Genomic DNA, 72,089 nt, shown 5'->3' with positions numbered 1-72,089 from the left:
TGCCCGTCACAGCTTTTCAAGACAGCTTCACCTGTGTAGTCGACAGCAGCGTCTACAGTTAGCTGTTCTACACACTGGGTGAGCTGCTATTTTGTTAGTTTCGCACTCTTTTTGTATCATGGTTGTGTGTACCGGAACTAACGAGATTAGTTACCGTTGTTTGCGAGTGAAAAACTCAGTGAACTCATAATGTGACTAATTAGTTGGGAATTTAATGAGTAATATACGTCGATGTGGATTAGAAAAATGGCAGCTCAGGCACCGTAATAGTTTAGTTCATTTGTGGAGGAAAACACTAAAGCATTGAACAAGGAATTGGAAGACACGTTAATAAGCTCACAGGAAGATCTAAAAGGTGAATTGAACTCGAAGTAAAACTATTAAAGTACGTGTGGGTGATACGAAAGCAGAATTGGAAGCTACCATTAAGGCTCAAGAAGATGCTATTCTTAAAAAGCTAGAAGAGAGTATCTACCAAATATTAGAAGCTAACAGTACCGAGTTGGCGGTGATTAAATTGCGGAAAGAAGCGTTTGAAGAGGAGTTAATGTGTGTAGTTAACGTGCACGGCAAAAAATTACTTTTGTGGGGGAAGAATTGAATGATTTTCCTAGCAAAGTACAAACAGACGTTACGTCTTAGTGTGATTTAGTGGGGATGAAGTAAAAAGCTTAGACAAGCAAATTTCAAGTACATAGGAGCAGGTTGCAATATTATTGAGTGAAATTTTGAGTCCCCAAGCGAATTTAACTGGCTTGGAGCAGAGATTACAGGGGTTCGTACAGCAAAAAGTACAGCGTACAGTTGAATCTACTAGTTAGGAACCACCAAAATAGAAATTAGAACTATCGAGACTAACAACAATGCTGGTGTACCTCGTGGTTTTTTTATTTTAAGTTTTTAATTTTTTTTTAGAGTAGCCAGATAGGAAACGGAATAAATTTCTCTAAACAGTTTCGAAAGTTCAAGAAAGTTCAAACCGAATGGGGACGTGAATCCAGCACATTTTTGGGGCTTTTCTCTAGATCATTACCAAATAGATGGAAGGACTCCACAAAGATAGATTTCATGGTTAGTTATTTGAATGCTGATGCAGCAGAATGGGGAACTACCCATTCTGAAGATTTCAAGTCGTGTAAGGATTTTCAAGAATGTTTCAACCACTCAAAATAAGTTAATACTCGAGTTACTTGACCTAATGCATTGTAATAATTCTTGGGATAGTTATAAGAAGTACATAGAGTGGCGTCTCACATTTAGATATCCAAATTAGAAGGACCACTCTTAGAAAACTGTTAATACGTCGATTTCCACATTACATGCGTAAAAAAAAATTAGTGTAGAGGCTGGATAACTGCCAATGATTTACTCATTTTTGTGGAGGGGTTAGATACTCTCAATAAAGAACGTAATGAAAATGTTGACGATTGTAACCAAAATAAGGGTGATTAGGATAGTAGACGGTTTCTGGATTTATCTTCAAGGAAAAGAGACGTATTTCTGTCCCGCCAACAACAGACGTAATAAGCCTAGCACAACTAGCAATAACAGTATACACTCACAAGTATTAGTACCCATCCATAATAATACTGTTGATCCAGACCCATGCCAGGAAATGGGAGTATAAATGTTGACAGGGTTAGGGAACATATATCCCCAGGAAAATATGCACACTTCGCAAATTCGGTGGATTCATGCCCCCCGGAGGTCCGAGTTAATGGCTTTCTTATTTCTTCTTTCGTTTTCTCCGAAGCCATTCCTTCCCTTACACTATTCTATATTCTGTACGTCTCACTAATTTGTCTTATTAAATTACTAAATTTCACCCTTGTTTGTAAAAGCATGAATATAGCACTCCATGCTGAGCCCTCGCCTGTGGTTGATTGGGAGGTCGTTCCAAGGCGTGGCGGGCAGAGAAAGACGTCACCGGCGGCTGATCAGAAAGCCTCCCCGGTGCGTCTGACAAACAGGTTTGAGGTGCTGTCTCTGGCTGAGCCAGATGCAGCTGCCTGCCCTGTTTCAGAGGATGATTCTCAGCCTTCAAAGTCCGGGCGATTGTAGAGGGTGGATTTATTGGTAGTTGGGAGCTCCAATGTTAGGCGCGTAATGGGGCTCCTTAGGATTATGGCGGCTAAGGAGGGGAATGAATCCAATGTGCACTCCGTGTGAATTCCGGGTGGAGTCATTCCTGATGTGGAAAGGGTCCTTCCGGATGCCATGAAGAGTGCAGGGTGCAGCCAGCTGCAGGTGGTGGCACATGTCGGCACCGACTGCGGACCTTTGGTGCAGAGTCGGGTGGAGGGTCTGAATCAGAGGCTCAGATGGTTTTGCGACCGTGCTGGCTGCAGATTCCTTGACTTGCGCCATAGGGTGGTGGGGTTTCGGGTTCCGCTGAATAGGTCAGGAGTTCAATACACTCAGCTGGCGGCTACACGGGTAGCGGAGGCTGTGTGGCGTGGACTGGGCGGTTTTTTAGGTTAGAAGGCCTCGGGAAAGTACGGGGTGGGCTGCAATCTCAAAGGGTGCATGGCAAATACAGGACGTGTTTGGATTAAGGAATAGTCGGAATTGTAGTGAAAGGGTACAGTACCGCTCGACATTGAAAATAAGTACAACTTACTTCATCATTTTTGTCAGAACAACACATTTTTTTTGTAAAATAACTCAATTTCAATTAATACAGCGAAGCCGGATACCAGTGTAGAAATGATTGACAACTTATTTATTTAATTGATCACATGTGCACTCCCACAAAGTAAATCCCTACATCCAGTTTGGTGAGATCTGTGAAATGAATGAATGTATGGTCGTCTGCTAACCGCAGATAGTGAATGTGAATATATGATCATCTTTGAGTCGATCCTTTGGACACCTTTGGTGGGACCAAAGAGATGAAATTTACCTGAGCTTTGAGCGCCTAAAATGTGGCTGACCAATACGATAACAAGGTGCTTCCCCCACCTCGACAGAGATGGGAGATGACCTGGAGAATGGCCATGTTTCAGCACTCTGCTGCTGGATCTTGTGCTGTTAAGACCTGTTTTAGTTGTGCTCCGTAGTGACGAAAGAGTGGAGACATGGTATGCATGTGGAATATTTAAGAGTAGTTTGAAATATTAATTTCTCTAATTCAGGAACTTTTGTGGGGAGAATTAAATGTCAGGCAGGTAATATTAATGGGATTGTAGTAATCTTCAGAAGTGACCAACGTTCACAATGAAACCACGTGTAGCAATAAGTTGAAATACTTCCGTGTGCTTAAGTTAAGCTGAATTACTAGCGTGTGTACAATAAGTTGAAATATTTAAGGAATAGCGTGTGTACCATAAGTTGAAATATTTAAGAAATGGCGTGTGCAGGACTTGAAATTAGAGACGAGTACTTCCACGTGGTGAGTACTGTGTGAGTCTCAAACTGGGTATGAGGCAAAGGATAAAGAGAAGTACTCGTCCATGGTATCAGTTGAGGACTCGCGTGTGTGATGAATATGTTCTTAATATTACTTTGCGTGATATGATTCCGTGTGACGCTTGATTCAAACTCTGAGAGAGAAGCAAGGTGAGTCGGCCGTCTATCCAGCAACGCCACTTGGCTTGCATTGCACAGGAAGACGTGCAAATATCTCCAGAGTTCATAGTAGGAATGTAGAATTACAAAGTGGGGCAGTGTCGTGTGAAACTGGGATAAATACTAATTGAAGTGGGAAAGCTGAAAGTGATAGTGTTGTGACTATTTAGTGTATTGTATTGCACGTTTTAGTGTGATGTAAGTCATGTAATTTGGGTATGTGTGGTTTGCATGGGAGAGTAGCGAGGTAGTTTCAAAAGATTAGTGGGTTATGCTTATTCCTTCAGTACCGCTCGGTCTGGAGGAAAGTTTAGTGATGATGATTGTGAGAGTCGAAGTGTGAGGTATAATAAAAGATCCACCATCCTATCCAGAAAGTGCACTGTAGTGTTAAAAATAATTACGAGACCATAATATAGAGATTCACCATTGTAAAGCCATGCCCACTGGGCGGAATTTCTCATGTGTTATTGTTGTAGGTTGTAGAATTTGTGTGTTTAGGTTAGAGAATTTATCAGAATAAATAAGATAGTGAAAAGAAAAAGGTTGGTGGACTTTTCCTTCGAATTGTATGTTGTCATAATGTCCCGAATTTATAATGTCTGCGCCATTCATATTCTGTGCGGTGGCCACGTGTTGACAAAAGCCGTTAAATAAAAGACGAAAAGAAGTGCGTAGTGTACAGTCAGAGTTCTGTAAATTGCTGATAGTCAGATGCGTGTTTCCGTTGCGTATTAATCATATAGGAGGATAACTTGTAACTTAAGTGTGAGTACTAGAGTTCATGTTACTCGATAAATAAGAATGAATCCATTCGCTTGGCAGACCACTCATCTTGCAGGCCTGACTGATTGATGCCACAGTATGAGCAAGGCATGTGGGTGCCTCTCAGTAGTTGTAAATTGTTATAGTTGTGCTGGGAAAGTCCCTGAGCTTGAAGCGCTAATAGAAAGCACAGAAGCTGAAATCGTTATAGGTACAGAAAGCTGGCTAAAGCCTGAAATAAGTTCTGCAGTAATTTTTACGAAGTCTCAGGTGGTGTTCGGGAAAGATAGATTAGGCAGAATTGGTGGTGGAGTGTTTGTGTCTGTCAGTAGTGGTTTATCTTGTAGTGAAGTCGAAGTAGATACTCCGTGCGAATTGGTATGGGTGGAGGTTATACTTAAAAGCCGAACTAAGTTGATAATTGGCTCCTTCTACCGACCCCAGACTCTAATGATATAGTCGCTGAACAGTTCAGAGAAAATTTGAGTCTCGTAACAAGTAAATACCCCACTCATGCGGTTATAGTTGGTGGGGACTTCAACCTTCCCTCGATATGTTGGCAAAAATACTTGTTCACAACCGGTGGTAGGCAGAAAACATCTTCCGAGATTGTCTTAAATGCTTTCTCCGAAAATTATTTCCAGTAGTTAGTCCACGAACCCACGCGAATTCTAACTGGTTGCGAAAACACACTTGACCTCTTAGCCACAAACAATCCAGAGCTAGTAGAGAGCATCATGACTGATACAGGAATTAGTGATCACAAGGTCGTTGTAGCTAGGCTCAATACCGTTTCTTCCAAATCCACCAGAAACAAACGCAAAATAATTTTATTTAAAAAAGCGGATAAAGTGTCACTAGAAGCCTTCCTAAGAGACAATCTCCATTCCTTCCGAACTGACTATGCAAATGTAGACAAGATGTGGCTCAAATTCAAAGATATAGTAGCAACAGCAATTGAGAGATTCATACCTCATAAATTGGTAAGAGATGGAACTGATCCCCATGGTACACAAGACAGGTCCGAAAGCTGTTGCAGAGGCAACGGAAAAAGCATGCGAAGTTCAGAAGAACACTAAATCCCGAAGATTGGCTAAAATTTACAGACGCGCGAAATTTGGTACGGACTTCAATGCGAGATGCCTTTAATAGGTTCCACCACGAAACATTGTCTCGAAATTTGGTAGAAAATCCCGAAGAAATTGTGATCGTATGTAAAGTACACAAGCGGCAAGACGCAGTCAATACCTTAGCTGCGCAATGCCTATGGTACTGTTACCGACGACTGTGCCGCTAAAGCGGAGTTATTGAACGCAGTTTTCCGATATTCCTTCACCAGGGAAGATGAATGGAATATTCCTGAATTTGAAACACGAACAGCTGCTAGCATGACTTTCTTAGAGGTAGATATCTTAGGGGTTGCGAAGCAACTCAAATCGCTTGATACGGGCAAGTCTTCAGGTCCAGATTTTATACCGATTAGGTTCCTTTCAGATTACGCTGATACAATAGCTCCCTACGTAGCAATCACATACAACCGCTCGCTCACCGATAGATCTGTACCTACAGATTGGAAAATTGCGCAGGTCGCACCAGTGTTTAAGAAGGGTAGTAGGAGTAATCCATCGAACTACAGACCTATATCATTGACGTCGGTTTGCAGTAGGGTTTTGGAGCATATACTGTATTCAAACATTATGGATCACCTCGAAGGGGACGATCTATTGATACGTAATCATAAAATATCGTTCTTGTGCAACGCAGCTAGCTCTTTATTCGCACGAAGTAATGGCCACTATCGACAGGGAAACTCAAGTTCATTCCGTATTTCTAGATTTCCGGAAAGCTTTTGACACCGTCCCTCACAAGCGACTTCTAATCAAGCTGTGGGTCTATGGGGTATCGTCTCAGTTGTGCGACTGGATTCGTGATTTCCTGTCAGGAAGGTCCCAGTTCGTCGTAATAGACGGCAAATCATCGAGCAAAACTGAAGTAGTGATATCAGGTGTTCCCCAGGGAAGCGTCCTGGGACCTCTGCTGTTACTGATCTATGTAAATGACCTGGGTGACAATCTGAGCAGTTCTCTTACGTTGTTCGCAGATGATGCTGTAATTTACCGTCTAGTAAGGTCATCCGAAGACCAGTATCAGTTGGAAAGCGATTTAGAAAAGATTGCTGTATGGTGTGGCAGGTGGCAGTTGACGCTAAATAACGAAAAGTGTGAGGTGATCCACATGAGTTCCAAAAGAAATTCGTTGGAATTCGATTACTCGATAAATAGTACAATTCTCAAGGCTGTCAATTCAAATAAGTACCTGGGTGTTAAAACTACGAACAACTTCAGTTGGAAAGACCACATAGATAATATTGTGGAGAAGGCGAGCCAAAGACTGCGTTTCATTGGCAGGACACTTAGAAGATGCAACAAGTCCACTAAAGAGACACCTTACGCTACACTCGTTCGTCCTCTGTTAGAATATTGCTGCGCGGTGTGGGATCCATACCAGGTGAGATTGACGGAGAACATCGAAAGGGTGCAAAAAAGGGCAGCTCGTTTTGTATTATCACGTAATAGGGGAGAGAGTGTGGCAGATACGATACGCGAGTTGGGATGGAAGTCATTAATGCAAAGACGTTTTTCGTCGCGGCATGATATATTTACGAAATTTCCGTCACCAACTTTCTCTTCCGAATACGAAAATATTCCTACATAGGTAGAAATGATCATCAATATAAAATAAGAGAAATCAGAGCTCGAACAGAAAGGTTTAGGTGTTGGTTTTTCCCGCCGCTGTTCGGGAATGGAATGGTAGAGAGATAGTATGATTGTGGTTCGATGAACCCTCTGCCAAGCACTTAAATGTGAATTGCAGAGTAATCATGTAGATGTAGATGTAGATGTTGCTGTACAGATAACTGGAATTATAAATATTTTTCAATTACCGTATTAATAATTGTATGTTACAGGGAAAGATACATGCGTATGGTATCTAATGATGTCTATGTACATTATTAGTATGACTGGGATTTAATATTTATTTAAGAGGAAAAATACAAAACGGTAGGGTTGCGATTCGTTTTATACGGGCGGTTATTTACGGGTAGTCCATAGAGACGAGAATAGACGGACCGACTTCTGACGACGACGGTAGATGATTCACTAACTTTTTTTTTTTCACCTGTGACGATATGACTTGGACGAGTGGACGTCGCGGCATACATGATAGTGTATGACATCAGTACGCTACATGTTAGGTATGTCACTCGTTGTGGGGCAAGATAATGGGGAAAGCCCATGCGTGAAATGAAATATGAAGTGAGTATAAGATAAGGGTACAGGAACAATTAGAAGAGACATTAAGAGTGAAGGGATGGAAACGGTAGGAGATATCGTTCTCGCGGTCAGTAGCTATCATAGTGCCTTAGATTACCACCAAATGCATTATGGCAGCCCAGGTGAGAGTCATCCACAGCACAATATTGCTCTAGCGGCCTGCGTCCGTACCTTTTTCAAGAAAAGAGGAAACGTGATTCTCCCGAGCAGGTGAAACACTCTCGGGGATGAAGTAACTGAGAAAATCGTTGAATCGACGTGGTTGTACGGTTGTCTGTTCCAGTGCCCCATATTCAGCAATGTTGCAGTGTGTTACAAAACACTTGTGCCGTCACCAGCATTCTGCTCCGTTGTCACATACGTAACTGATAGCCGCTTTCCTTGCTTTACCTCTGAACGCGCTCAGTTATGAGGCGTGGACGTCCATCACCCTATCGTCTACAAGGCATACGACCGTTCTTACACCACATCCCAAAGACGCAACGTCAACAGACGAGATTCTACGGTTTTTCCAAGACATTGGTTCCCAGGTGCCGTGACATAATGAATCTACCCCTTATCATAGTCGCTTACATGAATGTTTATTTCCTCATTTGAGGCATATATCGTCGTTACTATCTTTCCTCACTCGTTTCTCCTCCGCTCATCTACATTCCCCACAGCCTCTCGTGCGCGAATTGCCACGGTGCTGTGTTCTTTCTTCTTTCGTTTCACCCTCTTTGGGGTACGCTGGATCAATCATTTCTTTGTGCGTTGTTCTTTCCTTAGGGGCCAGTATTTCTTCATTCTTTCTTATCTTCTTCTCCTCTCTTCTTCCGAGATGAAGGGTTTTGACTTTTGTGTGGATTTGTCTTGGAACCTTATGTTTTCATCTTTATTAATTAATTTAGCAGTTCGATCAATAAGTGAATTTTCTGAAATCTTTAATTCCACTAGATCTTTCTCAGTTTCTTTAAACTAGTTGGGCTTCGTTTTTCGTTTACGGAAGAAGTCAAAGATTTGTTTAGTTAATCTGTTGGAATTCATTCTGAGAAGATGACCATAAAAATTTATTCTCCTTTTTCGCATAGAATCTGAAAGTTTTTCAATTTTCTTGTAGAGAGTTTCATTTTTGATGTACATAATCTTATTGTCTTGAAATTTTGGCCCAATGATTTTTCTTAAAATTTTTCTTTCCTTTAGCTCAAGTTTCTCCATTTGGCCTTTGAAATTCATGTTAAGTGTTTCTGCTACATACAGTGCTTCTGGCTTAATCACTGTCTTGTAATGTGTAATTTTGGACCCCCATGAAAGGGATCTTTTGTTGTATGTATTTTTTGTTAGATGGAAGGCCAATTCAATTTTATGCTTTGTTCATTCTCGCAATGGTAACAATATTTCGGCTCATCAGTGTAAATACATGTGCTCAGACAGCACAGGGTCAACTTTTATTTTCGCTGCAGGCATCCTTAACTGATGCTTCACTGGAGTGAAGTGCGGGATTGTCTGCCCTCGGGGTGTGTACCGGCGTGTGAAGTGACAGCGGACGCCCGCAACAGGTGTATCAAAGCGGCAGTTAGAATTCCGCGTGCATGACGCGCTGCCTGGGGAGCCATCTCCCGTCTCGAGTACACGATGCGGCCGTCACGCGACCTCACGTGCGTGACGTGCTAGCTGCACGGCAGCCCCGTGTCCACGTCCAGCCAGCCCACGCAACCGACTTCACGCTGTCAACGCCGAGCACCGTGCCAGCTGCATCTTGCAGGCCGTAGCCTCTTTCTTTCGCGCCTCGACAACCTGCATTTCGAAACAACGCCTGGTTGCCACCGTACCGTACTTACAGCGACTGCATTAAATATAATTAAATTCCCGATGCAGCTTCTGTATATAGTAGCTCTTCTTAATTTCCAAAAATACAAAGGCATACGGAGTGTTTTTGGCTATACACAAGACACAAATCATTTTCAATGGTCCGCAGCCCGTGTTCGTGCGGTAGCGTTCTCGCTTCCCGCGCCCGGGTTCCCGGGTTCGAATCCCGGCGGCGTCCGGGATTTTTTCTGCCGCATGGTGACTGGATGTTGTGTGATGTCCTTAGGTTAGTTAAGTGTGGCGTGCATACTATAAGACCTTCGGTACACACACCATCAGATTATTTGACTTGTCGCTCTAACGAAGTAGGCGAGTGTCAGCAATATGTCTCTCGGTCTTATCGTGGCGTGTTTATCTTTTGCCGTTAGGTCAGACGATAGAAATGCCACTTGCATGCTTAGAGTAGCAGATTGACGGTGACCAACTTTAAACAGAACTTGATTAATTTTCACACACATTTATTAAAATAAAAACAAGCATTAAAATAACTTAACTTGGTTCTGAATGCTATTTACTGTGGACAATCTGAAGTTCTTTTGGTCTTGGTACGTTAATCGTATTCTCACGTATCTCAGATACTTGACAAAGTGTCTATACATTTCTCTTCACGGCTATGTACAGGAATATGATAATCTTATTAGGTGCAGACTGAAACTTGACTATACACTGGTACAGACTAATGCAGACAATTGCAAACTAATGCCGACTGACTAATCGGAGGTCTGTATCTTGTTATAATACCTCGCGCGTTCAGGTATCACTGCGCGAGTGTGATCTGTGAGGAGAAAAGGTTCTACGTTAGCAGCAATCTCATTGGCTGCGTTACGTGTTAATACGCGGATCGGTGGAAGCAGAATTTGGTCCGTCTCTAAGACAGCGCCATCTTGTAGTGCGGAGACGGACGAGCGCTGCGCCTGCGCCATTGTGCTTAGCGGGGCGGGCTCTATTGGGAAAGTTGTGTACGCACTGACTACGCGGGACTATGTACACAACATTTGGTTTAAGTAGTTCTAAGTTCTAGGGGACTGATGACCATAGATGTTAAGTCCCATAGTGCTCAGAGCCAGCCAGTCATTTTCAATGATGAACAACCTGCTAAACAACCTGCTAAAAGTGTAGGAAAGCACGTTCCCTTCGTCAGATACTTGACAAACTTTCGGGGGCACATGAGTAAATCATTATTGATTATATGAAAACTTTCTATAAGCTATTTTTGATGTTTACTCCACCATCTTTCCAGCTTGCATCCGGGATAGTATTATTTCTTCTTCCCTGATTTCCGCTCATAAACTTGCAGCCATCTTCAAGGTGAGTCGCTGCAGAATAAAGGGAGGTTCTGGTGGAAGGACACGAAAAATGGCTAAAGTTTAGAATTTTTTCATGCAAGGAATGTTCTCATTAAAATGACGGCTTTATTCACACATGCGTTCATTAAAAAATCTCATAACAAAGTGCAGTCATTGTCAAAGTATGCCTCGCGCTGCGTCCTGGTCTGCTTGTACAGATTTGTGGCCACTTCTGAAACCCATAAAAAGTTGTTAAATGAGAATTATTTAGGGTGGGGGGAGTGATCACGATCGGTTTTGAAAAATACCTCAAAAAAGGCAGTTATTTGAAAAACATGTCAATTTTGTGGCACGTTTTCTAAGTTCAAATGTTTCTTTAAACTGCGAATACAAAAGAAATCTCTCACTTAGGTTGCCTGAATTTCATTGTCTCTCAATTTAAAAAAATGAAATGTATCGGTTAATCTGTTAAGGCTCTAGAGCGCTTCGCGCGGTGAAAAATGTTGTTTCGAGAAAAATGCGTTTAGAGTTTGGAGTAAAAAAAAAAAAACTTTATTTCAAAACTTGTGGTTAATCTGCGATCCCAGGACTACAGAGGCATCCTTCCTCTTCCTCAAACATGCCCGGGCTTTCAATTTGGAGCTGTATTTTTTCAGTCTGAGCTCTTTTAACAATCTGAGATATTCCTTGCTCCGCTTCAGCTTCACGTTTCCTTTCAGATACCTGCACGAAGTTTCTGCTGTTATTCCCTGACAGGTTCGTGGTCTTCAGGATAGATGAATAACCTTCGATGACTATATCTGCAGCTATATATGCTGCAATGTCAACAGATTTTTTTGTCCCGCAATGAAGAGGTTTCGGTACCAGCTTCCAAATGTACGCACTGAAGCTCTCGTTCTTATTTTGCGTGATGGCATACGTGCATCTTTGAATGAAATCTTTCTTGGACAGAAATTCGTATAATGGTCGAATCTTCTCTTGAACTAATTCATCAAGCGCCCACAGCTGCCTATATTTCGGTTGTCACACGGTTCCATTCGACACGTTGTAACTTCCAAAACGCTTCCACAAACAAAAAATCATTTTGCAGACATAATCTGTGTACTTCAGGGATGGAAATTTCGTAAGAAATCCATTTTTCAGCGGCCTCGACTAGAGCGTGTCCTTAAATCACTTTACACATTACTGTGGAGTAAGCATTGTTGCATCAGAGATAACACTATCGGCAGCAACAGCGTCAGTCATAGATAAAAATTTATGCGTTTGAGAGTGAAACAAAGCAAGCACAGAGTCAGTACATCCACAGTGTGGTTGATTACCAAAATGGATAGCCTTTGTTAGAATGGCAGGCGGTGAAGCCTCAGAACAATAATTCCACTGAGAGTGCTGGTGTGAAATGAATGGTTTCCATGATTTGTCGACTTTGAGCAGCTTATCTAGTACATCCCACAGCTTTCTATTCCCCTGCATCCCAATACTACGATGCCGTGGTCAGTATCTTGACTTTCGCGTGAACCACGGGATGACTAATGGGAATGCAACATTTAGCCACATTAGATTTCTTGGACTGTAGAAGGCGGATGTGTCCTTGATGTTCGATGCGCCGTTCTTGTACAGTGCCTATTGTTTGTGCTACCTACCTTTTACCACACTGACAAGGATGTCACATAGACCCGTCTTTCGTAAACGTGGATCATCTTTCTCACGTTCCAGAGGGCCTGCCGTCTTGGTCTATGGAGAAAGATCACGTCTATTTCACACTTCTTTATTATTCTCGCAGTTTCTGAAGAAACATTTGCCACATATGGCTGAAAGGCCGTTAGCTTCGCATCTCTTTCTTCTTGCTCTTCCTGTGGCTGATCTGACGTTTCCTCTCGAAGAGCATTCTTTCAAAAAATGTGTGTGAATTCCTAAAGGACCAAACTGTTGAGCTCACAGTACTTAAACTAACTTATGCCAAGAACAACATACACACCCATCCCCAAGGGAGGACTCGAAACTGTTAGTTACAATATCTTACTATACTGAATTTAAAAGATGTTTAAATATTTCCGACAAACTCTTAAAATCATGAGAGAAAATACACTTCTAAATAAAGAAAATATTACGACTGCTATGCAAACCTCTATCCCTTCACACATTAAAAAAAACTAACTGTGGACCTTTAGTGACTGTCATTCACACCTCATATTGAGCCAAGGGTTTTTTCTCTGACACCAATTGTAACAACTATTACGGCTTCTGACACCCAAATGTAACAGTTGTGTTACTAAATGTGACCTTCTGTCACTCAATGTAACTGGGTTTTCTCTTTTGATGCTGTCAGTTGTCAGGATGAGCATTCTAAAGCATTCTGTCAGGGTGAAAATATTAAATAAATTAACTTTTCTCTCTTACAACATGTGGGCAGGGTGGGTTCTTCCTTGGCTCGGGTATGAGGTCGAATGAAACATCATTCTTACATAAGTTAACTTTTATTGAAAGTTTCGTACAACTGTATCTTACTGGGACGTTCTGGTTCGGAGAGCGGCAGCCGTGTCGTTTGCGTAGCCTTCTGCTGCGACAGCGGCGGCGGCGGCGGCGGCGGCGGCGTCTGATTACGCGTAGCGGTGTGTATCTCGTGTCGCCGTCTCGCCCAGCTGACCGGAGACGCGCAGCGCGAGGTGGCCCGTTTAATTATTGCGAGCGACGTCGTGCATCGGATGGTGATACCTTGAATGTGGCGTCCCAGTGTTTCTCTTCTCTAAGCGGCCGCGTGTGTTGTGCGTCGACCAGCGGAGCGGCGCGGCGGGGCAAGGCCAGTGTCCCGAACTCGAACCACGGACTCCCGCTTGCCAGTCTTCGGCTGTCAGGTCTTTATCCCAGCTCACAGGTGACTGCTGAGGTGAGGCCGTCTCCTTCCCGTCCTCACGAGTCACCCGGGTACGTAAAAATCAGATTTCCAATACCTTTTAACTTCTGTCTTCTGGCGCCGCGGCTGCTGCTTGCTATTCCATTACAGCGGCGGACTTGGTGCGACTGTGCATGATGTAGTCTCTTCTTGCATGACGGTCTTCAGCACCGAAACTGACTGAAAACTACTGCTGCTCTTCTTTTCTTCCTTCGTCTCCGTCTTCGTCTTCATCCCCGTCTTCATCTGTCTTCCTCTGTCTTCATCTGTCTTCATCTGTCTTCCTCTGTCTTCATCTGTCTTCCTCTGTCTTCATCTGTCTTCCTCTGTCTTCATCTGTCTTCAACTGTCGGGCCCACCGCGTCTCGCGTATTTATTCACTTCAGTTCACTGGGGGTGAACGACTTCACGGCCATTGCCTGTTCTGTCACGTTGAAAAGCTTCTCGAAGAATCTTCTTGACCTGGGTCGTTGGCTCTTGGAATATAGGCGGAGGCCTCTGATCGCATGTGACGACTGAGAAACACGTGAGCCGGTCATTGCTTCTTCCGTCACGTTGAAAGGCTTCTCGAAGAATCTTCTTAACGTCGGTCATTGGCTCTTGGAATGTAGGCGAGGGCCTTTGCTCATGCGACAACTTAGAAACACGTGAGCCGGTCGGGCGATGCCCTGACGGCTGAATCGACAGCGCCCGCTTATGTGGAACTCGCTGACTCCACGGTCATTGTTTCTTCTGTTCTGCCCGCTGAATGCCAGTATGTAACTCTCTAAACTAAACCAAGTTTTCCATTTATATTCTACTTTCTTAGTTCACTTTGATTTCACTAATTTATTTACTTAATTAACACTCAACATTCCTCCACCCTTCGGAGAAATTCGCCCTCGAATTTACCACTCAACATTCCTCCACTCTTCACACGGAAAAAGCACAAGCACTGAAAACTCTCGACTTAGAAGATTGCACACGCTTCACATTAAGTACGTGGAAAATACTTTATAACTTTACAAAAGCACTGTACGGTCATGAATCACATAGTTCTTACATAAATGGTTGTAATAAGTGTAACAAATCTTGATGACAATGAATAAACTAAAAACAGATTTTGCACTTAGAAAATTAGATAGCAACAGCTGTTTAATCTACCCTATACTAATGCAAGAATATCTATTCTACAGTATTGTTTATTTTAACAAGAGACTGTTTAGTAAAGAATGAAGTACAATAAACAAAATTAATACACTAATGCTCAAAAGTAACTGCTGAAGTACACCAGTTAAGAGTGTGGTATCCAGTTAACAGGGATTTGATGAAGTGGTATATTATTATTTGGCTTATTTTTTCGTCTTAAATAACAGGAAACTGTACAAAGCAGAAACACCAACACAAAGGTTCCAGATATACCCGTTCCTAGCATTATAATTTTAGTTTTGTGTTCACCTTTTAATTTTAAGACATGTTGCATCATAACATTGGCATCAATTTTGCCTTGCTGTGAGTTTATGAACATATCTAATGACTTCAGAAGGGAACTGTCAAGGGAGTCATTGAGGTAGGATAGGTTTTGTGTAGGAAATGCTTGCATGGCGTTGTCTGAAAAAAGCAAACATGGTTATAGACCTACGAACCTAGTAAAAACAAAAATAAAGAAAAGAAGGAATACATTGTTAACTACAAGATCTACATGTTTCTACGTTCAACTTTTCTTTCTTAAAAAATAAACCATTATAATTTATTAATTATTTACATTTGTATACTGTCCATAGTCTACTAAGATTCAACTAGGACATTCGCACCCTTGAACGAAGATTGTAAGGTGCCATGTCTGTATGTTGTGCTGGCGTGGCCACTCTTTTTCCTTGTCGGGTACTTCCTCCACCCTTCGGAAAAGCAGACACTATTGTTGAAGGAATTACATCTGGAGCGCCCTTAAAAGGTTTTAAACGACTTGCATGGACAATGGTAGTTCGGGTGGGCAGTTGCAATTTAACGTTGACTGGTGACGTGATCTCAATAATTTGATAAGGACCTCTGTAGTTTGTTACAAATTTCTTCGTTTTTCCTTTAGCTATGTAAGGAGTTGAAAGCATAACCCACTGACCGATTTTGTAATTTGGATATTTAGCTTGGGTATTACCTAATCTTTCCTGTCGTTCCAAAGCCTTTGTATTAGATTTTTGAACCTTTTTCCATACCTCCTTCATCATTCGACTGAAATCTCTTACTGTTTCTCCGACTTTTCCGTTTTTCTGCCTGATTACATCAAAAGGGGACGGCATTTTTTTTCCATAGACCACTTCATAAGGTGACATGCCAGTTGCTTCATGCGTTTTGGCGTTGTATACCGACACGATTATTGGTAAATACGTATCCCAATTAGAATGTTGTTCGTTAATATAATAACTAAGCATCTTGCCAATTGTCCGATGAACTCTTTCTGTGCGCCCGTTGCACTGAGGGTGTAACGGAGTTGTGCGTAATTTGCGTATTTTTAGTAAGTGGCATAGCTGTTTCATTAATTCAGATATAAAATTAGATCCCTGATCTGTGATAATAGCTTCAGGTACTCCAAATTTAAGTATCCAGTTGTTAACTAAAGCTTGGGCAACTGTATTTGCTTGCTGATCTGGGAGACTCACCATAGCTAGATAGCGTGAAAAGTGATCGATAATTGTAAGGACATACTTATTACCAGCAGGTGTTTTATGAAATGGCCCGTAGAGATCGACTCCGCAGATTTGAAATGGACATGAAGCCTCGGGGAGCCTCTGTAAGGGTATTTTTGAACGAGAAAGTTCAGCTCGTTGTGCGCACGCAATGCAATTACGAACGTACTGCGCAACATCCTGCTTTCTGGTTTGCCACCAAAATCGCTCTGCTACACGTCTTTCGGTTGTCCGCTGTCCACCGTGTCCTGCAAGGATATGATCGTGGGCCTCAGCCATTATTTCTTGTCTAAGGTGTAGGGGAACAACAATTCGCGGTCCAAGTTTTGTTTTACGGCATAATACACCATCTTCAAAGCAAAATTGTTTTTGAGTTGCGTATTTTTTACATTCTGTATCCTCATCTTGTGCCTTCCTCCAGTCCTCAGTATCTCGGCCTGTTGCTTCCAAAAGTGCTATTTTCCGACTTAGGCAATCTGCATTCGTGTGTTTTTTGCCTGGTTTATGGATAACTTCGAAATCCATTTCGGAAAGACATAGGGCCCAACGGGTAAGACGACTAGATGGATCCTTTAATCCAAGCAACCATTTTAAAGCTGCGTGGTCTGTAATAACCTTGAATTTTCTACCATACAAGTAACATTTAAAGTATTTGATACCATAAATAACACTTAACAATTCTTTCTCCGTTGTGGAATAATTTCTTTCTGCCGTTGTTAGTTGTCTCGAAGCATAGGCTATGGGGTGTTCCGTGCCATTAATATTCTGACTCAAAACAACTCCTACTGAATGACCACTTGCGTCACAGGATAAAATAAATTCTTTATTGTAATCTGGGTAGGCTAATACAGGACTGTGTGTTAACTTATCTTTAAGGGTTTGAAATGCAGATTCACAATCTTCAGACCAATGAAATTTTGCACCCTTTTTCAATAATTGGGTTAAGGGTCGGGCAATTTCAGCAAAATTTTGAACATATTTTCGGTAATACGATGCGAGACCAATGAAACTTTGTACCTCCTTAACGCGTCGTGGTGTTGGGAAGTCCTTAACTGCCGAAATTAATCGGGGATCTGTTTTAATTCCTTTTTCACTAATGACATGCCCTAGGTATGTAACCTCTGTCAATGCAAAAGTACATTTTTCCATATTTAATGTTAATTTAGCTTTTCTAAGTCTCTGAAAAACATTACGCAGACGCACAGCATGTTCATTAATGTCTCTGGAGAATACAATAATATCGTCTAGATATACACAACATTGCTGAGTTTTGAGTCCTCGGAATACTCCATCGAGTAGTCTTTGAAAAGTTGCTGGTGCATTTTTCAAACCGAAAGGCATTCTTTTAAATTGCCAGTGGCCTCCAGGGGTAGAAAATGCTGTTTTATGCCTATCTTCAGGAGCAACTTCCAATTGATGATATCCACTACGTAGATCGATTGTTGAAAAGTATTTACTGTTACCCAAACTGTCAATGATATCTGTAATGTTTGGAAGAGGATAAACATCTGAGATAGTTTGTTTGTTAAGGTGTCTGTAGTCACAACAAAATCTATATCGTTTCGTACCGTCGGGAGACGTCTTTGGAATAATTACGATATTTGAATTATAAGGCGAATCAGAATATTCTGTAATTCCATCTTTTAGATGCTGCTCTATAAATTCATCCAGTACTGGCTGTAAGTGATGCGCAACTCTATAAGGCTTCCTATAAACTGGGGGGCTATTTCCTGTTGGGATCCTATGCTGTGTGATGTCTGTTGCTGGCAATGGACCTTCTGCATTAAATAAATCTTGGAACTCAACTAAAACTGCTTCTATCGTGTCTCTATCATTTCCTTTCAAATGCTCAATCTTCTGGTGCAATGCGGTTTTATAGGCGTCTGGTTTCTGACCATCATTAATATCTGACCAAATGAAATCTTCTTCTTCAAAAGTACTGACTGTAGCTACTAATATTCCCTTATGCAACTCTTTGTCCTCCACTCCGAAATTGTCAATATGTACCAGTACTTTTCTTTCTCCCTCAACGTCTTGAACCCGTACAACACTCCTACGTACAAAACAATGTGATACATTTAATTCCTCATTTTCCTCTAAAGGCTCTATTAGACACACTGTATCTGTAGGTACTTCGTGGTCAACGGTCATCCAGAGAAGTTTTCCTGAGCCAGATGGTATCTGATCCCGCGAATCAACCTTCAAGGACGTTGCACGCAGTATAGTTGATTTCGCCTTCCGGTTAGGGAAATCTTGCGGCAGAGGGCCCTTTGCAGCGGTGTCACCTAGCTGAAACACTATTCCGCTAAGTTCTACAGTTTGCTGTCTGAGGTCGATTTTAGCGTGATGTTTATTCAGGAAATCCAACCCTAGGATTATGAAACGTCCCCTTAGAACAATTATACATGACTGTCCTTAAACTGACACACAATATTTTTAGCGCAACGCAATCTGACTTTCAAAACTCCCTACTAAAGAATGGCCCTGACAAACATTAAACTATACCTTTCACAAATCACTTACCTCACAAAAATCTTCGCTGCTCAAGCTACTGCAATACAGCGAGCGCCACTACTGCCAGCTAAATAAAAGATTCAAACTACTGAAGGCACTAACTACTGATAGGGGTAGTTAGCAAATGAAAGATATTAATAGAGAGCAAACAATGTATTTACCTTAATATCATCACAAATCATAATATATATATATATATCAGTTCATGACAAACTGCAAACCTCCGCCATCTCTCTCCCCACATCCACCACTGCTGGCGGCTCACCTCCAACTGCGCAACGTTACGCGCTGTTCACAGCCAGCTGCCGCTGCCCAACACTACAATGGCAGACAACAATGCAAACTAGCCACAGACTGCACACAGCACAGCCAGTGATTTTCATATTGAGCGCTACGTAACGTTGCCAATAAGAAAACATAAACAGCCTACTTACATAGCCCCCATGCTCCCCACAAAAAATTTTTACAAATGGTGTTGGGCACTGGCCAATACAGATTTGACAAAAATTTTTCACAATTACAGTAACAAAGATATAAAATGCACACACTTATTAATATTATGTTGGTCAAAAGATCAAAATTTCTCACAGTCCATAAAGACAGTCCACATTGTGCATCACATTAGAATAGCAGTGTTTTTTCTCAAAGTCTGAGCAGTAAAAGAAAATGCACACGGAAGTAGTGGATTTCCATGCAGTCTTGAAGAAGTAGTGTTGTCCTTCCAATGGAAAGACAGTGCTGACTCTTGATATGCATACAGGTAATGGGCCACAACAGAGCAAACCCACAGCAGAGTCATTCGACGTTTTGAAGAATATTGTTAGGTAGGTCATCACAGAGCAGACCCACTGGAGTCCTGGTAGAGATTGTGGTATTGGTGGGCCACCAGAGGTGCAGACCCACTGCAGTCCTTGTAGAAATAATGGCGTTGGTAGGTCATCATAGATGCAGACCCACTGTAGTCCTTGTAGAGATAATGGTATTGGTGGGCCACCAGAGGTGCAGACCCACTGTAGTCCTGGTAGAGACGGCCAGCAGCCATCCGTTGCGACTGTGCAGGTGCACAATCACCATCGAAGATTCTTGCAGAGAATATAGCAAGTCCATAAACCACCACTTGTGCACTCAGAAAGTTTTTCTTTTAATTGTCCTTAGAACCAGCAATGCTGTTATCCAGTCCCTTGCTGAATTACCAACACACGTGCAAACACTAACAGTCCCTACTTCTCATATATTGTCCACATACTATGACCAACAGAAACGTGTGCAGTGAAATGTAACTAACAAGTTAATAATGTCATGAACTGGTGACAATTACAATTTTATAACATAAGAATACAATTACAAAGGTACAAAATACATCATTAAAAACATAATAATACAGATAACATTTGTAGTACAGGCTTTACAAAAGAATAGAAATAAACATATACATGAGTGTTACAAAAATAGTGACATAAGTACATACATAAAATAATGAGAATAGTTTTCGAAACATTAATTTCACACATGAACATTGAAACAGAACAGAATTGTAAACAACTTTACAAAGAAAATAACATATTATTAATGCAACTTATATTTGAGGATAACAGTATTCCTCCTCATAGTGAATATAGCTTAGTATTAGAAGAGAAAAAAATTCTATGAAACAGTACACAGAGACAGGAAGAAAACAAATACTCAAGGGTACACAAACACATAGTGGGATAACACCAATAGGAAAGGACAGGGTTCATTTTCAGTGTAACATTTGGTACTGCAGTCCAACCCAAAACTTCATATATCTTTCCTCTTATTTCATCCTTTGTTTCCACCAAAAAAATTCTATCTAAGCATGCTTTCTGTATTTATATGTTCACACATTTCTTACCTCAACATTTATTTCCAAGAAAATCCTACCTAAACCTGTTTTCTCAATGCATTTCTTCCAATTCATCGCAACTCATTCTCTTAGAGGCTACCCCCTCTTAAGCTAACTTAAATCTACTGAGCTCAGATGCTAAACTAAGGGACGAGGCAATGCAGCAGCACAAAATAAGTAACACAAACAGCAATGACCAAAAAATTGGAAAATTGCAAAGCAAGCTACAGTAAATCTAAATTAACAGATAAAATGCAAAATTACAACTAATATGAGCCAATGAGCAGCAACAAAAAAAAATCAGTTGTAAAACTGGCTTAACAGAGTAATGTAATGTGAAATTTAGTAGCACTATGCCTGGCAAACAGCAGCTTATATCTAAACATGACATAGCTCAAGAAGAAAAAAAATATTACAGTAAAAACAACAATGCAGATAAGGGAAATGTATATTCACATCTTAATGTCTATGTAATTAAAGTGGTGCACCACAAGAAGTTATTCTACCAAAAAGTTACCAATTACTTGAAAAGAAAATTATGAATGCAGTTACTAGTTCCTTCTTATTGTTCTTTCCTTTCCAAGTGCTCCTTTTTTAAAGAATGTGGATCATAAAATAATTATTTAATAGATCTGTTGACAGAAAGTGTTCACATTAGCAAATGCATTTTATTTTATAAAAGCAATGCTGCAACACAGCTGGAAACCAGATATCAAGTGAAATAAGCAATTACGCAAACCAAAGCATAAAAACATCATTCAATAGTCATGTGGCATTTCGTAAGTCAGTAGCTCTCAACTCTCATAGAAAGACACTTGTCATAATCAGGTGTGCAGATGTACGAATATTTCCCATCAATTCATAAGCATTTCAGCAATTAGCACAAAGTGCAAGTAATCATATGTTTTCAAGTAACGAGGGTGTCACATTAGCGATGAAAGGCACACCCTAATGGCTTGTTCTCCAGGTGTTTTCCTGTGCTCTGAAAGGCACGCGCTAATGGCTTTTTCTCCAGGCGTCTGACACAGCTGGGTGCCCACGACGCATTATGTGTAGGTGGTCCGTTAACTTTCTTACGGAAATATTTACGACAGCAGTTTCCGCTACAGAGACAGTCGCACATAAAAATATTTCACAGGTCAAGAATTAGCGTTGCAAATCTGTAGAAACAAAATCCTATAAATATAAGTGTCCAAAAAAAATATTGGTCAGCATTGTGATACAGTCACACATTTCATAACTCTTAAAGTACGTTTCTTGGTTTCCAACATCCTTTTCATAAATCAGAGTCCCTAAACACTACTCCTTATTCCTTACCTTATTACACATATACATATTCATATTCATCAACACGTCTTCAATATTTCATCATAATAGCTACATAGCATAATCAGATTCCTCATATAGCATCAGCTTATTTATCATAAACATACCTCAACAGCATAGTACACATCGTCGTCGTAATAATAACATCATAACACTTCAGTCAAATCTTAAAATCGTCGTAACTTCCTCCAATAATTTCAAAACGTAAAAAAAATTCTCTGCTCATTTCAATAGTGTCATCTACCTCAAACGTACTTTAAAATCATGATCCCATACCAAATATCTCAAAGCTCTCATAGTATCACAAAGAATCCGAAAAAATATGAACAGTTTACAAAGTACAGACAAAATACAGTTTCATAAGTGTGAAGTTATCCAACGGTGTAATTGCGTAAACATCTGTCACTGATGTAGTAAAAAACATGTTTATCCCTCAGTTAAATGATCAGATAGCTGTGTAATTTGTGTGTTAGAGAAATATGGTACCGATGTGTAAAGTTGTATAAGCAAATACCATATTAGCTAGGGCTCCTTGTGCTTGCCAAACACATGGTACACAAAGTAAGCGTGTACCCCCCTGAGGATTAATGTAATTATACCCTCAGGTGTTACAGATTACAGCAATGGAATGAAATGTATCACGGAAAACTTTCTTTGTAATTCAAAAATCTTTAAAAATAAATGTTTTAAGTATAAAATTGATCACTCAAATGCGTGTCCTGTAGCGCTAAATATGCGTCTTGCTGTAAGATAATCTCTGGGAAGTGTCGTAGTTATTGTCCTCCGAAAGCTAAGTTCTGCAGAAGTCAATGTACTTACCTCATGATACACAAAAGTGAAATGCTTTACGTATAGATATCTTAGTTATTACGCTTATTGCCGTGATGAGGAAAGTACTGTACAGTAACGTATTGTTATGCCACGAAAAAGGCTGTCTCATTGTTGCTATAGCACAAAAGTTACTACTAAAACATGTTTTTCTTCCTAGAAGAATTCAGAAAACTGTGCAGATATACAACAGATACACTGCAAAAGCAACATTGTAAATTGTCACTCATTAGTAGCGTCGTGATAAAAATCGTGTAGCTGTCACATAAACTAACCTCTGTGTCATCTGGTATCTCTCAGAAAGCACTTTAAATTCAGAATGTATTTTCAAATAAACCAAAATGTTGCATTAAAATTTCATTAGCAGTGCTGGTATGTTCTAAGTATGTGAGCCTTATAGTCGTTACGTAATCGTGCAACAAACAAGCAAGAATGTACACACACAATAACACTGTGACGTCTGTTCACTATAACAATGCATTCGTCATTTCTGTTTAAATAAGTTCTCTTGGTTCTTGACTGGATATTTCACTTCAAACATTGTTACATGTTAACAGTTTCTAAAGCATACTAGTAACGTGAAGTGAAACGTTTTATGGCAAAGACAAAGTTAAAAGGCAGATTATCTGTCAATAAATGGTTTTACATGAGAAATGTGGTGTAAACCTTTACTCTTCCTAGTACGCAGAGTTTCAACTTTAACGCAATTATCATGTGGTATACGTCGGTAAAGAATACTGGAATTTTGCTCAAGGTTAGCGTCAATGTTATTTTTCCCTGAGCCAGCGGGCGCACGCGGCTGCCTGCGGTGTGAGTCATTGTCTGTTTCTTTGTTGGCGCGCGCTGTTACTGGGATTAGGAGGCCTAACTTCCACAAATTCGCCTTGCCCAGAGGGCCCAGCTCTGTTTTAAGCTCGCCAGTTCTGATGGAATTCAGGTCTGTCGTTATGTCGGTAGTTGACATAGTTTCTTGTTTGTCGGTCATGTGGTGGAGAATTTCTCCCGGAATCGTAATTGCGTGGTGGACCGTTGCGTCTGAAGTTATTCTGTCTCCCTTGATAATAATTATTTTGGTTCCCATATTGTCTGTTTCTCTGATTGTCTCTGTGATAGTCGCTACCGCGGAGAGGTGATCTTTCCCTGTAATTATTACTACTCTGCCAACGGTTGTCGTACGGGTGGTGTCTATTTTGGTCACGATTTGCGTTGTAAGAATAGACCAGTCGTGTCCGGTTATTGTTTCTGTCGTCACGGAATTGTGACGGATGTGACCTGTAATTGTTGTGTCCTTGTTTTCGCGTTCCGCGATTGTCAGTGTCACTTTCCAGTTCTTGTAACAGTCCCTGAAAAGCTTCAATGTCGTCATTGCAACGTCCTGCTAAAATAATATGTCGTAAATGTTCAGGCAATTTGAGTAAGCAAATGCGGATGAGTTCTGAGGGGCTGTATGGGTTTGACAGGTACTGATTCTTGTGCAATATGTCTTCAAAATATTTCACAAGACTGGAGAATTCAGATTGTTCGAAATGTTTCATCATTATGATACCATGTTTTACGCGGTCTTGTGTGGCTTGAGACCAATACGCTGAGAGGAAGGCATGATAAAATTCTCCTTCACTGTGGCAATCGTGAATGACCGATCGCATTCTTACAGCTGGTTCATTCTCCAAGTAGCCACACATAAATTCTAATCTGTGTTCTAACGACCAGTTGGGAGGAAAACAATGAGAGAATTGATGGAGCCATGCTTGTGGATGAATGTCGTTGCCAGAATCCTTAAATGTTTTGAATTTACGTGTAGTAATGAACAGCTTATAGTCAAAATCATCATGACGGCGAGTCGCATATCGGTCATTGTTAGGTCGTGTCGGCCGTTCCATCTCAAAATTCGGTGCACATTCCCAATTTCTTTCATTACTTCCGAAATGCCCTGTGTTATTATTTTGCAGCTTTTCCGTGTTTCTAAGCCCCTCTTCCCGTGTTGGAGCGCGAGTGTCCTCTGAAATACGTAATTCTTGTATTACCTGTGTCAGCTGATCTTGTACTTCCCGGATTTCTCTTTGGTGTTGTGTATTAATTTGATTCTGATTTTGTTTGAATTTTCTTATTTGTTCATACTCTTCTGTGTCAGTGAAGGCTACGGGTCTTGTGTCATTCAGATCATCATCTACCTTTGTAGATAAGTTAGTGAATTGATCCGAAAGTTCGGCTACTTTCTCCGATAGTGTACTTATTTCCTCAGCGTGTTTTTCTGAACCAAGTTTCAGAGTATCTACTTTGTCCTTTAAGTTTTCCTGAGCTTTTGCAAGTTGCGTAACCGAATCGGTAGATGCAACTGAGTCAAATTTAGCCCACAAGGTCTCAAGATTTTCATGAACAATGGTTTGCAGCTCTTTTATGGCTGCTTCGTGATTCTGTAATGCATTTTCATGCCGCGAAAAAATAGGTTGAAAATGCTCACAAATTTGTGTTTTTACGTCATTACAGACTTTTTGACATTTCGATTCGATGTTATGTAACTCAGTGGTTAAATCTTCACGTGTTTGTTCAAGTGTAGTGTCTAACTTTTTGAGATTTTGTTCCACTGTGTCTAACTTTTTGAGATTTTGTTCCACTGTGTCTAACTGTTGCTGTGTTTGTCTCTGGTGTTGTTCCATTGTGTCTAACTTTTCAAGCTTTTGTCCCATTTGTTGCATTAATTGCAATAATAATGTATTAGGGTCTGGAATCTGTTTCTTTACGCTTTTCGGCAGTGCATTTGCACCGACAACATTCACATTTTGACAAGCAGAAAATGTGTCTTGACTTATTTGAGAAAACGGCGAGAACCCAAAACCTGAGTCTACAGTATTCGCAAAATTGTGTCCTGACATTCCCGATTCCTGAGGCAAGCTTTTGCCGACCGATCGATCGATAATGCGTCCCTCTTCACTAATTGTTTCACTGTCCACGCCATTGTTTGCCGCCTGCTCCATTTCCCTATGAACAGTTACCAAATTACTACTTTGAACATCAGCTAATTCATTACTCGGTGGCGCTAACACACTGCTTTCGTCTTCACTGTCATTTCTCAGTTTACTTTGGAGCCTAGTATTACGTTTTTCACACGCCATAATTGTCACAGTATTTCACACGACAACACAGAAAAACACAATTTGAAGATCAAAAATAAGAGAACACATTAACATAACACTGAAAATAATATCTTGTTAATTACAGCTGCGAAATACTTGGTGCAAATCTATATGCATGCCACAACTGTTTTACTGTACAACAATGAAAGGCTACAACTACAAAGGAGATTCTCTCTACAATTACGCGCTAGCAATAAACAAAAGCTACACTAAATACACAAACTACAAGAAAAAATCAGAAGATTCCAGTGAGGTATCCTCGGCTAAGGGTCGACATATGAAACGTCCCCTTAGAACAATTATACATGACTGTCCTTAAACTGACACACAATATTTTTAGCGCAACGCAATCTGACTTTCAAAACTCCCTACTAAAGAATGGCCCTGACAAACATTAAACTATACCTTTCACAAATCACTTACCTCACAAAAATCTTCGCTGCTCAAGCTACTGCAATACAGCGAGCGCCACTACTGCCAGCTAAATAAAAGATTCAAACTACTGAAGGCACTAACTACTGATAGGGGTAGTTAGCAAATGAAAGATATTAATAGAGAGCAAACAATGTATTTACCTTAATATCATCACAAATCATAATATATATATATATATATATATCAGTTCATGACAAACTGCAAACCTCCGCCATCTCTCTCCCCACATCCACCACTGCTGGCGGCTCACCTCCAACTGCGCAACGTTACGCGCTGTTCACAGCCAGCTGCCGCTGCCCAACACTACAATGGCAGACAACAATGCAAACTAGCCACAGACTGCACACAGCACAGCCAGTGATTTTCATATTGAGCGCTACGTAACGTTGCCAATAAGAAAACATAAACAGCCTACTTACAGGATCGCGTCGTACCCGTCAGTTACCTTTGTTACCACTTCTACATCTTCCTGAAATTGTACACCGTGAATATAGAAAATCAATGATGTACATCCTAATGACTTCACTGTACCTCCTCCTACTCCACTCAATCTATACCTTGGAGGGTCATATTTCTTTTCTCCCATACATTCATTACTTACTATTGATACGTTTGCGCCTGTATCCACCAGTATCCTTACCTCTTTATCCTGTATGGTAGCAGATAACCAGCATTCCGCCTTCACATTCGCCTTAATGGCATGAAATTTTATTGGGAACGCCTGGCGGCGGTTCCGACATTCCCGTTTGAGTTTAACTGATTTCTATTTCCAAAAACTTTCTTAGACCGGCATTCCTTGAATGTGTGACCTATTCTTTGACAATTAGTGCATTCAGGTTGTCTGCAGTTTTTTGCTATATGTCCGTGTCGATCGCACCTAAAACATCGTACTCCTGCTGAAAATATATTTCGCTTCTCCTTGTATCTGGTGGCAATGTCAATTTCTTCAAAAGCTGTCGCCACAGATACAGCTTCTGCTAAATTTTTAGGAAACTCTGCCCTGACACGACGGGACGTTTCAGGAGGTAACCCACGTAAAAATGTATCCAGAGCTCTATTTTCTGCCTCTTGTAAAATAAATTTATTTGCTTCATCACTAGTTGTCAATTGATAGGTGTTAATATTAACTTTTATAATCCTATCTACAAAGCTTTCTAACGACTCGTTTTGCCTCTGAGTGATAGTGTTTAACTGTTCCCTATAAAATCTACAGCTGTTCTGTTTTTGAAAACGTTTAAGTAATCCTTTCTTCAATTCCTCAAATGTTGGAGCATTCCGTAATTCTTCATGGTATAAGACGTGTGCTTTAGCCTCTCCTGTCAATCTTAACTTTGTCATTTGTAAGAGCTGTTCATCTGACCATGATCCTAACTTTGCAGCTGCTACTAAATCATCAAAAAAAGGCTGTTATGTCCTCGCCAGGTTTACCTGAAAAAGGATTTACTAAGGCTGCTGCTGAGGAATCTCGGGTGGGAGGGATTGAATTGGTTTGCCTAACCTCACTCAACTGTTTAAATAATGTATTATTATCATTTTTAAGCTGTGCTATTTGATTAACTAAGCTCTGAATAGCTTCCTCAGTAGAAACCGCTTGTGGTGCTGACTCTGACTTTGTACGATTTCGTGTCATCATTTTACAAACTGTTAGTTACACTATCTTACTATACTGAATTTAAAAGATGTTTAAATATTTCCGACAAACTCTTAAAATCATGAGAGAAAATACACTTCTAAATAAAGAAAATATTACGACTGCTATGCAAACCTCTATCCCTTCACACATTAAAAAAAACTAACTGTGGACCTTTAGTGACTGTCATTCACACCTCATATTGAGCCAAGGGTTTTTTCTCTGACACCAATTGTAACAACTATTACGGCTTCTGACACCCAAATGTAACAGTTGTGTTACTAAATGTGACCTTCTGTCACTCAATGTAACTGGGTTTTCTCTTTTGATGCTGTCAGTTGTCAGGATGAGCATTCTAAAGCATTCTGTCAGGGTGAAAATATTAAATAAATTAACTTTTCTCTCTTACAACATGTGGGCAGGGTGGGTTCTTCCTTGGCTCGGGTATGAGGTCGAATGAAACATCATTCTTACATAAGTTAACTTTTATTGAAAGTTTCGTACAACTGTATCTTACTGGGACGTTCTGGTTCGGAGAGCGGCAGCCGTGTCGTTTGCGTAGCCTTCTGCTGCGACAGCGGCGGCGGCGGCGGCGGCGGCGGCGTCTGATTACGCGTAGCGGTGTGTATCTCGTGTCGCCGTCTCGCCCAGCTGACCGGAGACGCGCAGCGCGAGGTGGCCCGTTTAATTATTGCGAGCGACGTCGTGCATCGGATGGTGATACCTTGAATGTGGCGTCCCAGTGTTTCTCTTCTCTAAGCGGCCGCGTGTGTTGTGCGTCGACCAGCGGAGCGGCGCGGCGGGGCAAGGCCAGTGTCCCGAACTCGAACCACGGACTCCCGCTTGCCAGTCTTCGGCTGTCAGGTCTTTATCCCAGCTCACAGGTGACTGCTGAGGTGAGGCCGTCTCCTTCCCGTCCTCACGAGTCACCCGGGTACGTAAAAATCAGATTTCCAATACCTTTTAACTTCTGTCTTCTGGCGCCGCGGCTGCTGCTTGCTATTCCATTACAGCGGCGGACTTGGTGCGACTGTGCATGATGTAGTCTCTTCTTGCATGACGGTCTTCAGCACCGAAACTGACTGAAAACTACTGCTGCTCTTCTTTTCTTCCTTCGTCTCCGTCTTCGTCTTCGTCCCCGTCTTCATCTGTCTTCCTCTGTCTTCATCTGTCTTCCTCTGTCTTCATCTGTCTTCATCTGTCTTCCTCTGTCTTCATCTGTCTTCCTCTGTCTTCATCTGTCTTCCTCTGTCTTCATCTGTCTTCAACTGTCGGGCCCACCGCGTCTCGCGTATTTATTCACTTCAGTTCACTGGGGGTGAACGACTTCACGGCCATTGCCTCTTCTGTCACGTTGAAAAGCTTCTCGAAGAATCTTCTTGACCTGGGTCGTTGGCTCTTGGAATGTAGGCGGAGGCCTCTGATCGCATGTGACGACTGAGAAACACGTGAGCCGGTCATTGCTTCTTCCGTCACGTTGAAAGGCTTCTCGAAGAATCTTCTTAACGTCGGTCATTGGCTCTTGGAATGTAGGCGAGGGCCTTTGCTCATGCGACAACTTAGAAACACGTGAGCCGGTCGGGCGATGCCCTGACGGCTGAATCGACAGCGCCCGCTTATGTGGAACTCGCTGACTCCACGGTCATTGTTTCTTCTGTTCTGCCCGCTGAATGCCAGTATGTAACTCTCTAAACTAAACCAAGTTTTCCATTTATATTCTACTTTCTTAGTTCACTTTGATTTCACTAATTTATTTACTTAATTAACACTCAACAAATAAATAAATCGCCATGTCCCGATGGGATAACAATCCGGTTTTACAGAGAGTACTCTACTGCATTGGCTCCTACTTAGCTTGCATTTATTGTGAATCTCTTGCCCAACGTAAAGTCCCGAGCGACTGGAAAAAAGCGCAGGTGACGCCTGTATATAAGAAGGGTAGAAGGACGGATCCTCAAAATTACAGACCAATATCCATAACATCGGTTTGTTGCAGAATTCTCGAACGTTTGCTCAGTTCGAATATAATGAATTTCTTTGAGACAGTAGTTGCTGTCCATGCATCAGCACGGCTTCAGAAAGCATCGCTCCTGCGAAACGCAGCTCGCCCTTTTTTCACATGATATCTTGCGAACCATGGACGAAGGGTATCAGACGGATGCCATATTCCTTGACTTCCGGAAAGCGTTTGACTCGGTGCCTCACTGCAGACTCCTAACTAAGGTACGAGCATATAGGATTGGTTCCCAAATATGTGTGTGGCTCGAAGACTTCTTAAGTAATAGAACCCAGTACGTTGTCCTCGATGGTGAGTGTTCATCGGAGGTGAGGGTATTCTCTGGAGTGCCCCAAGGAAATGTGGTAGGTCCGCTGTTGTTTGCTATCTACATAAATGATCTTTTGGTTAGGGTGGATAGCAATGTGCGGCTGTTTGCTGATGATGGTGTGGTGTACGGGAAGGTGTCGTCGTTGAGTGACTGTAGGAGGATACAAGATGACTTTGACAGAATTTGTGATTGGTGTAAAGAATGGCAGCTGACTCTGAATATAGATATATGTAAATTAATGCAGATGAATAGGAAAAAGAAACCCGTAATGTTTGAATACTCCATTAGTAGTGTAGCGCTTGACACAGTCACGTCGATTAAATATTTGGACGTAACACTGCAAAGCGATATGAAGTGGGACAAGCATGTAATGGCAGTTGTGGGGAAGGCGGACAGTCGTCTTCGGTTCATTGGTAGAATTTTGGGAAGATGTGGTTCATCTGTAAGGGAGACCGCTTATAAAACACTAATACGACCTATTCTTGAGTACTGCTCGAGCGCTTGGGATTCCTATCAGTTTGGATTGAGGGAGGACATAGAAGCAATTCAAAGGCGGGCTGCTAGATTTGTTACTGGTAGGTTTGATCATCACGCGAGTGTTACGGAAATGCTTCAGGATCTCGGGTGTGAGTCTCTGGAGGAAAGGAGGCGTTCTTTTCGTGAATCGCTACTGAGGAAATCTAGAGAACCAGCTTTTGAGGCTGACTGCAGTACAATTTTACTGCCGGCAACTTACATTTCGCGGAAAGATCAGAAAGATAAGATAGGAGAGATTAGGGCTCGTACAGAGGCCTATAGGCATTTTTCCCTCGTTCTGTTGGGGAGTGGAACAGGGAGAGAAGATGCTGGTTGTGGTACGAGGTACCCTCCGCCACGCACCATATGGTGGATTGCGGAGTATGTATGTAGATGTAGATGTAGATTTGCAATGTCACGTGTTCCAACGTAGAGCTTCTCGCGTTTGAAGGTACAAAATGTTGCACAGCCTACCGTCCGCACTGTATGTAACTGGTTTTAAAAGTATACAGAATTTTGCTCACCGTGAAACTCTCTAACGGTACAGTCAACAACATCCTCGAAATACGTTTACTATTCTTAGCAGTACTTAAATATTACGTAGAACTCGTAATATACAGGAATGCTGCACTGAACACAGCCTTATGTCACGCAACAACAAAAACATTAGAAAATGTCGGAAACCGTTTATTCTGGTTTCTGGTGCGCATTCCTTCATGCCATTTGAAAATCGACCAGTAGATTGAAACATAGACCAGGAAACATCATGAGTTCTTGGGTAGACTATCATCCAGGTAGCAACTAGGCCCCTTCAAGTACAAAAAGGTATGGATGACTTAAGATACACGCATAGCCCTAAAACCCTACACTCATTGCGTCGAAATAACACTTCCTAAAGCGACAGAAAGCCCTTAGTTCCCTGTTTCATAGCAAATCAGATATTTTACGAATAAAGTTAGGATGCTCAAGAAACTATCAATTTGTCCTCTCCATGGGGACAAAATATCTATGTACTTTCTAGATTAAAACTGCATAGCTGAGAGTTTTGTCTTTAGAAAGCTCTATAAATAAATTAGCTAGCGTGGGTGATGGAGGGCTACCCAGGGTGACGCTATCAATCAGTTGATTATCAAATAAAAGTAAGTCGAAACTACTGCATAAGTGATTCGGTAATGTCGTCTTCAAACTTGCTGTTTGAGCCGTGGTAAAAATTGCTGTTTTGAAGAGCGCGCCGCAGCGCGTAGTGTGAAGCAGTCGCCCTCCATTTCTGGCGGTGGCGCCGCTGTGGCAACCGCAGTTTCGGTGTCTCCCTCTGAGGGGAAAGGGTGCCTGTTCACGAGCATTTAAGGGGCGCTATGAGCTCGCCAGGGTTACCCCCTCCTTGCCTCTTTCCTTCCCACGCCCCTCCCTACCTGGCCCTCTCCAGCGTGCCCCCCACCCATCTCCACCCTCTCTGCCCCTCCCTCCCTCCCACCATTCTTCCAGTCTCTCTTCTTGCGCCTGGCAGATCCTCCGTTTTGATCATCGTCAGTGTGCCACGTCAGTGTTGCGTTTAGTGCCGTTTCTCGTGTGTGTCAAAAGGTGTGATTTTAATTGTGTGCTGCCTTGAGGTTCGCCGTCAGTGTTTGTTATGCGCTACGCCATCCGCCGATACTTTTTATGCTCCAGTCATTGTGTTCTTTTAACTGTCGCAGTGTGTGGCTTTTTGTGTGCGGTACTTTTAAACAGTTTTTTATCTCCATTTTACAGTAGCCCTTTTTTTGTCTATTGCCTTCCATGATGTTCCCCTTTTTTATATCTATGTTCACCATATTCTCTCCTTTGTTATTTTTAAATGTCTTCTATTGTTTGTTCTATGTCTTTCGGCTGAAGAGCAGCGCATATGCTGCTGCCAGCCCGCCCCGATGGGGAATTGAAATACAATAAAGAAAAAAAAAAAAAAAACTCGCCAGGGGGTCAGTCTGGGTCTCTCGCCCACATTTGTTAGGCAGTTAGTGTGTCGTCCGGAGTGCTAGTATGTCTGTCGTTCGGGTCAATCTTTAAAGCCGGCAAAATGAGAGTCTTTCCACTCCGCCAGTAAGAAAACTCTGCGAGTGGTCGCCCGGTCGGGGATTAATTCCTGCATCTGAGTCTGCGCGTTAGGCCGCCAGTCTGTTCGAGTTTGCTCAGGCAATGGTCATTGGTGGTTGGATCGATCGTTTGGTCGGTCGCGCACTGAGACACAAGATGACTTGTCCGTCTTGAGCGTCGGCGCATGTGAGGTCGCCACGTGAGTCCAGTGGGCTGCGGGGTATAGCGAGGGGTACTGACTTCGCGGTCGACACGAGAGCAACAGGAGTCAACCGACGACATCAGTCTGGCCGGTGCGAGCTGCAACGCCGTGAGACGGGAGAACGGAGCGCCTTCCTGCGTCCGTTGCAGCGGCTGGCAGCGGACGGTTCGGGAGAGCAATTTGTGGGTGCTGCCCCAGGTCTTCTAGAGAAATCGGAGTTTATTTGAAGTTAAGTGATTGGTGATATGTTGTTTGGTTTCCTCTTGTTAAATTCTACTTACTTTCTTGGGGAGATCACAGGCCGTTTTGTTTTGGGGTCGTCCCAGCATTCTTCTCCGTTTTCCCAGCCGCGGGAAGGTGGTTGTTTGGTGGTTGTTTATAAATTGGGTGGTCCATTTTCCTTGTGGAGTAGGGGCGGGTTAGAGCAACCTGCTGTTCGGGTTGTTCGGTAATCTCCCTATCATTCTACCGGACATTAGTAGCTGCCTCTGTCATGTTTGTCGGATTTGGCGTGTTAACGAATTTATTGCTTGGTGTGTAACGGCCTGATACCTGAAATATGACCGGCCGTTGTGACCGAGCGGTTCTAGGCGCTTAAGTCCGGAACCGCGCTGGTGCTACGGTCGCAGTTTCGAATCCTGCCTCGGGCATGGATGTGTGTGATGTCCTTAGGTCACTTAGGTTTAAGTAGTTCTAAGTCTAGGGGACTGATGACCTCAGATGTTAAGTCCCATAGTGCTCAGAGCCATTTGAACCATTTTGAACCTGAAATATGTTTTGATCTTTGGAAACTTAGATATTATCGCCTATGATCTTGAGAGGCGGTATCTGTGTACTGTAGAACATCTTAACTATTGTTTGGCCAACCTTGTAGAATTTTATGTATGATTGCATTTCATGGGCTTTTATTTAAATGATTATTTTAGTATATAAAGTTGCCACCCTTTCACCATAAGACTTTGTTAGAAGATAAAATCAAGTTGTATCTTTATTTATTTATTTTACTCGTCAAGTTCCGTAGGACCAAATTGAGGAGCAAATCTCCAAGGTCATGGAACGTGTCAGTACATGAACTTACAACATAAAAGTAATAACACATAAAAATAAATGTTCATGAACCTGAGAAAAAGTCTGTCCATAAGTTTAAGTAAACGCTATCAGCAATACTATAAGAGTCAGCTTAATTTTTCAAGGAACTCCATGACAGAATAGAAGGAGTGACCCATGAGGAAACTCTTCACTTTCGATTTGAAAGCGCGTGGATTCCTGCTAAGATTTTTAATTCGAGTGGCAGCTTATTGAAAATAGATGCAGCAGTATACTGCACACCTTTTCGCACAAGAGTTAAGGAAGTCCGATCCAAATGGAGGTTTGATTTCTGCCGAGTATTAACCGAGTGAAAGTTGCTTATTCTTGGGAATGAACTAATATTGGTAACAATAAACGACAATAAGGAATATACATATTGAGAGGTCAATGTCAAAATACTCAGACTCATGAACAGAGGTCGACAAGAGGTTCGTGAATTCACACCACTTATTGCCCAAACCGCCCATTTCTGATCCAAAAATTTCCTTCTAGAATGGTAAGAGTTACCCCAAAACACAATACCATACGACATAAGTGAATGAAAATAAGCAAAGTAGACTAATTTACTTGTCGAAGTATCACTCACTTCTGATACCGTTCGAATAGTAAAAAATGGCAGTATTAAGTCTTTGAATAAGATCCTGAACGTGGGCTTTCCACGACAGCTTAGTATCTATCTGAACACCTAGAAATTTGAACTGTTCAGTTTCACTAATCATATGCCCGTTCCAATCCCAAAGAAAGCAGGTGTTGACAGATGTGAAAATTACCGAACTATCAGCTTAATAAGTCACAGCTGCAAAATACTAACACGAATTCTTTACAGACGATTGGAAAAACTAGTGGAAGCCAACCTCGGGGAAGATCAGTTTGGATTCCGTAGAAACACTGGAACACGTGAGGCAATACTGACCTTACGACTTATCTTAGAAGAAAGATTAAGGAAAGGCAAACCTACGTTTCTAGCATTTGTAGACTTGGAGAAAGCTTTTGACAATGTTGACTGGAATACTCTCTTTCAAATTCTGAAGGTGGCAGGGGTAAAATACAGGGAGCGAAAGGCTATTTACAATTTGTACAGAAACCAGATGGCAGTTGTAAGAGTCGAGGGACATGAAAGGGAAGCAGTGGTTGGGAAGGGAGTAAGACAGGGTTGTAGCCTCTCCCCGATGTTGTTCAATCTGTATATTGAGCAAGCAGTAAAGGAAACGAAAGAAAAATTCGGAGTAGGTATTAAAATTCATGGAGAAGAAATAAAAACTTTGAGGTTCGCTGATGACATTGTAATTCTGTCAGAGACAGCAAAGGACTTGGAAGAGCAGTTGAATGGAATGGACAGTGTCTTGAAAGGAGGATATAAGATGAACATCAACAAAAGCAAAACAAGGATAATGGAATGTAGTCTAATTAAGTCGGGTGATGCTGAGGGAATTAGATTAGGAAATGAGGCACTTAAAGTAGTAAAGGAGTTTTGCTATTTGGGGAGCAAAATAACTGATGATGGTCGAAGTAGAGAGGATATAAAATGTAGGCTGGCAATGGCAAGGAAAGCGTTTCTGAAGAAGAGAAATTTGTTAACATCGAGTATTGATTTAAGTGTCAGGAAGTCATTTCTGAAAGTATTCGTATGGAGTGTAGCCATGTATGGAAGTGAAACATGGACGATAAATAGTTTGGACAAGAAGAGAATAGAAGCTTTCGAAATGTGGTGCTACAGAAGAATGCTGAAGATTAGATGGGTAGATCACATAACTAATGAGGAAGTATTGAATAGGATTGGGGAGAAGAGAAGTTTGTGGCACAACTTGACCAGAAGAAGGGATCGGTTGGTAGGACATGTTCTGAGTCATCAAGGGATCACCAATTTAGTATTAGAGGGCAGCGTGCAGGGTAAAAATCGTAGAGGGAGACCAAGAGATAAATACACTAAGCAGATTCAGAAGGATGTAGGTTGCAGTAGGTACGGGGAGATGAAAAAGCTTGCACAGGATAGAGTAGCATGGAGAGCTGCATCAAACCAGTCTCAGGACTGAAGACCACAACAACAACAACATGCCCGTTCTGTGAGATTAAAACGTCACGTTTGTTGAATTGTGTGTTAGAAACTGTAAAAACTGAGTCTTACTGTGATTTAACGTTAGTTTATTTTCTGCAAGCCATGAACCGAGGTCATGTACTACACTATTTGAAACCGAGTCAATGTTGCTCACAACATCCTTTACTACCATCAGCAAACAGAAATATTTTAGAGTCACCCATAATATTAAGGGCATATCAGTCATATAAATAAGGAACAGGAGCGGTCCCAATACTGATCCCTGAGGCACCCCACACTTGTCAGTACCCCACTCAGATCCCATTGTCAACATTGCAAATAATGACCTTTTGCTGCCTGTTGCTAAAGAAAGAGGTGAACCAATTGTGAGCTACTCCCCTTATTCTGTAATGGTCCAACTTCTTGAGCAATATTGTGAGATCAACACAGTCAAATGCTTTTGTTAAATCAAAAAATACGCCAAACGTTCGAAACTTTTTGTTTAGCCCACCCAGTACCTCACAGAGAAAAGAGAATATAGCATTTTTAGTTGTTAAACGACTTCTAAAGCCGAACTGTACATTTGATAGCAAATCATATGGCATAAAATGATCAATTAACCTTACATACACAGCCTTTTCCATATCTTTTGCGAACACTGATGGCATAGAAATAGGTCTAAAATTATCTACATTATCCCTTTCTCCCTTTTTATAAAGCGGCTTTACTACTGAGTAATTTAATCGGTCAGGAAACTGACCATTCCTAAAGGAAAAATTAGAAATATGGCTAAATACAACAGGGCTAACATGTGCAGCACAGTACTTTCATATTCTGCTAGACACTCCATCATAACCATGAGAGTCCTTAGTCTTCAGTGTTTTAATTATTGACTCAATCTCCCTCTTGTCTGTATCACAGAGGAGTATTTCAGACATCAATCTCGGAAAGGCATTTGCTAAGAAATTTATATGATTTCCTGTAGAAACTAAATTTTTATTTAATTCACCAGCAATGCTCAGAAAATGATTGTTAAATACTGTACATATATCTGGCTTATCAGTAACAGAAATATTATAACTGTGAACTGACTTTATATCATCGACCTTGTGCTGCTGACCAGACACTTCCTTCACAACTGACCATATGGCTTTCATTTTATCCTGTGAATTAGCTATTCTGTTTGCATACCACATACTCTTTGCCTTGCTAATAACAGTTTTAAGCACCTTACAATACTGTTTGTAATGGGCTACTGTAACTTGATTGTGACTGCTTCTAATATTTTGATATAATTCCCGCTTTGTTCTACATGATATCCTTATCCCTCTAGTCAGCCAACCGGGCTGTCCATTACTGCTACTACCCCGTTTAGAACGTCCTAATGGAAACCAACTCTCAAACAGCATGGGAAATGTGTTATGGAAAGCATTGTATTTATCATCTATATTATCGGCACTATAAACATCTTGTCACTCTTGTTCCTTGACAAGTTTAAAAAACTCTCTATTGCTGTTGGATTAACTTTCCTACATAGTTCGTAATTAAATATGAGATTGGTTTGAGTACAAAAGCCTTTTAGTGTTAAAATTTGTGCATCATGGTCTAAAAGGCCATTCACCCTTTTACTAACAGAATGCCCATCTAGTAATGAAGAATGAATAAAAATATTGTCGATGACTGTGCTACTGTTGCCCTGCACTCTATTTAGAAAAACGCAGTTTGCACCAGATCAAATGAATTTAGGAGATCTCCCAACATCCTTTTTCTTGCACAATCAAATACAAAATTAATATTGAAGTCACCACATATAACTACTTTCTGGTACTTCCTACAAAGTGAATCAAGAACCCTCTCTAGCTTACGCAAAAATGCTCTGAAGTCGGAGTTAGGGGACCTATAAACAACAACAATTAGAAGTTTAATTTCACTAAATTCAACTAATGCTGCACAACATTCAAATATCTGTTCATTGCAGTGTCATGATACGTCTATGGACTCAAATGAAATACTGTTTTTTACGTACAGAGCCACTCCCCCACCCCGCAAGGAACTCCTAGAGAAACAGCCAGCTAATCTGTAGCCTGGTAAAGGAAGCCTCTGAATTATCAAATTATTTAAGTGGTGCTCTGATATACCAATAATTTCAGAGTTAACATCTATTAGCAGTTCACTAACTTTATCTCTAATACCTCTTATATTTTGATGAAATATGCTAGCTCCTTCTCTACTTGGAAACATTACATCCTCTGAACGTGAGCCATTAGTTAAAGGGTCTTCCTTTAAGCAGGTATACCTATCAGCTGACTTCTATCTAAAAAAAGTTGCAGGTCTAACACCAACTACTACAGGAATTTTTCCATGAGTGACACCACTACCACCACCACCCACTACACTGTCACCTATAAGCTTAGCCAGCCCCCCCTTCCCATACCTATTGAGGTGCAGGCCATGCCTAGTGAAACCCCATCCACTGATAGACCCAACTGGCACCACTGAGTTGTGATCCATGCCCTCCGCCATCAGTGCCCTCCCCAGCCCCTCATTATCGCGCCTAACAGCCACATTAAGGTGAAGCCGATCATGACGCTGAAACACTTGCACTAAATGCACATTAATGCCACCAGTTTGAGTAGCTATCTTAATCAAGTCACCACTGACATCCATATTCCCCGTACCTATCGAGACTGTTCCCTGCTCCACCCACTATCATTACCTGATCCTCCTTCGTAAAATTCTAACATAACTCCCCTATGCTTTCAGTCACCTGAGCCAACCCTGCACTAGGCTTCACAATGCTGGTGGCCTGATATCCACTCCCTAACACTCCTGCAACTGCTGGCCCAGACTTCTACTGTGGGAACTACCTAGCAGCAGAACCTTCTTTCTGCTAGACTTTACAGCTAACCTAGGCCTCCTAATTGCTGAGGACTGCTGCAAGTTCCCTACATCTACAGCTACATGAGGCTCCTTTCCACTCAACTCTGACATTGGTCGTATCTGTTGCATGTATGCAAAGTAAAACTGTCTGAATACCTCCTCTTCCAAGCTACCTTCTTGCCAAGTGCCAATTTCCAGTGCCCCCCACCCTTCACCCTCCTGAACCTACCTACTTCCTCCTTTGCGCAATGTAACTGCACCTGAAGGGCACAGACCTTACCCTCCTGCTCCTCTATTAATTTGTTTCTACTACAGATTCTACAATCCCAGGAGAGGATCCCCCTTAAATGACCACTGGCTTCCCCCCTTCGGTGGCAAGGTTTATATTTTAATGTTAGTGTTTTGTACCATTTCCATCCCTCCTACGGGAGGTTTATAGTGTGTGTGCTTGTGTAAATTGTTAAAACTCTTAGTTTAAAGTTATCTGGTGTGTTGCAGATTTGCACCAGTGTAGTCTTTCAGAGGTTGTTGTGAGCCGTCGTGACTACGGCCGTGTCAAAAGGGAGCGGCAAGGTACTCTGCCCGAAAGCTCATACAGTCAAAACTTGTTTCTTTCTGCCTCTGAATAAATTGTAACTTTGATATTTAGAGGGTGCTTTCTCATTATAATTTTAAATCTGTTTCTTTTAAGAAATGCTTTCAGGCACTATTAAAGTGAATAAAATTCCCATTTCTTAAAAGGAATTTGGTTATGATTTCATCAGTTACTCCCTGGCCACTACTTCCATACTTACATAGTGTCATTAAATGTGTTAATGTTCTTGATGAATCGCTAGTAAATGAAATAAATTCTTAAGAATATTCTTTGAAAATAAGTCACATTTCACTGTTAATCAATGATAAAAGATCAACAAAGTTTTGAGCAGACTGATGTCACTATTAGAAGCCTTCTCTCACCCAAACTAGCTATTGTATTAATGAATTTTATGAAAAAATCTCCTGGACCCGGCAGTTTTAAAGTCGACAGTGTTCTGTAGATATGTAGCTGATGTCTTAATAGTTTGACCCCATGGTGATCACAAACTGATGGATTTTCTTAAGTACCCGAACTCCATTCATGAAATTGACCCGTGGAGGGTTGCTCCGAGTCGAGTTGTGTGTGAAGGACACTCTTAGGTCGGCTGCCGAAGGACGAAGCTAGGAGGCGCTCGGCCGAAACGAGATGAACTGGACTGCGGAGAGGAAAGTGAGCGACAGTTGGTGGTGTGCAGTAAGTCACCACAAAGTTTATATGTGGGTGACTTGATTGACTTGGTAAAAGACTTTTGCCTTGCTTAAGGAACAGCTCGTTGTCATACTGATTATATCATACAATGTAGGCTTTCACGGCCGGTGTTGTCTTCAGTTGAAACTTCCGGTCTAAGAGGCCGTGGTCGATGTATAAAATTTCCTCCCAACGTTTCGTCTCCATCTGCGGGAGACAGCATCTGAGGTCGTCCGGCTACTGCCAATGAGGCTCCAGGTACTCTCATTTATAGAGCGCATAGAAGGCACCACCATTAGTCAGTCACGCGATGCCGACGGTATGCCTATCTTTGGAAGGCGTCATCATTCTCGATTAAGAGTAATAGATTGTCATTCTGCTGGCGCCATGTCGGCATCCATATTTTGTCCAACTTTAAAATTTCCTTTTCTCTATTAAAATTATTATGGTGTTGTGAATCTCTATTGCTTCTCTATACATGCGTGCATGATAATGGGATGTTCGTGATAGAACGCTTGTCTCATTAAATTTAATCTCGAAAAACATGCTCAGCTACGGCTGATTTTTCGATATGTCCTAAGTGACAGTTTCTTTTATGTTCGACTAAGCAGGTGTTTACACTTTTTTTCGTTGTTCCAATATATAGTTGTCCACAACTGCATGGAACTTTGTGTAACCCAGGTGTTGCTGGGGGGGGGGGGGGGTTCAGGTGTCTTTTGTACTTCTTAAAAATTCCTTAATCTTCTTGGTGGGTCTGAAGATTGTTTCGTTCTCATACCTGGCCAGAACTTTCCCGATACGGTCCGTGATTTTATTAGTGAACGGTAGGTAAACTTTCCGAGTAGGTGACCGTTGTTGCTCTTGACTTCTTTGATGGAGGGATTGATCAATTTCCTTGCTGGTGTATCCGTTTTTCATGAAGGCTGACCGCAAGTGATTGAAATCATCTTGCAAGTAAGCCGGATCGGAGACTTTGCTGGCTCTGTCCACTAAGGTTTTCATGACACCCCTTTTCTGCCTAGGGTGATGGTTTGAGTCCTCGTGGAGGTATAGATCCGTGTGAGTGTTCTTTCTATATACCTTGTGGCTCAGCGTCCCATCCACCCGTTTAATTACCGACACATCCAAGAAATTGAGTTGACCGTCTCTCTCTTTCTCCATCGTAAACTGTATCTTCGGGTTAATACTGTTCAGATGCACCAAGAAGACATCCAGCTCTTCTTCACCATGAGTCCACACTACAAATGTGTAATCAACAAGTTTTAAAGTTGGACAAAATATGGATGTCGACGTTGAGCCAGCAGAATGACAATCTGTTACTCTTAATCGAGAATGATGACGCCTTCCAAAGATAGGCATACTGTCGGCATCACGTGACGAATGGTGGTGCCCACTATGCACTCTATAAATGGGAGAGTACCTGGGGCCTCAGTGGCAGTAGCCAGACGACTTCAGAAGATGTCTCCCGCAGATGGAGGCGAAACGTTAGGTAGTAATTTTATACATCGACCACGGCCTCTCAGCCTGGAAGTTTCAACTGAAGATACCGAATATAATTCGATGCCATGGATCGGACAATGTTGCATTTTGGAGTGTGTTACTGTTGCCTACGGAGCTCCTGTAAGATTACAGGTGCGACTCCGAACACAACCCCAGACCGCAGACTGCACTGACCGGCTGCAGGCGGCACCACTGGTTACCATTTCTCGCCGTGTGTGGTGTGAGGAACTAGGCGACCGTGTCGTCTGCCGCCGTGTACCTGCTTCGGTGACAGACTGCACATGCAGCCGATGCCATCGAACCTCATAACTACGGGATACTGCTTTTACTGCCCGAACATACCCAATTTAGTGAAAATTAATTTTTCGGATTTCGATAAAGAAAAGTTAATTAATAGGGTGGAAAAATATTCTGTAATTTACGACGCGGGACATGAAGAATACAGAAATGTTTTAGTGACAGACAACGTCTGGAAAGCTGTAGCACAGGAGGAAATAAAACAAGCAAATATATGCATCCAAATATTTACTATCAAGCAGATCCATATGTGCATTAACAACTGTTGTACGAGTATATTAAAAAGGCAAGAGTACATATATTTCGTCTTATACAAATCATGAACCACGGACCTTGCCGTTGGTGGGGAGGCTTGCATGCCTCAGGGATACAATAGCCGTACCGTAGGTGCAACCACAACGGAGGGTCTCTGTTGAGAGGCCAGACAAACGCGTGGTTCCTGAAGATGGGCACCAGGCTTTTCAGTAGTTGCAGAGGCAACATTCTGGTTGATTGACTGATCTGGCCTTGTAACACTAACCAAAACGGACTTTCTGTGCTGGTACTGCGAACGGCTGAAAGCAAGGGGAAACCACAGACGTAATTTTTTCCGAGGGTATGCAGCTTTACTGTATGGTTAAATGATGATGGCGTCATCTTAGGTAAAATATTCCGGAGGTAAAATAGTCCCCCATTCGGATCTCCGGGCGGGGACTACTCAAGAGGACGTCGTTATCAGGAGAAGGAAAACTGGCGTTCTACGGATCGCAGCTTGGAATGGCTCAAATGGCTCTGAGCACCATGTGACTTAAATTCTGAGGTCATCAGTCGCCCAGAACTTGGAACTAATTAAACCTAACTAACCTAAGGACATCACACACATCCATGCCCGAGACAGGATTCGAACCTGCGACCGGAGCGGTCGCTCGTCTCCAGACTGTAGCGCCTAGAACCGCACGGCCACTCAGGCCGGCAAGATTGGAATGTCAGATCCCTTAATCGGGCAGGTAGGTTAGAAAATTTAAAAAGGGAAATGGATAGGTTAAAGTTAGATATAGTGGGAATTAGTGAAGTTCGGTGGCAGGAGGAACAAGACATTTGGTCAGGTGAATACAGGGTTATAAATACAAAATCAAATAGGGGTAATGCAGGAGTAATTTTAATAATGAATAAAAAAATAGGAGTGCGGGTAAGCTACTACAAACAGCATAGTGAACGCATTATTGTGTCCAAGACAGACACGAAGCTCACGCCTGCTACAGTAGTACTAGCTCTTCAGATGACGAAGAAGTTGATGAAATGTATGATGAGATAAAAGAAATTATTCAGATAGTAAAGGGAGACGAAAATTTAACAGTCATGGGTGACTGGAATTCGATAGCAGGAAAAGGAAGAGAAGGAAACGTAGTGGGTGAATGTGGATTGGTGTAAGAAATGAAAGAGGAAGCCGCCTGGTAGGATTTTTCACAGAGCACAACTTAATCATAGCTAACACTTGGTTCATGAATCATAAAGGTAGGATGTATACGTGGAAGAAGCCTGGAGATACTACAAGGTATCAGATTATATAATGGTGAGACAGAGATTTAGGAACCAGGTTTTAAATTGTAAGACATTTCGAGGGGCAGATGTGGACTCTGACCACAATCTATTGGTTATGAACTGTAGATTAAAACTGAAAAAACTGCAAAAAGGTGGGACTTTGAGGGGATAGGAACTGGATAAGGTGAATAAACCGGAGGTTGTACAGAGTTTCAGGGAAAGCATAAGGGAACGATTGACAGGAATGGGGGAAAGAAATACAATAGAAGAAGAATGGGCAGCTTTGAGGAATGAAGTAGTGAAGGCAGCAGAGGATCAAGCAGGTAAAAAGACGAGGGCTAGTAGATATCTTTGGGTAACAGATGAAATATTTAAATTAATTGATGAAAGGAGAAAATATAAAAATGCAATAAATGACGCAATCAAAAAGGAATACAAACGTCTAAAAAATGTGATCGACAGGAAGTGCAAAATGGCTAAGCAGGGATGGCTAGAGGACGTATGTAAGGATTCAGAGGCTCATCTTACTAGGGGTAAGATAGATACTGCCTACAAGAAAATTAAAGAGACCTTTGGAGAAAAGAGAACCACTTGTATGAATATCAAGAACTCAGATGGAAACCCACTTGTAAGCAAAGAAGGGAAAGCAGAGAGGTGGAAGGAGTATCTAGAGGGTCTATACAAGGGCGATGTACTTGAGGGCAATATTATGGAAATGGAAGAGGATGTAGATGAAGATGAAATGGGAGATATGACACTGCGTGAAGAGTTTGACATAGCACTGAAAGACCTAAGTCGAAACAAGGCCCCAGGAGGGGAGATATGATACTGCGTAGAGAGTTTGACAGAGCACTGAAAGACCTAAGTCGAAACAAGGCCCCAGGGGTAGATAACATAGTACTGACAGCCTTGGGAGAGCCAGTCCTGACAAAATTCTACCATCTGGTGAGCAAGAGATATGAGACAGGCGAAATACCTTCGGACTTCGAGAAGAATATACTAATTCCAATCCCAAAGAATGCTGGTGTTGGCAGGTGTGAAAATTACCGAACTATCAGTTTAATAAGTCACGGCTGCAGAATACTAACATGAAATCTTTACAGACGAAAGGAAAAACTGGTGGAAGCCGACCTCGGGGAAGATCGGTTTGGATCCCGTAGAAATATTGGAACACGTGAGGCAATACTGACCCTACGACTTATCTTAGAAGATAGATTAAGGAAAAGCAGACCTACGTTTCTAGCATTTGTAGACTTAGAGAAAGATTTTGCTAATGTTGACTGGAATATTCTCTTTCAAATTCTGAAGGCGGTAGGGGAAAAATAGAGGGAGAGAAAGACTATTTACAATTTGTACAGAAACCAGATGGCCCGTTATAAGAGCCGAGGGACTTGAAAGGGAAGCAGTGGTTGGGAAGGGAGTGAGACAGGGTTGTAGCCTCTCCTCGATGTTATTCAATCTGTTTATTGAGCAAGCAGTAAAGGAAACATAAGAAAAATTTGGATTAGGTATTGAAATCCACGGAGAAGAAATAAAAACTTTGAGGTTCGCCGATGACATTGTAATTCTGTTAGAGACAGCAAAGGACCTGGAAGGGCAGTTGAGTGAAATGGACAGTGTCTTGATAGGAGGATATAAGATGAACACCAACAAAGGCAAAACGAGGATAATGGAATGTAGTCGAATGAAGTCGGGTGATGCTGAGCGAATTAGACTGGGAAATGAGACACATAAAGTAGTAAAGGAGTTTTGCTATTTGGGGAGCTAAAGTAACTGATGATGGTCGAAGTAGAGGGGATATAAAATGTGGACTGGCAATGGCAAGGAAAGTGTTTCTGAAGAAGAGAAATTTGGTACCATCGAGTATAGATTTAAGTGTCAGGAAGTCGTTTCTGAAAGTATTTGTATTGAGTGTAGCCGTGTATGGAAGTGAAACGTGGACGATAAATAGTTTGGACAAGAAGAGAATAGAAGCCATCGAAATGTGTTGCTACAGAAGAATGCTGAAGCTGAGATGGGTAAATCACATAAATAATGAGGAGATATTGATTAGAATTGTGGAGAAGAGGCGTTTGTGGCACAACTTGACTAGAAGATGGGATCGGTTGTTAGGACATGTTTTGAGACATCAAGGGGTCACCAATTAATTTTGGAGGGCAGCGTGAAGGGTAAAAATCGAAGAGGGAGACCAAGAGATGAATTCATTAAGCATATTCAGAAGGATGTAGGTTGCAGTAAGTGCTGGGAGATGAAGAAGCTTGCACAGGATAGAATAGCATGGAGAGCTGCATCAAACCAGTTTCAGGACTGAAGACCACAACAACAACAACAAATCGTTATTTACAATCCAGTGATTATTCACATCCCATTGTTAACAGCTGCCTCTTGTCACACCATAGAAGCGTATTACCTAGAGAAGAAGTCTTTAAATTTGCCTCTAATATCAAAACCACAACTATTCAAAAACCCTCCAAAACCAGAAAAGCTTGGCGTGTTGTTTTGGCTGGTTGCTTCTTTAACATTATGGCTAAAAAATGGGATACCATTTTCTTCAAGATAACCGTCTCGGAGCAAATTGTGTACATACATGTCGATAAAACGAGATCTTCATCCACATCAATCGCTATAGCAACAGAATTATAAAATACTCTTAATAATTCGCTCAATAGCAAAGAGGCGTTTTCTGACACTCGATGAGCTCGGTATAGTCTATAGTTAGAGAGTTTTTTGTCTCGATGTGGTGAAGCAACTTTTCTGGAATAAGGTTTCATCGTACAATCACTGAGAGGAAACGCTTTATCTCCTATCAGGAAATGCAGTAATATCACAGTTGTGTCAGGCAAACATTTTGGTGGAGGTATATTGAACTCCTCTGTGCCTGTTTTCTTGCTCATAGCCTATTTCTGAAAAACCCACTTATGATAGTCTTTTTGTAAGGACCCATATCAACACCAATGAATTTACCATTTGTGTCCAAAATACCAAACAAAACAATCAAAAAAATTTTTGTATTAATAAAACAGTGATCCACTCTTCCCTGATGCTCTTACGCGAATATGTTTTCCAGCTATAGCACCTACAAAATTAGGTACATTCCACTTAAGCCAAAATACTTGTTCAATACGTCTGAAATATGACTGACTAGAAGCTGGCACCAACATGGGCAGCAGCCTTACTCTTAAAATCTTCTAAACATGTTTCACAATTCTTAATATGGAAGATGATGATATACGATACGCAAATGGCAAAGACCGGTAACTTCCACATGTGGTCAAGAATTTGAAACAAACGAGAACATTAGCTAATATAATTTGCATTTACAGGTGATGACTGTAAGAAGAAATCTAAGTTTTTATGGGACGGTTACCAGAGATTAAAAAACAAATTAGGAACGGGCTCTGATACTTCTAAAAATTATAAAGCGGAGAGAGACGAACAGCTATCGTCCCCTGGTAGTGTTCCACAACAGGGATCTGGAGGAGCAAATATTACACTGACGTCATCACAGCCAACAATACAAGAAATCCAAGAAGACAACGGAGATCTAACACGTCATGTGGACCTTTTGGCACCACTAGGAGAAGATATGGCAGAAACACATACAGTAGAAAATAGTGGTGAAACATCTGAGGAAACAAACGACGAACGCCGTGTGCCATTTACGAGAAGGAAAACGTAATAAAATTCGCAGTAATGATGACACCATATTAAAAACGTGGAAATAAAATGACGAAAACAGGCAAAATTTATTAAAAACGCTTATGGAACACAATGATACTGAATTATTTTTCCGCCACATCAACGAAGTTTTAAGGAGTTAAGGGGGTTAGGACGTCAAACGGGCCGTCTTGGATCAGGAGAGACACCAAAGGACATTTTAAGTTCCACAGTCCATACTTTTAAGAATTCAGGATTCACAATCATAGCAGTGGAAGTCCAAAAAAATAACAAAATAATTTTCTTTTACATGTGAAAGTTCATCATTTTTTTCACTTTTATTGGCTGTGTTTGTTGCTATAGGTACGCCTTTCTTCATAAGTAAGAGAAATTCTTCGATGAATTTTGCACAGCATACAAACCATACTTACAGGTGTATGAAACTCCAAAAATTATTTAATTTATGAAAAAATGAATGTGCTGTTACATTTTAAACTTCAATGCCGGCCGCGGTGGCCATGCGGTTCTAGGCGTTCAGTTCGGAACCGCGTGACTGCTACGGTCGCAGATTCGAATCCTGCCTCGGGCATGGATGTGTGTGATGTCCTTAGGTTGGTTAGGTTTAAGTAGTTCTAAGTTCTAGGGGACTGATGATCACAGATTTTAAGTCCCATAGTGCTCATAGCCATTTGAACCATTTTTTTTTAAACTTCATGTTTAGAAAAAACTCGAATTTTATAGTTAATTATCTCAATTTTTACCACAGTTTTTAATAGGTTTGGAAAATTCTAGAGTTTCATGGACCTGTAAGTACGGTTTGTATGCTGTGCAAAATTTATCGAAGAATCTCCCTTACTTATGAAGAAAAGTGTACCTATAGCAACAAATGCAGCCAATGGTAAGTGAAAAAAAGGTGAAATACAAATGTAAAAAAAAATTATTTTCTTATATTTTTGAACTTCCACCACTGTAAGTGTAAATCCTGAATCCTTTCTGGTCATTCTGACTAAGTGTTTTGAATTTATTTTTAAAAGTATAGACAGTGGAAATTAAAAATTCCTGTGGTGTCTCTCCTGCCCCAAGTCATCCCGTTTGACATCCTACCCCCCTTACCTGCAGTTTATAAGACAGAACCCAAAAGAAAAATTAGTAATATCGTTTCTGATTATTAAATAATGGCTGTACAGTGTAACACACATCAGCCAAGTGATACCATCGGCTGTCCAACCTTCATACCTCCATCGTCAGTTCTTCGAACTGCAGCATAAGGCAATAGTTTATAAAATTTTCTGGAATTACCTCAGCGTCAAATATAATTTTTCTTCTGCTCTCATTGCTTTTCTTAGGCACTGTCGTTTTGTGTCATTCTTAATAAATATTGGCACGAAATTTAAGTATATATTTGTTACATTCCAGGAAAGAAGGCAAATTAGGAATCTGAAACAAACGAGAACTTTAGCTAATATAAATTGCATTTACGGGTGACGACTGTAAGAAGCAATCTAAGTTTTGAATGGGCGGTTACCAGAGGTTCAAGAAAAAATTCCCCTTGAATTGCCAGACATCTCGCCTCGCGAAATTCTTACAAGCAACTGCATAGGTTCTCTGTCGCTGCGTTCCACAACTCACCACTCACCGACTGCAGGCGACAGCGTTACCGTCTGCCGTCTGCAGTTGTCGCTATCGCCACATTCGGAATTGCACATTAAGTGTGTACTGGGTTATCGTACGGTTGTGCTGGTTGATGTTCTGGTCGTGAGGCGCATTCACTACTCCTCACAGTATTTAAGCCTTACTAAATTTCAGTCTCTGATACATAAACCCCAGGGCTGTGAGCTGTTTACCGTTTCAAGGTTTTGTGAAACTGCTTTTAATTCCTAACTGCTAACAAGGGCACTTATTTAGAATCGACTTTCATGCTTTGCTGTGCCCTTGAGGCGAAAAAATGTTTGAGAGATTTTTTTTTTATTGATTAGTCGATACACGTCACTAAAGTCTTTAAATTGACTTAATTGTCCTTAGGCCCATTTGTTTCACCCTTGTTAGCTCGGTCGTAAGCATTATGCACGAATTGCTGCTTGAGCTTGACTGTAGATATACATTCCGATGCAATGCCTGTATTTCCGATGCTTGTGTTCGTAATCAAAATTTGCAATTGGCCTCAGGTGGACATGTGGAATTTGTACATCAACTAGCAAGTCTTTAATTCAGGTGGGACTACCATATCTGTTATACTTGGTATAGATTAGTTCGGCATACGTGTTTGGCTTGGCCGGGCCTTGCAGCCGATTAAGTAAGCAGGACTGCCTTCCGGAGTGATCGGCCGGTTAGGACGACGCCTTGACATCCGGACAGAAAAACCGACAAATTGTATATCTGTATAACGGTGCCAATTAAAGACTAATTCTTCCAGTTTGCGGCCGCTACAGAGAATCTATGTTTCACTAAATTTGACATTTTGCTAACTGATCTTTGTTTCCTTTTAATTGGGTCTTGGTCTTTGAAAGCCGTGGAGGATTAGTAGTGGTAGCAAAAATTATTGTTGTGATCCTTACTCTGTGTATCTAGTAATCTTATGCAACAAATTTTGTATTCTGTTGCTTCTCACAGAAAATGAAAGCGTAAGTGAGTCTCACTCACGATTTCAGGGCTGCGATTTTCTATTTTCCAGGATAGATTTTTTTTTCAGATTATTAACCTATTTTTGAGTTGAGAGATGAATTTATTTTTGTTTCTGTAGTTAAATGGAGATCGTGTATTTCCTCAGAATGTTTAGATACATTTATATGGTTCAAATGGCTCTGAGCACTATGCGACTTCTGAGGTCATCAGTCGCGTAGAGCTTAGAACTAATTAAACCTAACTAACCTAAGGACATCACACATATCCATGCCCGAGGCAGGATTCGAACCTGTGACCGTAGTGGTCGCTCGGTTCCATACTGTAGCGCCTAGAACCACACGGCCACTCCGGCCGGCCGGATACACTTATAAATTTCATTATTACTAACTTAGGCCCAGCTAATTTTTATTAGAAATCTTTTGAAATATTTCACTTATTTAACCTGTTATATATGTTTTCGCACGTTGTTTTTTTGGTGTAATAAATTTGTATTTATATTTTTGGTAAAACGGTGAATGTCGTTGAAACGAAAAGCCCTGGGGTCAAGTCCTCCCATTTGGGTACGTTCGCAGCCATCTTTGGGCGTTAATTCCTGCTGACCAGTATGATACAACGTTATTTCCACAAGGAAAACTTCTGCTGCATTTGATAGACGATTTACAGCAGATTGAACCAACCACGATTACAAGATAACCGCCGTTAAGTCGGCATTTTTGTTTGTCATCAGTCTTCTCACTGGTTTGATGCGGCTGCCACATATACCTCACCAATGCCAACCTCTTCTTCTCAGAGAAGCACTTACAGCCTATGTCCTCAATTATTTGCTGGATGTATTCCAATCTCTGTCTTTCTGTACATTTTTCTCCCTCTACAACCCCCCTTGTACCATGGAAGTCATTCCCTCACGTCTTAACAGATGTCCTATTAGCCAGTCCCTTGTCCACATCAGTGATTTCCACATATTACTTTCCTCTCCGATTCTGCGGAGAACCTCCTCATTCCATACCTTATCAGTAGACCTAATTTTCAACATTCGTCTGTAGGATCACATATCAAATCCTTCAAATCTCTTCTGTGCCAGTTTTCCCACAGTCCACGTTTCACTACCATACATTTCTGTACGCCAGACATACATTTTCAGAAATATGTTCACCAAATTAAGGCATATGTTTGATACCAGTAGACATTTCCTGGCCGCGAATGCGCTCTTTGCTATTGCTTATCTGCTTTCAATCTAGATATAGTAGGGGTCAGTGAAGTGAAGTGGAAGGAAGACAAGGATTTCAGGTCAGATGTGTATAGGGTAATATCAACAGTAGCAGAAAATGGTATAACAGGTGTAGGATTCGTTATGAATAGGAAGGTAGGGCAGAGGGTGTGTTACTGTGAACAGTTCAGTGACCGGGTTGTTCTAATCAGAATCGACAGCAGACCAACACCAACAACGATAGTTCAGGTATACATGCCGACGTCGCAAGCTGAAGATGAACAGATAGAGAAAGTGTATGAGGATATTGAAAGGGTAATGCAGTATGTAAAGGGGGACGAAAATCTAATAGTCATGGGCGACTTGAATGCAGTTGTAGGGGAAGGAGTAGAAGAAAAGGTTACAGGAGAATATGGACTTGGGACAAGGAATGAAAGAGGAGAAAGACTAATTGAGTTCTGTAACACGTTTCAGCTAGTAATAGCGAATACCCTGTTCAAGAATCACAAGAGGAGGAGGTATACTTGGAGAAGGCCGGGAGATACGGAAAGATTTCGATTAGATTACATCATGGTCAGACAGAGATTCCGAAATCTGATACTGGATTGTAAGACGTACCCAGGAGCAGATATAGACTCAGATCACTAGATAGTAGTGATGAAGAGTAGGCTGAAGTTCAAGACATTAGTCAGGAAGAATCAATACGCAAAGAAGTGGGATACGGAAGTACTAAGGAATGACGAGATACGTTTGAAGTTCTCTAATGCTATAGATACAGCAATAAGGAATAGCGCAGTAGGCAGTACAGTAGAAGAGGAATGGACATCTTTAAAAAGGGCCATCACAGAATTTGGGAAGGAAAACATAGGTACAAAGAAGGTAGCTGTGAAGAAACCATGGGTCACAGAAGAAATACTTCAGTTGATTGATGAAAGGAGGAAGTACAAACATGTTCCAGGCAATTGAGGAATAGAGAAATACAAGTCGCTGAGGAATGAAATAAATAGGAAGTGCAGGGAAGCTAAGACGAAATGGCTACAGGAAAAATGTGAAGACATCGAAAAAGATACAGGGTGTTTCAAAAATGACCGGTATATTGAAACGGCAATAAAAACTAATCGAGCAGCGATAGAAATACACCGTTTGTTGCAATATGCTTGGGACAACAGTACATTTTCAGGAGGACAAACTTTCGAAATTACAGTAGTTACAATTTTCAACAACAGATGGCGCTGCAAGTGATGTGAAAGATATAGAAGACAACGCAGTCTGTGGGTGCGCCATTCTGTACGTCGTCTTTCTGCTGTAAGCGTGTGCTGTTCACAATGTGCAAGTGTGCTGTAGACAACATGGTTTATTCCTTAGAATAGAGGATTTTTCTGGTGTTGGAATTCCACAGCCTAGACCACAGTGTTGTTGCAACAAGACGAAGTTTTCAACGGAGGTTTAATGTAACCAAAGGACCGAAAAGCGATACAATAAAGGATCTGTTTGAAAAATTTCAACGGACTGGGAACGTGACGGATGAACGTGCTGGAAAGGTAGGGCGACCCCGTACAGCAACCACAGAGGGCAACGCGCAGCTAGTGCAGCAGGTGATCCAACAGCAGCCTCGGGTTTCCGTTCGCCGTGTTGCAGCTGCGGTCCAAATGACGCCAACGTCCACGTATCGTCTCATGCGCCTGAGTTTACACCTCTACCCATACAAAATTCAAACGCGGCAACCCCTCAGCGCCGCTACCATTGCTGCACGAGAGACATTCGCTAACGATGTAGTGCACAGGATTGATGACGGCGATATGCATGTGGGCAGCATTTGGTTTACTGACGAAGCTTATTTTTACCTGGACGGCTTCGTCAATAAACAGAACTGGCGCATGTGGGGAACCGAAAAGCCCCATGTTGCAGTCCCATCATCCCTGCATCCTCAAAAAGTACTGGTCTGGGCCGCCATTTCTTCCAAAGGAATCATTGGCCCATTTTTCAGATCCGAAACGATTACTGCATCACGCTATCTGGACATCCTTCGTGAATTTGTGGCGGTACAAACTGCCTTAGACGACACTGCGAACACCTCGTGGTTTATGCAAGATGGTGCCCGGCCACATCGCACGGCCGACGTCTTTAATTTCCTGAATGAATATTTCGATGATCGTGTGATTGCTTTGGGCTATCCGAAACATACAGGAGGCGGCGTGGATTGGCCTCCCTATTCGCCAGACATGAACCCCTCTGACTTCTTTCTGTGGGGACACTCGAAAGACCAGGTGTACCGCCAGAATCCAGAAACAATTGAACAGCTGAAGCAGTATATGTCATCTGCATGTGAAGCCATTCCGCCAGACACGTTGTCAAAGGTTTCGGGTAATTTCATTCAGAGACTACGCCATATTATTGCTACGCATGGTGGATATGTGGAAAATATCGTACTACAAAGTTTCCCAGACCGCAGCGCCATCTGTTGTTAAAAATTGTAACTACTGTAATTTAGAAAGTTTGTCTGCCTGAAAATGTATAGTTGTCCCAAGCATATTTGCAACAAACGGTGTATTTCTATCGCTGCTCGTTTAGTTTTTATTGCCGTTTCAAATATACCGGTCATTTTTGAAACACCCTGTATGATTGTCGGATGGACAGACTCAGCATACAGGAAAGTCAAAACAACCTTTGGTGACATTAAAAGCAACGCTGGTAACATTAAGAGTGCAACGGGAATTCCACTATTAAATGCAGAGGAGAGAGTGGATAAGTGGAAAGAATACATTGAAAGCCTCTATGAGGGTGAAGATTTGTCTGATGTGATAGAAGAAGAAACAGATTTAGAAGAGGTAGGGGAATCGGAATTTAAAAGAGCTTTGGAGGACTTACGGTCTAATAAGGCAGAGGGGATAGATAACAATCCATCAGAATTTCTAGAATCATTGGGGGAAGTGGCAAGAAAACGACTATTCACGTTGGTGTGTAGAATATGAGTCTGGCGATATACCATCTGACTTTCGGAAAAGCATCATCCACACAATTCCGAAGACGGCAAGAGCTGACAAGTGCGAGAATTATCGTACAATCAGCTTAACAGCCCATACATCGAAGCTGCTTACAAGAATAATATACAGAAGAATGGAAAAGAAAATTGAGAATGCGCTAGGTGACGATCAGATTGGCTTTCGGAAAAGTAAAGGGACGAGAGAGGCAATTCTGACGTTACGGCTAATAATCGAAACAAGGCTTAAGAAAAATCAAGACACTTTCACAGGATTTGTCGACCTGGAAAAAGCGTTCGACAATATAAAATGGTGCAAGCTGTTCGAGATTCTGAAAAAAGTAGGGGTAAGCTATAGGGAGAGACGGGTCATATACAATATGTACGACAACCAAGAGGGAATAATAAGAGTGGACGATCAAGAACGAAGTGCTCGTATTAAGAAGGGTGTAAGACAAGGCTGTAGCCTTTCGCCCCTACTCTTCAATGTGTACATCGAGGAAGCAATGATGGAAATAAAAGAAAGGTTCAGGAGTGGAATTCAAATACAAGGTGAAAGGATATCAATGATACGATTCGCTGATGACATTGCTATCCTAAGTGAAAGTGAAGAAGAATTAAATGATCTTAGTATGAAGGCTTTCACGACCGGATGATATATCTTCTGGTAAACCTTCTGGGATGCATGGTCGTGGTCCATGAAACTCTTGAAGAGTTTCATGGACCACGACCTTACATCCCGGAAGGTTTACCAGAAGATAATTAAATGATCTGCTGAACGGAATGAGCAGTCTAATGACTACGCAGTATGGTTTGAGAGTAAATCAGGGAAAGACGAAGGTAATGAGAAGTAGTAGAAATGAGAACAGCGAGAAACTTAACATCAGGATTATGGCCACGAAGTCAATGAAGTTAAGGAATTCTGCTACCTAGGCAGTAAAATAACCAATGGCGGATGGAGCAAGGAGGACATCGAAAGCAGACTCGCTATGGCAAAAAAGTCTACTAATATCAAATACCGGCCTTAATTTGAGGAATAAATTTCTGAAGATGTACGTCTGGAGTACAGCATTGTATGGTAGTGAAACATGGACTGTGGGAAAACCGGAACAGAAGAGAATCGAAGCATTTGAGATGTGGTGCTATAGACGAATGTTGAAAATTAGGTTGACTGATAAGGTAAGGAATGAGGAGGTTCTACGCAGAATCGGAGAGGAAAGGAATATGTGAAAAACACTGATAAGGAGAACAGACAGGATGATAGGACTTCTGCTAAGACATGAGGGAATGACTTTCATGGTGCTAGAGGGAGCTGTAGAGGGCAAAAACTGTAGAGGAAAACAGTGACTGGAATACGTCATGCAAATAATTGAGGACGTAGGTTGCAAGTGCTACTCTGAGATGAAGAGGTTAGCTCAGGAAAGGAATTCGTGGCGGGCCGCATCAAACCAGTCAGCAGACTGATGACCACAAAAAAAAGAAATAAAATCTGCTTTCCATGTCCTCCTTACTCCGTCCGTTATTGGTTATTTTACTGTCTAGGTAGTAGAACCCCTTAACCTCATCTACTTCGCGACCCTGCTGTTCTCATCTCTGCTTCTTCTGATTACTTTCATCTTTGTTCCATTTACTCTCAGTTCATATCCTGTACTCATTAGATTGTTCATGCCATTCAGCAGATCATTTAATTCTTCTTAACTTTCACTCAGGATTGCAATGTCATCAGCAAATCGTATCATTGATATCTTATTCTTTGAATTTTAATTCCACTCCCGAACGTTTCTTTTATCTCCATCATTGCTTTTTCGGTGCACCGATTGAACAGTAGGGGCGGCTACATCCCTGTCTTACACCCTTTTTAATCCAAACTCTTCGTTCTTGGTCGTTATTCCCCCTTGCCTCTTGTACATATTGTAAATTACCCGTCTCTCCCAATAGCTTACTCATATTTTTCTCAGAATTTAAAACATCTTGCACCATTTTACATTGTCGATCGCTTTTTCCAGATCGACAAATACTACGAATGTCTTGATTTTTCTTTACTCTTGCTTCCATTACCAACTGTAACGTCAGAATTGCCTCTTTGGTGCCTTGACCTTTCCTGAAGCCAAACTAATCGTCATTTAACGCATCCTCAGATGTTTTCATTCTTCTGTATATTACATTTTTCACCAACGTGGATGCATGGGCTGTTAAGCTGACTGTGCGATAATTCTCAAACTTGTCAGCTCTTGCCGTTTTCAGAATTGTGTGAATAATAATTTTTCCGAAAGCCGGACGGTATGTCAACAGACTCATACATACTACACACCAACGTAAATAGTCGTTTTGTTGCCGTTTCCCCCAACGATTTCAGAAATTCTAATGGAAAGTTATCTATCCCTTCTGCCTTATTTGATCTTAAGTCCTGCAAAGCTCTTTTAAATTCTGATTCTAACACCGGGTCCCCTATCTCTTATAAATCGACTCCTGTTTCTTCTTCTATCAGATCAGACAAATTTTCGCCCTCATAGAGAATTTCAGTATATTCTTTCTACCTATCCGCTCACTCCTTTGAATTTAACAGTGGAATTTCCGTTGCACTCTTTATGTTACTACCCTTGCTTTCAATGTCACCAAAGGTTGTTTTGACTTTCCTGTATGCTGAGTCTGTCCTTCCGAGAATCACTTCTTTTTCGATTTCTTCACATTTTCCATGCAGCCATTTCCTCTTAGCTTCTCTGCAGTTCCTATTTAATTCATTTCGTGGCTGGTATTACTGTATACCTGAGTTTCCCGTAACATTTTTGTACATCCTCCTTTCATCGATAAACCAAAGTATTTCTTCTGTCAGCCGTGATTTCTTCGCGGTTATCTTCTTTGTACCTTCTTCAACTGTACTGCCTACTTAGCTTTTCCTTATTGCTGTGTATATAGATTTAGAGACTTCAAGCGTATCCCGTCATTCCTTACTACTTCCGTATCCCACTTCTTTACGTACGGTGGCTTTAAACCTGTGCAATTCAGTATTCTGGTGGACGGACCTCTGTGAAAGCCAAACGAAGTAGTTGGTCGTTGCTAAATTTGACCATGGTTCATGCCCGGTCTTCACGAGATGAGAGGATTTGATAAGCGAACGGTATTACGAAGGCGTTTGTATGTTGTGGATGGTACTGAAAAAGAACTGTTATACCTTAACCATTTCAATCGTGATCGGAAACCTACTCGAGTCATTGTAGAAACGGGAAACTCTGTTCAAAATTATGTTGGCAGGAAGTTTCAAGAGAAATTTCTTATTTCTAAAGAAACACGTTGGTAGTTTTTAAACCAAGTTAAAGGAATTCGTTAAACTACGGTTACACGATAAATCAGTCAAATCTGAAGGCAGTAAATTCAACTAAATACCTAGGATTACAGTTACGAACAACTTAAATTGGTAGGAAGACACAGAAAATATTGTGGGGAAGACAAATCATAGACTGCGTTTTATTGGCTGGGCACTTAGTAAATGTAACAGACCTACTAAGGAGACTGCCTACTCTACGCTTGTCCATCCTCTTTTAGGATACTGCTGCTCGGTGTAGGATTCTTACCAGATAGGACTGACGGAGTACATCGAAAAGTTCAAACAAGTGCAGCATGTTTTGTATTATCGCGGAATATGGGAGAGTGTCACTGAAATGACACAGGATTTGGGCTGGACATCATTAAATGAAAGGCATTTTTCGTTGCGGCAGAATCTTCTCACGAAATTCCAGTCACCAACAATCTCCTCCGAATGCGAAAATATTTTATTGAAACCGAGTTACATAGGGAGAAACTATCACCACGATAAAATAAGGGAAATCATAGTTCGTACGATAAGATATAGGTGATCGTTCTCTCCGCGTGCAATACGAGATTGGAGTAATAGAATATTGTGAAGGTGATTCGATGAACCCTCTGCCAGTAATTTAAATGCGATTTGCACTTGTAGATGTAGATGATAGTTTAAAACCTCCTGCTGATCGGAATAACCTTATTTCGCCAATGAACAGAGTTTTGCATACTTTAGGAGCAGTGCAATTGGAGCAACCATCAATGTATGCCATACCCTTTACTTACGATGAATCCAGAAAGTGTATTAATCGATGAATCAAATTTCCCAATAGTATGATTAAGCTGTGTCTCAACGTGTGACCACCTCGCCCGTTTTTCTACATTTCAGCCGTCAGTTCCTTTATTATACCCAACTTGTGTTTCGAAAAATTTAATGTTCTTCTTGTGTATTCCATTTCGCCAAACATAAATAAACGAAATAGTAGCGAGGTATAAATACACTCCTGTTCGTTGACGAAAATGAGAGTATGTGAAAATGAAGTCACTCATCACCGATTGTCTAGAAAACTCGTGTATATAGGCGGACGTGTACAAATTCATATCTCTATTAACATCTTTGCATCTCCAGGACAAGGAGTAAAACCGCCGTCAATGCGACGACGGTTTGCTGACGATCGTTCTACGTTGGTACACCACAGAGGCATTTCAATCGCAGTTTCCTTCTAACCGTGATCGCTACGTCTGGGTTATCTCGCTTTCTGAGCAAGGTTGGTGCATCGACCATTCGTGTGGTCTCCTTATAGTTATCTTTCTTATTTTCACTCTAAATGAAGCGAACTGACTCTGGCCTTCCATGCCGGAACTTTGGAAGCCGCACGTACTGTATGCGGCTTTCAGACTTTCTTGCAGAGCGCGACCTTGTTACTGGGTCACTCCGCTACCACAGAGCTGGCGAGGGAGGAGCCACGAGGCGACTGCCTTGTTACTGAGCTCGCCGCACGTCTGCCGCTACTGCCGTACCTTGTTAGGCTCCGTTACTACAGCACCAGCTATACCTATTCCAGGATCATATCCTACGATTATCTGTGAAGAGGAAGCTAAGTCAGGCAGATTGCTCCTACTTTGTTTTTGTTTGCTTCCCTCCTCATATGCTGTTGCCTCCATTTGTTCTTTTGTTTTACTCATTGACTGTTCTTGCTCAGGACTTACGTACGTTTCCTTTTTTATCACTGCCTTCTTATTTTGCTTTTTAGGTAGCGAAAAAGTCAGTATAAATTTTAGAAAACGGTGAACCTATTTCAAACAAGCCTGTCCCTAAAATAAAATCTTCATTATGCGTGAAATACCTGATTTCCAAGGAACAGATTTCCCAAAAATAATCAAGAGTTATGGCTTCCATAACTTGTAAATAGGATTTTAAACACCTTGATGTCGATGTATATGGCCGATTCCTTCATAATATTCATTCCCATCAGTATTATAGTACCGTTGTGAAACGAAGACAGTTACATTGCTCCACAACTACTTAGTAACACAAATAATTGCTGGCACATCTTTAACGTCAGCTGGTATTACTTTCAGCTCAAAGAACATTTTTCTCGTTACTTCTTCCCTGCTAATTTCTATAAATGTTGGAAATATCAACATCCTATGTGCATGTATTTCTTTTACTGTCATGTCCATATCAGTTTGATTTTACTTTCTCTTAATTTCTGAAGTTCATACTTCTAGAAGACACCATTTCCAGCCTTCTCGTTTACAATTTTCAATGTTTAATAAGAGCTTTCCAGCTGTTTCCTTCATTGTCTGAATAGACCAAGGTACCGTAGCATATGCCCCCCCCCCCTTAAACAATCTTATCATTGTCAGAAGAACTCCAATTGACATCGATGAATTTTCACTTAGCAGCGTAGTTGGGTTTGCTGAAACTATTAATTAACGAAACAAATTTTTGTTATGAGTCCACGTAGATTACAAAATAATGTGCAGTTATTTAATACGATGATTCGGCAATAGCCAATATCAACTACCAAAAATATTCGAACTCACAATACAAGGTTCAGGATAAATATTAAAACCTACACTGAAGTTAGGTGTAGGCTTTAATATTGGGAAATTAAAATAATATTACATGAGTAAATTTAAATCCTATTACAATGAGGTGACAAAATTCACGGGATACCACCTAACATTGTGTCTGACCTAATTTTGCCCGGCGTTGTGCAGCAACTCAACGTCGTATGGACTCCAAAAGTCTTTGCGAGTCCACTGGAGAAATATTGAGCCATGCTGCCTCTACAGCCGTTCATAATTGTAAAATTGTTGCCAGTGCAGGATTTTGTGCACGGGCTGACCTCTCGATTATGTCATAACTGTTCAATGGGATTCACGTCGGGCGATCTGGGTGACCAAATTATCCGCTCGAATGCTCCACAATGTTATTCAACTGGTACCCCTAACTCATCAAAAATATTCACTTTTACATTCCTTGTTAGTCTTGTAAAAATTATTCACTTAGTCTTGTTCACATTTATGTCCATTCCATATTCATCACAGCTGGCTTCTAATTAACATGCTGTTAAGGTCCTTTTCATTTCCTCTTCCTAATACCATAACACAAGCAAATATATTTTTCATACCTTTCCTTCTTCTGAGACATCACTTTTTGTTGGAAGCACTTTTAATTTAACTGTCTAAATACATATTAAACGTAGTAGGTAAAAGTTGACAACCTTTTGTAACAACTATCGCAAATGCAATTCCTTACATCATGTCATCAACTACTCTTACTTTTATTCTTTGTGTCACATAAATGGGTCACTAGCCTTCTTTCACTCTAGTTAAATCAGATCTGTGACAAGGTATCTAAATACATCATCTACTGAACTCTAACGGTACCTTTTTCCAAATCAAGAAAAAGTGCACGAACGTCCCTACCTTCTTCTTGGTATCATTCCCCAATTATTTCTTGTAGTTGAGTTCTATCTCTTATGTCTTTACCATGATGAATCCGTGAAGTTCTTCATTCAGTTCTAAATCGGCTTTGGACGGCATTCCGTTATACATTATTCTTAGTGCAATTTTTGCCGAATGAGATACGAAACGTATAGTCTCATATTCCGTAAATTTCGTGGCCTTTTTCTTCGGTATTGGATTCGTCACATTTTCTTTGAATTCTACTGGCTAACCACCTTTTTCATAAATGTTATTGCACAAATATAGTATTTTTGCCTTTCATTGGCTTCCACCCTTGATAAGTTCAATTGCAGTCCCTTATCGTAGTGGGATCCACATAAATTGGACCACGTTAGAACGACTAGACAGAAAGCAGCCGGGGTCACCCCGATCCGCTTTCGCCACGGTCTAGAGACCGCTACCCCGGGGTCGCGGCCGCCCCCTACATGTTCACAGGCGTCGCTCAATTACCGCCCCAACAGGGCCGACCAGCCCTTTGTGCCTCACAAAGGATGTAAATGTTGTTGCTGTGCAAGCACGTCACATTCGCCTCTTGTTTGCTTTTGGTCCCGTTTGAGAGCCTTAATTGGCTTTAAGTATATCACACGCAACTTTGAAATTCGGTAGATTATACTTACATCAGAGAACAGATGGAACCAAAAAGAGCTACGAAACTTTATCTGATAGTTGCAAACAGCAGAGGTGTGGAATTGCCTCTGTTCCTTGCAAAAGGTTTGCAACATGAGTTACATTTCCGAATATCTCTACAATATTTGCGACGCGTGTATGAAAAATAATGTAACAGAAAACTTTTATAACCGTTTAGTTTGTTTGTTTTGTTTGGCAATATTGGCAAACTGAATCCTGGGAGGAATCAGAAATAGTATATTTTAATTATATATTTTCTCGTTAATGTATTTCAAAGAAACTATGCATCGTTAAGAGTGTTGTATCCATAGGGAATGTACCTAGGAACAAACAATGTTTTTGGTCAGTACTTCAATCTAGTGACTGATTTTACAATTACGCAGATTAATGAGCACTGGAGACCGCCATAAGCCGCTTCCTCCATTTTCTACACTTTCTGTTGTTAGTATATATGTGATGTAAAAATTTCACGTTCTACACATTTACGAACTGTGTAATATAGTAAAATAACTTGCAGTATATTGTTAATTCTTCAGTTGTAGAATTCCTTCAAAAGTAGAATTTGATACATTTGAAAACTACTTATGTAACGTAGGACGGTTAAGCCATACTTCATCGGTCGTGTATCCTATTGTGCCTTGAAGTAGAAGGAGATGTTTTCCATGCAACATGCGATAATTGCTAATAAACTAAGTTTTTTTAAAGTCCTCATAATCTTAGATGTCTTGCAACCGGAAACTTGTTTTAATTTCAAAGGGAACCTTGTGTTAATTCCAAACCTTCAATTTCAAATATTAACCCGTAACTGGTTTTTGGTAATATAAGAGGCAGTAAAATGAGAACGAGACAAATGGGAGTAAGTACGTAAACTGTATATTATTTCAAATGTACGCGCCATGAATGTTCATACATTTATGCCACTGCGAGCCATGACGGTCAATGCCTCCATAGAAAACTATGTTGTACCAAGGCGCGCACTTCTTCGTCCGAAGCCAACCGACTGCGAAAAATGCCTTTTTTCAGTGCTTTAAAAAAATGAAAAACGCATGGTGGGAGATCGGGACTGTATGGAACCATTTTGAGGGATTCCCTGCGAAACTTCTGCAGCACCGTAATCGAAACGTCCTTGGCAGCATGTGAGCGTACATTGTTAGAAGGTCGTTTCGACTATGCTGAACTAGTTTCACTTGGAAGTCCTCAAAAATGCTCCATACGGTCCCGATCTCTCCGCATGACAGCTCCAGTTTTTCTTTTCTTTTTTTTAAATATCGGATCTGCAGACAAAAACAAATATTTTCCTATGACGTCTATGACCGTCTTGTCTCACTGAGGGATACGTGTGTTTATACTTTACTTTATTTTACTTACATTACACGTGGCTAAGGCCTTATCGACCATACACCTGCTCTACGAGCCTCTTCCAATTATTTCTATCCAGGGAAATTGTTGTCCAATCAGAGTTGATGCCCATCCTAGCTGCATCTTCCCGGATATTCTCCATCCACCTAATTCGAGGTCTTCCTCTTCTTCTCTTTCTTTCTAATTTCTTAGTGGATGCTATTTTGGGTAGTCTGTTCTCCGGCATCCTTGCTACATGACCAGCCCAGTTCAGTCTTCTCTTCTTTAACCTTTCCACAATGGTACTATGTTTGTACAGCTCCCGTAGTTCTTCATTTTTCCTTATCCTCCACTCCATGACATTTTCATCGAAGATTGGTCCAAATTTTTTTCTTAGTATTTTTCTTTCAAATATCAACAGTTTTTCTTCATCTTTCTTCCTGAATGTAATAGCTTCACATCCATATAATGCTACTGGTACAATAGTTGACTGATAAAAACGGATTTTGAATTCAGTACTAAGTGATCTCATCCTTAAAATTTTGATACAGCTGTAAATGTGTTTATAGTTAGAATAATTCTGAAATAATAAACAGTCCACTTACTCTTTTCCATCCATCTCGTTTCCATTTGACTGTGAAATCCTCTTACATAACACGGGAAAAGAGAAAGGGCACGAGGAAGGAGGGATCAATAATGACGGAATAATTTTTTTTTATTTTCTATTTTTTTATAAATAATTGTCTTAAGCCACTGATCAAAGGTCCCAAACCACGAGCAAGAAATCAGTAACAAAACAAAACTGAAAGTTAATGAGGTAAGATATTTCTTAATTAAAGGTATTTGACCTTGGAATAATTAAAACAATTACTCTCCCAAAACCTTACAAAACAAATCGCCACTTGCAGCTCTCAAAAGGCTTTTTAAAAAATTTAAGTTAATTTCAATATTAATCAGAATTTGAAAGGAACGTATGCAACTGTGATTACTAATTACCAAATCATAAGCCCTTATATTCAACTTTCAGAATAGACCAGCCACGAAATTTAAGTCCCAACAATTATGATATAGCAAGATTTTCTTTTATATGCATAGAATGAATACAACATGGAAGTGATGGCAAAATAATAAGAAAAACATCTCCAAGATCGACACTGGAAAAAATAAGCTCAAAGTTTCCAAATATTAGCACTTTAAGTACAGGCTGAAATAACTTGATTTACAAAATCTGAAGTTTCATAAGTCGGGTAGTATTACCCATGTCAGGAGAGACGTAAAATATTTGGCAGAATATAGTAACATAAGAGCTTGTAAATAGGAGCGTAGGCTAAACAAACTTGACTTGAGAAATACGCTGATAGCGCTAATACTCCACTAAGGTAATGTCGGGCGGCCACAAATACTCCCGAAAAACACGATACCAGTGCGTAACAGCAACAGGTCCCCGTGGCCAAGCGACGCCACAAGTAGCGGACTCACAGTTTGTAAAAATAAGAGCTGTTAACAAGCACTGCTCAGCTGAAACATTATCTAAAAGATAAAAGTTAAGGAAACGAAATTCGTCCACGCCTTAATAACTTAATTATATAAAACCTTCATATCGGCCATGATAGTCAAACAGTAACGTTACACAAAACTGCACTGAGTAAAGACCACTTAATAACGGATAACGGTAAAATGATGGCGTACTAAAAGTCTCCTATATTACAAAGCCAGAGATTTGCTTGAGCCAAACTGAAATTTCTACGACAAACAAAAGCTTACCTCTTGGATGAGTAACTCAATTGCTAGCATTTACAAATAGGCTCTCTTCCACGGCACTTACATTTCAGAAGGATGTAAAACAATATTTGATCTGCATACGTCAGTTCGACAAATTCCCCTAAAATAATTAAAAGATTTAATAATAAATCCAAGAAAATGTCCCAAGGCGTTAAAGACAACAACTTTGCAAACCAGATTTACTACGGAGCTTATGAGCAATTTAATACCACTAAATACCAAATTTCATTACACACTAGGGTAACAACACGAGGTGTAACGCCTCACAGGAAAATACTGATTTGCAAGCCAACAGATTTAAAGTATCAGGCAGCTTGGGCTACAAACAAATAAGAGTAAGGCAAAACTTCAAGTAAATCTACAATGGCAAACAGCCATCATTACACCTGCGAAACAAGCATTACCCATTAAATGGATCAAACTGAAGCAGACCTGTTGTGGTTAACAACAACTGAAATGGGTGAAAAATTTTTGATATCCAATCGAACATTTTGGAGCACATTCTGGAGTTCAGTTCGAGCACAAATTCCTGCATCGGAAACACTTCCGCAGTTATGGACGGCTAAGGAGGCAGCACTGGTAGAGAGGGCATTCCTGGCCAAGAGAAGTCTACTAGTAGCAATAGGCCTTAGGCTGAGGAAGACATTTCTGAGAATGTACGTTTGGGCCACAGCAGTGTATGGTAGTGGAAGTCCGACTGTGGGAAAACCGGAACAGAAGACAATCGAAACGTTTGAAATGTGGTGCTACAGACGAATGTTGAAAGTATATGGACTGATAAGGTTCAAATGTTTCAAATGGCTCTGAGCACTATGGGACTTAACATCTGTGGTCATCAGTCCCCTAGAACTTAGAACTACTTAAACCTAACTAACCTAAGGACATCACACACATCCATGCCCGAGGCAGGATTCGAACCTGCGACCGTAGCAGTCGCGCGGTTCCGGACTGAGCGCCTAGAACCGCGAGACCACCGCGGCCGGCGACTGATAAGGTAAAGAGTGGGGAGGTTCTGTGCGGAATCGGAAAGAAAAGGAATATGTTAAAAACACTGACAAGAAGAAGAGACAAGATGGCCGGATATCTGTTAAGATTGGTTTTTTTGGTTGGTTTTTTTGGGGGAAGAGACCAAACAGCGAGGTCATCGGTCTCATCGGATTAGGGAAGGACAGGGAAGGAAGTCGGCCGTGCCCTTTCAGAGGAACCATCCCAGCATATGCCTGGAGCGATTTAGGGAAATCACGGAAAACCCAAATCAGGATGGCCGGACGCGGGATTGAACCGTCGTCCTCCCGAATGCGAGTCCAGTGTGCTAACCACTGCGCTACCTCGCTCGGTATATCTGTTAAGACATCGGGGAATGACTTTCATGAGACTAGAGCGAGATGTAGAGGGCAAAAACTGTAGAGAAGGACGGAGATTGGAATATATCCAGCAATAATTGAGGACATAGGTTGCAAGTGCTACTCTAAAATGAAGAGGTTGGCACAGGAGAGGAATTCGTGTCAGGCTGCAGCAAATCAGTCAGAAGACTGATGACTCAAAAAGAGAAAGAAGTGGCATGGCTCAGTATTTCTTCAGGGGACTTGCAACGATTTGTTGAGTCCATGCCACGTCGAGCTGTATTGCACTTCTGACCTTAAAATGTTTCCTAAGCGAAAGACTTCATTTTACATTGAGTGTGTGAGTTGAAACGCTAGAAGAATGTTGGGAACGTAGGAAACTGTCCGGGAAGCGAAATAAATTACTTTTCAACATTCAGAACTGTGTAATGTTACCATCATAGGATATCGGTAGTCAAGTAGGATTGTCTTCCAATTGTTTCTGGTTCTGGAGGTAAGTGTATAATCCAATGCAAGAAATACGCAGTTTGCTGCAATGGCTACAGGTATCTTAGATGGAGCGGCTTCCATTCTTATCATATGTCGTCTTAGAATTTCGTTTTCTTATCTACGGTATCTCGTAGGTACAACTGTTACCAGACTGTTTGATTTGGAAAGAAGTTACTTCCAGGATGAACGGTCGACGTCCGAAGTCTCCCATTTGTTAATACCAATCTGATACACCTTCATGTTAGCCTCAATTACACCAATAAACCTCCCATACAGTATTTGCGCATTGTTAGGTCAGAGTGAAACAAATTCATGATTGGGTCTGACAATTACATGCCGCACCTGTCGTAATAGGCACCGTAAAACGGTTGCTTTCGTACCGGTTGTACGTGGCTCTTGAAAGACACTGACATTTGTGCGCACATCTTGCTAGAGTCATGGTCTAGCGTCGCTCTTTAAGGGGCTTTATCTAGGTCCAGGTTTCAGATCCATAAAGCAGTAATGAACTGTAATCGAAGTAGGCAGTATTGGCATCACAGTTGTCAAACGCTCGGTATCTTAGCCTGGCGAAGGATGATGCAATACATTTAATTCTGTATCAAATCTATGACTTTGCATTTGATGAGAAGTTGCTGCCAAGGTAAGGGAAGGTGTTAGGTTCCTTAAGAACCACTCCAGTAATAGTGGCACTGATATTTCCTTGTCCTTCCCCAGTTGCTGATTGCAAAGGATCCCTCTATTACTGGTATTCAGTTTTACACAAATCTTTGTGTATGAAATCGAGAGTGCACCCACTGTTGACACTACTTTCTTTCCTCACTGGGCTACAACTGCATTATCAGCGTACCGTAATTCAAGTAACGCTGCATAAAATGTTAAGAGTCCTTGCTTTTAGGTGGCTCAAATAGAGCAGTTCCCCATCCATCTAGTAGATTAATTTTATTCTTGCATAAGAACTATGACTAGCTGCATGATAGTGGCAACATACAAGAAAAGCCACGTGGTGGCAATCACACGTCCTTCGTTAACACCGGTATCGATATGGAATATCTCTCCAACACAGTCATTACCAATGACAGATGCTGTCATATCTGCGTAGAGCAATTGCAAGACGATAATAAATTTTTGTGGAAGACCATCCCGGGATAAATCATTCCATAAAGCTTATGGTTTACTGATTGAGTTCTTTCCGTTTTTCCTGAAGATGACTGACTACGAATATCACATCTGGTGCCGGTGGCACTCAATTAAGATCTCCACACGACAGCTAAACAATTGAGTCCTCTGGTATGGAGACTGATGGTACCAATCATGGAAGCCCGTCATGTCAACAGAACAACTCCAGGTCCCAGCGAGGCTGAACACTTGATGTCGGAGTTCTTTGAAACCCCGGATTTTGGAGAAACTTTTCGTATCCAACCTAACTTTGTTCATCAGCACAGCTTTTGATAGGCTGCCTAGTGGCGTTTGGTTACAGTTACTACCCCTTACGCCAGAACAGCTTCTCTGGAACCTGTGGTGTATTCACGCGCGAAGGGCATTTCGAACGTAGCGCAAAGGACTCCTTCAAACCGGAAACAGCAGTTTTGGTGAAAATTACAAACTTCTGTATTAACTGCAATTACAACCATAATATTCTTCTCGGGTATGCAGCCGGATCATAACGTCTTCATGACACAATATTTCCGCGGTCCAACTGGCCGCCATCTTCAGGTGAGAGTGCTGGTACACGATCTCGCCGGAACTGACTCAACCCACGATATCTGATGACGACACCCGTCGACGGACAGTGATTAACCTCACGAGTAAAGAATTGGACGACGCCACGCTAACAGTGTTGGAGAAAGGCCTGAATTTTGCCCCTACACCGAGGAATGTGCCTATCACCGAATTCATCTGCGCAGTCGAACAAGCAGTGTCCAGCTTTTCGGAGGACCAAGCTGAAGAGATCAGGCAAGAGGTCTCACATACATTGCGGGGGGCGCCGCCTCCACGGAGTAACATCTCCTCTCTCGAAAGGGCAGTCGTCCGGTCCATTAGAGAAGACGAAGATCTGATAGTTCTACCAGCGGACAAAGGCAACGCAACGGTTCTCCTGTCACGTGATGACTATCTGGGAAAGATGGATCTCGTACTTGAAGACTCAGCATACAGAACATTGCAGGACGACCCAATTGAACGGATAAAACGGAAGACGCTTTCACTGCTGAAGAAGAGTTCTTTACCTGACGAGGTTCTCAAAAAACTTCGTCTTGGTGCTGCCGTGCCACCGCGATTATACGGTCTACCCAAGATTCATAAGAAAGGGGTCCCGCTTCGTCCGATCGTGAGTAATTTGGGTGCTCCTACCTACAATCTGGCCAAGTATTTAGCGTCTGTTCTTGGCCCTCACGTCGGTAAATGTGAACATCACATTTCCAATTCTATGGTGTTTATTCAGAGTTTGAAGTCCTTGTCTCTTAGTTTCTCGGATTTACTTGTGAGCTTTGATGTCGTGTCGCTTTTTACCCGGGTTCCTCTGGAATAATCCTTGCAATTAATTGGTGAGAAGCTGGATGAGGAAACAACCAGGCTTTGTCGCCACGTGCTGACGTCGACGTACTTTTTATTCAATGACAAATATTTTGAACAGACTGACGGAGTGGCTATGGGGAGCCCATTGTCCCCAATAGTCGCCAATCTTTTTATGGAAGATTTTGAGGACATTGCGCTGAAGACGGCGTCCTTAAAACCAACCTGTTTCTGGAGGTACGTTGACGATGCGTTTATGGTGTGGCCTCATGGGAGAGAAGCTCTTGACCGCCTCCTAAATCATTTTAATTCCCTGAATCCTAGCATCAAGTTTACCATGAAGGTGGAAAGCGATGGAAAGCTTCCGTTTCTGGATGTTCTGGTGTACAGAAAGGATGATGGGACACTGGGACACAGTGTTTATCGAAAGCCTACGCACACGGACCGTTACCTGCTTGCTTCTAGCTGTCATCCATCGTTCCAGCGTACGGGGTCCTGCGGACGATGCCGAGAAGAGCTTATGCCACTTCAGATGGAGAAAGCTTGACACAAGAATTGGACCACCTTAAGGTTGTGTTCAAGCAGAAGGGTTATACAGATAAACAGATCAGTCGTGCTTTCCAGTTTGGACCTTCGCTTGAACCACCAGAAGATACCTGAAAATCGGTGGCTGTTCTGCCTTTTGCTGGGAGCATTTCCTCGAAGATAGGAAGAATTCTGAAAAGATACCATATCAAAAGTATTTTTCGTCCGCCAGCCAAGATTACAGCGCTCCTTGGCTCTCTAAAGGATGACTTGGGTTTGAGGAACCCCGGTGTGTACAAGATCCCTTGCCACTGTGGGAAGGCTTATATTGGTCAGACACTCCGGACCATTCAGGACCGATGTGTTGAGCATCAGCGGCACACACGGCTGCGTCAACCTGAGAAATCTGCAGTGGCGGAGCACTGTCTCACCGAGGGACACAGAATGCTCTATGACGAGACACAAATGGTTGCCCCTGCATCTCGCTATTGGGACTGTGTTTTAAAAGAATCCATAGAGATTCGTTTATCTGACAATCTTATTAATAGAGACAAGGGTTATCTTTTTAAGTAAGACTTGGGACCCAGCGTTATCTGACATTAAAAAACAACGGTCTGTGTTTCGATCGTCGGAATAAAAATTTTCTAATTTTTGACAGCGATATCTCGATTTCGCCTATTTCCACCTACGGCGGCGCGGTATGTTTACTGCGCTAGAGGGCAGTTACGGCACCTTCTCGCGCACGCGTTGTGGGTCTTCTGTGGCCTATATAGGGGCCGCCGCTTGCGCTAGGGCCACACCACCACCAGCCCCCTCGGGATCTTGTCACTTGCATTTTTAATGCCAATGGCATAAAACGTATGAAGACGGAATTGAACACCTTCCTCCATGACTATCGTGTGGATGTTTTACTGGTCACAGAAACACACCTCAAACCGGCAGACGATTTCCGCCTTCGCAATATGGTGTGTTACCGCTCTGACCGCCTCGACCGCCGTGGTGGAGGCACAGCTGTATTCCTCAACAAAGCTCTTGTCCATACCCAAGATTCTCCAGCCAGTGGAACACATAGAGGCCACAGCAGTTACCATCTCCACACGCCTTGGTGCCATTACCTTTACAGCAGCGTATTTGAGCCCAAACAAGCCACTGCTGGAAGCAGACCTCCGCACATTGTCATCCTTTGACAGGCTTATCATTGGGGCAGCCTGCCACACCTCCAAAGTGAATTGCAGTGACGACAGTCACTGCCCTGTGGAAATTTACTGCCTCACCAACACAGTTAGACCGCAATAGACCGGTGATGCTGTATTGCAACATATCACAAAAAAAAAGAAAAAAAAAAAAGCGCTAGGAAGTCAGTTCCGGCGAGATCGTGCACCAGCACTCTCACCTGAAGATGGCGGCCAGTTGGACCGCGGAAATATTGTGTCATGAAGACGTTATGATCCGGCTGCATACCCGAGGAGAAAATTATCAATTATAACGCCGGGAAAGCCTTCGTAGCCACGCAATTACGACCAGTTTAAAAAAGGGACGTCACCGGCCAGACCACCCTTGCTGTCTATTTGGCATCATATATTCGCCTTTGCAACACTCACAAAATATAGAAGTAAATTATAGTCAAAACTAATTAGTATCACTGCTGACCTCAGGGGCTTATTAACCTCTAATTAATCTAATTCTGATTCAGTGGTAGTCATTTGCGATTCCAGAAGACTATGCCTTCAAAATAGCTCCTGGGATCAGTCTCCTTGAAAACCAAAGACCATACTGTTCTCTGATTTCTGGCTTTGTCTTTACTACAGTTGCACTTTTCTAGACAATGAACTACCTCTAGTCCCTTACCATCAGATATAAAAAAAACCAAACTATTACAAAAACGGGCGAGTTAATACATCAACGTGTTCATGGAAGGGACAGTCACTGTGATGGATGGACAGGAACACAGGCATACAGCTGAAATTATTTTTCTGTATTTGCATAAGCAACTGCAACAGAAAGAACTGAATAATTTCGTCCTATTCATCAATGTAATTGTATTAGTGCTTTTAGACTCTTTGTTCCCAGTGGTTATTATGACAATCGAAGATGCGAGGTAAGTAATCAGTGCGATCCTTAGCTGTGATTACATTTATTTTACGTTTACCAACACAACACGGCAAGTGCCGTAACCCAATTTCCCGGAAATTTCGCTCAGCAGAAGAGGGGTCAACATTAACGAGCACGCATATTGGTTTATCCACAATTACTCGACCATTTCTTCAAAAAAAATATAGAGTTTCCGAGGTAATTTCCATATACCATACGTGCCTGAGTACGCACTTAAATCTCAGAAAAATAGTGACACAGTGGTTTCCGTCAAAGCTTCATAATATTGCGCCCGGTGTTCGAAACCCGATTATTACTTTTATTTTTGTTTTTCATTTATATAATAACTACAGAAGA

The sequence above is a fragment of the Schistocerca piceifrons genome, chromosome 5 (genome assembly GCF_021461385.2).
Source record: "Schistocerca piceifrons isolate TAMUIC-IGC-003096 chromosome 5, iqSchPice1.1, whole genome shotgun sequence".
NCBI lineage: Eukaryota > Metazoa > Arthropoda > Insecta > Orthoptera > Acrididae > Schistocerca > Schistocerca piceifrons.
This window is presented reverse-complemented; position numbering follows the sequence as displayed.